General features: G+C 38.7%; 5 protein-coding genes across 5 annotated transcripts; 1 reads left to right on the forward strand and 4 right to left on the reverse strand.

The window, feature by feature from the left end:
- Positions 1–3,111: 3,111 nt before the first annotated feature.
- Positions 3,112–7,002, reverse strand: LOC119784420 (deleted in malignant brain tumors 1 protein-like). Its single transcript, XM_038286465.1, has 6 exons — positions 6,873–7,002; positions 6,738–6,770; positions 6,339–6,650; positions 5,780–6,091; positions 3,576–3,713; positions 3,112–3,479 (listed from the first exon to the last, which is right to left on the reverse strand). Exons 1-6 carry the CDS (start codon positions 6,919–6,921, stop codon positions 3,280–3,282), a joined length of 1,044 nt encoding a protein of 347 aa, XP_038142393.1. The 5' UTR covers positions 6,922–7,002; the 3' UTR covers positions 3,112–3,279.
- Positions 7,003–9,159: 2,157 nt separating this feature from the next.
- On the reverse strand, positions 9,160–16,811 carry ftr84 (finTRIM family, member 84). Its single transcript, XM_038286468.1, has 7 exons — positions 16,062–16,811; positions 13,555–13,650; positions 13,192–13,425; positions 12,236–12,392; positions 12,085–12,141; positions 11,936–11,989; positions 9,160–10,340 (listed from the first exon to the last, which is right to left on the reverse strand). The coding sequence occupies exons 1-7, from the start codon at positions 16,638–16,640 to the stop codon at positions 9,796–9,798; spliced, it is 1,722 nt and encodes a 573-aa protein (XP_038142396.1). The 5' UTR covers positions 16,641–16,811; the 3' UTR covers positions 9,160–9,795.
- A 7,304-nt stretch (positions 16,812–24,115) lies between these two features.
- tppp2 (tubulin polymerization-promoting protein family member 2) lies at positions 24,116–27,355 on the forward strand. The gene is made up of 4 exons (XM_038286475.1): positions 24,116–24,265; positions 25,652–25,843; positions 26,208–26,361; positions 27,074–27,355. The coding sequence occupies exons 2-4, from the start codon at positions 25,653–25,655 to the stop codon at positions 27,263–27,265; spliced, it is 537 nt and encodes a 178-aa protein (XP_038142403.1). The 5' UTR covers positions 24,116–24,265; position 25,652; the 3' UTR covers positions 27,266–27,355.
- Positions 27,356–33,169: 5,814 nt separating this feature from the next.
- Positions 33,170–34,988, reverse strand: LOC119784449 (erythroblast NAD(P)(+)--arginine ADP-ribosyltransferase-like). Its single transcript, XM_038286498.1, is given in 4 exon segments — positions 33,170–34,350; positions 34,353–34,451; positions 34,752–34,836; positions 34,910–34,988. Coding segments are annotated over 3 exon segments (807 nt in total). The 5' UTR covers positions 34,827–34,836; positions 34,910–34,988; the 3' UTR covers positions 33,170–33,717.
- Positions 34,989–50,346: 15,358 nt separating this feature from the next.
- LOC119784444 (erythroblast NAD(P)(+)--arginine ADP-ribosyltransferase-like) lies at positions 50,347–59,401 on the reverse strand. Its single transcript, XM_038286493.1, has 3 exons — positions 59,323–59,401; positions 52,998–53,082; positions 50,347–51,773 (listed from the first exon to the last, which is right to left on the reverse strand). Exons 2-3 carry the CDS (start codon positions 53,070–53,072, stop codon positions 50,988–50,990), a joined length of 861 nt encoding a protein of 286 aa, XP_038142421.1. The 5' UTR covers positions 53,073–53,082; positions 59,323–59,401; the 3' UTR covers positions 50,347–50,987.
- Between the last annotated feature and the right edge of the window lie 12,688 nt (positions 59,402–72,089).

Here is a 72,089-nt window from a genome sequence, read left to right on the forward strand (position 1 = left end):
ACTAATAATCCAGTCACCTGTGGATCATTTCTTTAACGTCAGATAGGATTTCTCAAAAAACTGATCTAAAAATTCAGAATAAGGACCTGGTGGACGCTGCAAAGTTACAAACAAAAGAGGTTTTGTTGCTTTGCAATTTGGATGAGGAAAACTAAGTGTTAAATGTTCGAAACAGTTGTAATCATTAATTGGCTTTGGAGTAATCAGTAGCTCACACTGAGAGTTTGTTGCTGCTCCAGGAAACGTAAATAAATTTAGGGATTTGGCTCATTTAACTACAAATATATTTGATTATCAGAAATCAAATAATTAAATAAAAGACCTTTCGAAGAAAGAAATCTTATGATAAAGCAGATTTAATAGGTATCACTTTTCCCCCCGATTGGAGTCATTTTAACTTTAACTAGGTTATCATGACTTACTCATTTGGGATTCTTTTCTAATTCATTTGATTTTAGTTGTGAACATGACACTGTCTGCTTGGAGTAACGAGTTGGTAACAGTAGAGAAGTTGCAGGGAGGGACTATGACTCTTCTTACTGGTGTGCACCCTGGACTGTCAGGGTTTTGGAAGACTAATAGATTTGACTAGATTCCTAGAAAGATGAGCTACACCATCCAAAGTGGGATTGTTGTCATCTTTCCAAATCAGACCAGGTTTTCCCCAAAAAGATAACCAATCATCAGCGTAGCCCAAATCATTTTCAGGACCCCACCTGACAACCAGTAGCTGAATAATGACATGCGGCTAAACGTATCATCACTGGTCAGATCGGGGAGGGTGCCAGAGAAAATGAAGGAGTCTGACAGGCCACCACCTAAGTTAAACTGTGTTTTTTCCACACCCTCTTTGCTTACCATTGGTAATATTGGAGCTTGATTTCTTTTAAATGTTTCATTCTAGTTATAAGTTACTGCTCATTGCTTATCTGTGACATCCTGCAGCCAGCTTTAAGCTGGGCTTCCAAGTTCATGTTGTGCTTCTCTTTGGACATTCTGTGTTTACAGAGATGTGGCAACTTGCAAATCAGCTAGATAGGAAATTCACACTTAAAGCTGCTGCTCTATCATGAGAATTATTTGTGTAGGGTCACTTCTGAAATTTGTCATTACCTTATTTGGAAACTTAATGGTTGGGGTTTGCACTTACTTCTGCAGACAGATTGTGCACGCAGCATCAGCCTTAGCACTCTTCTTCACGAAAAAAGGAACTGGGTTAAAAAAGTAAACATTAAATAAGATTTAACTGCTGGCTCATTTAAATACACAATGATATCATGTTTGCTTTGCATGTATCTTTTATGATTGAATGTGAACATGAAGTGGACGTTGGAAGCAAACTTAGAAACACAGCTTTTATCTATAAAGTAAAATTGCTCGATTGTATGTGTGCACATGGTTTTATAAATCAGGATTCATTTCTGAAACAGGTAAAAGGTGGAAAGAAGATCGTCAAGACTATCCTACATAAAATTGTCTTTATACTCTAGGAAATGTAGTAAGGACACACATTCCTGCTGTTACACTTGAATTCTTCTGTTTATATTGTGCAATTTTACCGGCAGATCATGGATATATTATTAACTAGAACTGGGGGTTATAATTAAGTAAAATGTAATTCAAATCAATGGTAAACCCTAGTTATTATCTTTAGTTAAATGATTATAACTGACAATTTGTTCAATTATCAGGTGTTTTTAAACTGCTTACCTTTGTGGCTGGATGTTTTGAACCAGCAATTAAAAGCCTAGATGTCTTCACCATCAGTAAATATAATAACTTGTTTAATAAATTAAGCAGTTGATTTGCACTGTTAGGCGTATATCTGTGTTGGGTTATAGTTTCAGACAGTCATTGAAGCTCACCTTTCTCACCACAGTTCTTTGAAAAAAGTGCAGAGGGTCGTAAAAGGATCTATGAAGTGTATGTTTCTTGTAACAGGACAGATGGACCCAGTATTCAAGGTGAGACAGTCATTAGGAAAGTTCAAAACGAGACCACGAGAGCAGCAACTTTTAAACATAGCGTGCATGAGGAGAAAAGGGCTCGTGCATGCTCTCGCACGCACAGTTTTTTTAAAAGTAAATCGCAAAAATCCTCCACAATACCAGAAAAAAATTAACTACGGTTCCAGAGATAACACCACATGTAACATGATGTCCAGCTGGATTGTTGGGTCTCTCCGTGGTTTTCAGATGTGATATCAGAGGAAGAGTCTCAAATCACATCCGAAATGTGATGTGAAATCTGATATCAGAGTTGCAGTTCTGATCTTTAACATATCCGTAACGATTAAATGAGTGAATATCTAAAAATAAAAATAACCGTTGCTGTATTATTAGTTTTTCTTGATAACATTTTACTATTTTGTCCAAGCTGTACATGTCCCTGAACGCAACTTTATAAATTTATAGTCTAAATATATAGTTGCAATACGTCATAAACTTAAAACCATGGACCCAATATTCAAAGCAGACAGATCTGGATTAATTCAGAACAAGTCTTTATTGAACACTCAGCTTGTGGCTGCTCATCAGCTGGAGCAGATAAACTGGATCCGCTGTTTCAGAGTGGAGCTGATGCCAGCCGATGCTGAGGGGCAACAGAGTCCTGAATGGAATGTCCAAAAGCTGAAGTCATAGCAGAACCAAGTTCACAGACCAGATGATCAGAGAGCCGATGAGGTACAGAGGGGGAATCCAAGCCGAGGTCAGAAGAACAGTCCAAGTTTGGTGAGCCAGTTGAATCCAGGAATCAGTCCAGAACAGAGCAGATTAACAGAGCAGACAGGGGCAAAGCCAAACTTGGGATCCACAGGGCAGAAAAAGGTCAGAATCAGAAAATCAGATTTCTAAATGGCCCTTTCTGTTTGTAACAGCTCAATTGGTAAGTGAAATGATCAACAACTAAGCCAGCACTGAAAGTAGTTAGTCCTTATCGGTGTGGTAAGATAACTGTCATTGAAAATGCATACGTGGTTGTTTGCAATTGTAAATGTCAATAAAAAAGAATCAAATATAGATTTGGATTTGTTCTTTGTTTTCAACTCATACATATGTAAGATTGCAAAACAACAAGTAGAAAGCACAATATTGAAAACACACAGTTCAATTTTAGATACAAATACAGTACAATATAATAAACAATATGAGGAAAGCAAAACACACAATTAGTAAATGAATTGCTAAACCTATCTATTTTTCTTGAGCCGGTAAATATTGCTATATACTATTGTAGAAACAGACTAAGAAAGAGAGTTGTATATTTATCAAAATATATTTAAACTATATTGTATTTAGCAGAAACATTCACATAGTCATTTTCCTCATCATCAGTGCTGTCAACTTCCTCATAATCACGATCATCACTGGTTGAATTTCTGTCCATCTTTTGTTTGTTTGTTGAGAGTATCATTTCAATGTTCTCATAGTCGTAGGAATCATTCTCATGGTCTTCTATGCTGATCTGCTGGACAGGCACTAAAGTAAAATGTAATAATGTTTGAATTAAAAAAAACAGGACAGCAATGGGTTTAGCAAATATGCGATAACCTGTATCACTTGCTGAATACAGACCTTGATTTTGGTCAGCTGCTATTGGTTGTTTAGTGCAAACTTTCCTTCTACAGGCCTGGCAGACTGTTATAAAGACCAGCAGAATCAGCAGCAGGATTCCACTGACTATGGAGGACACCACCAGCAGCAGAGATGATGCTAGAAAAGACAATAATGAAGCAATTTATTGCTCACAACCTGTAACATTTGTTCCAACTCCTAAAAGCTAGAATTCTGTTACAGTTTGTCCCACTGAAATACATTGATAATCATATCCTACACAGCAGTGAAATTTCTATACAAAATTTAACAGGATGGGCAGGATGAGGGCACTGGATTTTCATGGGGCCACCGAACAAAACAGGTCAATAGGTTATCATTTAAAATATTAAGTATCCAGTAAATCAGGCTGTGATAACCTGAGTAAACAAAACATATCATTTTCAAAAGATGATCTGATTCATTCAAATTCGAAAGATGAGCTTGGAATTAATGCCACCTTATTCCTGGCTCATAGAATCAAGAAAAGAATATCTTCAATAGAACCATTTAATTAACATGTAGACTGAAAGTTTAATAGATTTAACAGGCTCTGGGACTACTGTCAAACAAAATGACAGCCATTGTCTACAAACAATAGGGAAGGCTCCATGAAGGATATGGCCTTTCCATATGCCCAAGTTGGTTTCGATTTTTTATTTATTTATCTACTCAAAATTGGTGTCAGTCTCTCAAAAAAGTCCAGTAATGGACACCTTCAAGAAATTATGTTCAATACCTTGGATTAGGTCAAGAAATAAGGGTTATAACCAAACCTTTACAAAATAATAAACAAATATTCCCATTCACCCCTGTTGAATGACTTTGACATCATTCACTCCATCTTTTACACTGCTGTACTTTGTGTTCTTTTTATATCTGTTTTTGTTTTGCTTTCTTCCATGTATTTGTATTATATTCTGACTATTTGCCTAGTTCTCCCTTTTCCTACTTTATATGTATAGTTCCCTTGGGTGTCTTGACAGGTTCTTTAAATCAAATATATTATTACCATTATTATCATCATATACCAGGGGTTACTGGTTTTCCTTTACTTGTTCTGCTACCTCAGAATATCATCAGGGGAGTTTCTCTCTCATCTTCTCTGGCTCCAACATCAAAGACACCAGGCCAGCAGTGAACGGCTCAGCGTACTTTTACTTCCAAGTGGCTGAATTGGAGCACCAAGGCAACTACAGCTGTGTGCATGAGGTTGCATTCTCTGAAAGGAGATTCAGTTCTGCTGAGGCAGAACACATTAGTCTTGTCATCAAATGTAAGTCACTTTGTATTACCTAAGAGAACTATTTAATTTTCTACAATGTTTCAAAGGCAAAATTATTATTTCAACATGATGATAATAATAGTAATAATATATTTGATTTAAAGAGCCTGTCAAGACACCCAAGGGAACTATACAGTATTTAATCTATGGGCAAAGGAGGGAGATTCGGCAGAAACTTCTGAGCTAATTTGGTGAAGCAACAAATTAGATAGCAGCAGATGGTATGAGAAACCACAGCAACTTATGTTTAGGGAAATTCAAAGAGGAAATACAAAGTTAGAGCAGAAATACATCTATGTATGTTTTTTTCTAATTCAGAATAAAATTTGAAAAAGTGAATAATTGGTTTTTAGTTTTTTTGTTTTAAGAAGAAATTCCCAACTTAAATATACAGTCTTTTCCTCATTATAATGGTTAAAAAGAAAACATGCTGTTTATCTTTTTGTTGCACCATTTCAGACCTTCTTGGGATACTGTTAGTCATAGTTTGAATTTATAGTGCTTTTAATTGTTACTTACCTCTAGGATGGCAAACATCTAATTCAGACATGTTTATTTTAGAGATCGTTGTGATGAACTGTTTACAATCTGTAGCTAGTATTATATAAATATATAACTGGACAAATTCACTGTTATAAGACCAGCAGGCTTTCCAATCCTTTATATTCCATCATGGGTTTTATCCCAGGAACGTTGGAGCTTTCCGTTCTTTTTGGTAAATACATCCATGGAATATTCTATTTAGTCAAATACATAATTTTCTGATCAATGAACTCACCATACATACAAGTGAATACACCGTAGATATACCCATGCTGAGTTTAATTTTGTGTTTACATGGTGAATAATATGTTTGAACATTTTAGCATTTTAAAGGATTTTATAAAGCATCTTCCTTTACCTGAACAGACGACACCAGCGTCCTCATGGTGGCCACAGTTATGCTGCCCAAAGCCTCTGTGTTTACAGTCTGTTAGAGAACTTTCAGTTCCTGCGCAATCAACATCATCAAGCCAGATTGGTCCATGCCCTTGACCAAAATTAGCTTCATGGGTTGCACTGAGTGCTCTACCACAGCTGAGCTGTCGACAAGCCACATCAGCATCATTGTTGTCCCAGTCGTCACCACACACCGTACCCCAGGTATTGTTATGGTAGACTTCAACCCTTCCAGAGCACTTAGTTGATCCAGGACCTGTCAACCTGATCTGACCTTCAAAAACATGATTTGACATATTTATGTTAATGCTCTTGAACACTTTGAAGTTCTATTGGAATAGTAGAGTAAAAATAAACGGACATTCACATGAAGATGAGATCAAGACTGACAAAAGTGTAAAAGAAAATTTTTTGTATTTTACTAAATTTTTGTAAAATATAAAATTTTGTTTTTACATGGTGAATAAAATGTTTGAAATTTTTAGCATTTTAAAGGCTTTTTATAAAACATCTTCCTTTACCTGAACAGACGACACCAGCGTCCTCATGGTGGCCACAGTTATGCTGCCCAAAGCCTTCGTGTTTACAGTCTGTTAGAGAACTTTCAGTTCCTGCGCAATCAACATCATCAAGCCAGATTGGTCCATGCCCTTGACCAAAATTAGCTTCATGGGTTGCACTGAGTGCTCTACCACAGCCGAGCTGTCGACAAGCCACATCAGCATCATTGTTGTCCCAGTCGTCACCACACACCGTACCCCAAGTATTGTTATGGTAGACTTCAACCCTTCCAGAGCACTTAGTTGATTCAGGACCTGTCAACCTGATCTGACCTTCAAAAACATGATTTGACATATTTAAGTTAATGCTCTTGTACACTTTGAGGTTCTATTGGACTGGTAGAGTAATAATAAACTGACCTTCATATGAAGATGAGATCAAGACTAACAAAACTGTAAGAGAAAAACTTTTATATTTTACAAAATGTGTTGTAAAATATGATAAATTTGAAATTCAAGAAAAGAATATAGAGAATACAAAAAACATGATCTTACAGAGAAAACCAGTGAAAAGCTTAAGGTCCCCCTCCTGTCTGTTCCACATAGCTGTATATTGCTTCACAGTGCAGTCCTCTTCATCAGAGCAATCAACTAACTGGACTTAAACTGGTGTACAGAAACTCTTTCTACCTCTCATGACTGAGACACTTCCTCTATTAATTTCCGTTTTTTTTTTTTTTATTTTTTATTGCCAAGGTCAAAAAAACAATTTTATACAAATCCAGCTTAACTTTTTTGGTGAAATAAATGAAAAAAGCTTAATCCAATCTTTAAATGTGTTACCTCTAAGCAGACTTTAAAAGGGAACACCGTTTTTTTTTTTTTTACATTAGGCCCTTGATTTTACGTTATTACATCATGTTCTACTCACCCATATGAGTTTTGTGTCATTTGGAGCTGTTCTGAAGATATTCTGTTAGGTTATATCCAAGTGACGTCTTCCTATGGGCAAAGACTTGAAGGCACAAGCTAAACTGTTCATGCTATATTCTTTATAGTACGCCAGCATTCATAACATGTAGGCGAATCACTGTCCCCCAGACATCCGCGGTTATATTTTTTATATTTATATCCTTTAAAAACAAAGCGGAATGTGTATGACGTCATCCGCGCCCGCTGGCTACCGTTCATTCATCCTTTCCGCTGAACTTCTGCTAGTTTTACTCACATGCCTGGAAGATGTCTAGTGCTGCTACCACAGATGATCTCACTCTTGAAATGGAATTGAACAATTCAGATTAGCTAGCTGAATGAATAGAAGGGGTAGAGCGTAGCCGCCTGTGGCCCGGGCTTCCTGTCACAACTCCAGTACGGCGCGCAGATGACGTCATACATTCGCATTGTTTTAAAAAGATATAAATATAAAAAATATAACCGCGGATGTCTGGGGGTCTGTGATTCGCCTACATGTTATTAATGCTGGCGTACCATAAATGATCAATTATGAACAGTTTAGTTTGTGCCTTCAAGTCTTTGCCCATAGGAAGACGTTACTTGGATATAACCTAACAGAATATCTTCAGAACAGCTCCAAATAACACAAAACTCATATGGGTGAGTAGAACATGATGTAATAACGTAAAATCAAGGGGCCAATGTAAAAAAAAAAAAAAAGTTCCCCTTTGAGCTTTCATTAAAAGTTATAATTTTAATATTTTCTTTAGATCCCTTCCTCAGCAGATCTGATACAAGTAAAGTTGTGTTAAAGCTGAGCCAGGAGTTTGGACATCCCTGGGGTTTGGGGGACTTCTGAAACAGGTGTACGTCATCTCAGCTGACTCCCCACTATGTTCAGGATAAGTAGATAAACTCCAACATCCTCCCAGATAACCAACTCCTCACCCTAGCCCTAAGGAATTACCTGGCCACTCTGTGGAGGAGGCTAATTGACTTTTTTTTGCATCTCGTTCTTGATCCAGATTTCATGACCATAGATGAGGGTAGGAACATAGACTAATAGGTAGGCTAAACTGAGAGCTCAAAACAAAGATTTTGATCGAAGAAGACCATTTCAACATAACTAACTCAATTGTTATCTACCAAGAGGGTATTAAAAGATTATCTTTGAATAAAATAACAATTAAAGCAAATAAATGCCTTTTGATATTGTGCACAATTCATTTTCATCTCAGTTGTAAACTATTAAAAACATCAAATATCTGGCTCTGAGAAATAAAAACATAGCTAAATCTAAAGACAGGCAACTAATTTTCTATAGTTTGATACTGTGACTATAGGAGGCACTGTTTCTTCTTCATATCTTGACAGAAAAGTACCATTCAAATAGAGCTATTTGTTGAAATGAGGTAATTACAGTGAAATGTTTGCCAGTTTGCTGTGTCCAGAAAAACTAAATAGTGCGCTGCTTATTCTCAATAAATAAAACCTAAATGGTGTAAATTTTTCATTGAGAGAGATATGTTCTGTATTTTATCTTGATATTGCTTATATGCTTACATCTTTTCATCACATGTGATACTGGCCACATTTTGGGCCATGTATGCAGGTTTGTTTCTCATATGTTGTAAAAAGTAAAACTAACATCAATTACTAACAAACCGGTTTGTTTTTATTTCAAGTGAATAAATCTAAAAGGCTTTAATGACAAAGAAACTCTCTGTAAAAAATTTAATAAAATCACACAGTCATGCTCTGATTTGTGAGATACAAAACAACAAGAAATTAATGAGCAATTAAGGCCTTGTAATCTCAGTTTTAATATTTTTATTTAAATGTACAAGGATAGATAGACAATCATCTCTCAATACAGTTCATAAACAAAAAACATGTAATTCATAAATGATTTCTGTAGATATTTTATCCACACATTGAACATTATCACTGATGAAGTAATATACTGATTAAAATGAAAATGAGCAGTGTTAAAATATACAAAGAAATATATATAGAGATGCAGTGACAAAGCATTTTACTGGGATCATATGACTAAATAGATTTTAACCTTGAACCCATTTTGAATGTAAAAGGTTAGGAACTGAATCCATTTTATTTATTAAGATAATTCTCCTTTATTTTGTTGTTGCATTTCTAGCCACATCAAACAACTACAAATAAAAATTACATTCATTTACACTGTACAGCATTTCTTCTATAATAAACAGCAGGTAAAATAAGTTGATTCTTGTTTCATTTAGGGTTTAAAAGAGTATACTTTACTTACTACTTACATTTGGCAGGTAGCAAAATTATTCTACTGTTTAAATAAAAAGTTAATATATATTGAATAGATTACTGACTTTGGTTAAAAGGTTTAAGTGTCTATTAAGGTTGATAAAATTGTTTATATTCTAAATCTCTTAATCTGATAGATAATATTTTACATATCATGAATTTTTGGAGCAGTATTGAATATCATTAGATTAAGATTAGTACAGGAAAATTAAAAATTGATTTTTGTTTAAGTATAAGGCATAGAGTTCTGCTTCAACTGGCAAAGTGTAACAGAGGAGCCAACCCCAAACCCAGCATACAGAGGCTCACTGAACTGAGCTCTGAATCTGTGGATGAGCTCCATTGAATTTGATATTGAATAGAAGGCCAAAGTGTTGCCTGCATAGTCCAGGTACACACCTATTCTTGTGGCCCTTGGAGCACTGGGGAGATCTTTGTCTGCTTTGTTGTGCCATGCTGAGTACCCTGAATCAGAGCACAGAAGACTCCATGACTTGTCATTATAGCCCAGAAGGCTGTGTGAATTCTTGCCCTTCCGACTGATGCTCTTGTAGGCCACACCTATGGAGAACTCCCCATTCCACTCTGCCTCCCAGTAGAACCTGAAACCAGAAAGAGCCTCCTTGCACAGCACCTGGGAAAAGCCATCAAATCGTTCTGGGTGGTCTGGATAAAACTGGGTTGTTTTCTTTCGAGTGACTCTCTGATTCCCATCTGACAACACAAGTTCCTTGTAGACGGTGTTTGGATCCAAGGAAAGCTTGCAGGCATCTAAAAAAGAAATCAACAGCACATTTCTTCATGCTCATCTGCAATAACATCTTCAACTGACATTACATAATTGCATTGTTTTAAATGGATGTTCTTTTCATTGACACTAAAATATTTTGTATCAGAGATGTTCACGAGTCTTATTTTATAAGTTGAATTCAAACCTCATGTCTTTTGCCCCAAAGCTCGAGCCAAACCCTTGGTCTTTAAAGAGCAGGTCAAAGTAAAAACCCAAGTTTTTTGGTCTAAGTGCAGCTAATTTCTAATAAATGTAAAGTCTCATATCAGATTTTTTATATCTTCTTAGCCTAAAACACAGATTTTCTTAAACAGAAGTTATCAACTAAAGACAAAGGATGAATATACTTATATATATATATAAATATATACTTTATGCTTTATCTTTAATCATTACACATTTATTTTGATATGTAGAATGTTTAGTCCTAACCTTTTTAAAGGTCAAGAAGCACTGTTTCTACAGCAGTGAAAATAAAATAATGTTTTCCTGTTTAAAGAACTTATAGAATTAAATAAGAATTACCTAATCACCGTGGTCAAGTTTCTTTATAGATCAAACAGGAAGTGCTTTTTCAAGAACAAATAGACACGAGAGAGTTTGTGTATTGATTCTTGCTTAACAGAGAGAACATAAAATGTCCTAAATGTATTTTGCTCATCGTTCATTTAAAGCAGCTTTTCTTTGCTTATCATTAGGAAGTCTTTAACAAACATTAACAAGATGTTCTAAACCACTAGCCCTGTTTCCATCCAACTAAAATTTCAATTTTAAGCTAACTTTTAAAATAAAAAAAATGTGAATGTGAGAGATGAACGTGAGATGTTTCCATTTGGTTTGATGTGAATCAACCAAGCACCACAACGTTGATGTCGTGATGCATCGTCGTCATGTGCGGCTGTATAAAACAGGAAGTAGAGGGTGCAATCAAGCACCGATCAAGGATCAGCAACAGGAGCAAGTTTTAACCAATGTATTGCTATCAAGCAAGATGTTCTTCTGTTAAAATCTCACCCAGAAATTGTTATTTTGCTTCCAACCATGTTTTCACGTATAATAGGACTTTTGCCGAAGAGAACAGCAGAAACAGCTGATCAGTGATGTGGTATAAAAGTTTGTCACTGATCCAAAAAAAGTGTTTCCATTTCCCGTTTTGCACATCAATCATTTTTCACAAAAGCCAAAATGCATCTCAAATGAGCATAAAACTTGTAATGTCTTGCAAATTTTAGGGAACAAATTTTATTGCTTGCAACAATTTTTACTAATATGATACTTCAAAATGTGCATTAGAAAAAGCTGATCAAAATGAATTCACTAACAGCGTTTTTTTGACTGGTATAAAATATTATAGAGAACCCTTAAGTACTGTAATCGATACTACCTTAACAATCAGGCATTTGTAAACTCCAAAGTAACTTAGAACATACAATAATCATTTAGTAAAATGATCTTAGTGTAATAATTGACAATCACGAGTCAAATCTGAAGTGTTTATTTTTGTAATTGAGGTTTGTCTTAGCTTTGCATTGTCATCTCAGTTGTTCGGACCGAATCATGAAGACCCCCTACTTACATCTCAAGAAGTGTGATCTGGATTTTGGCTCCTGAAAATCAACCTTGGAAGGAACTGTTTGTAAAAAAAATAAATAAAAAAACTTTTATTTGACCAGTAACGTTTTTGTTCATAAATTGGCAAATATTGCTGAGTTTCTTAAGCCTTACCTTTCAAACGCTTTTCCCCATTTCTTGGCAAAAGTATGTACACAGGTGTTTCACTGACTGTGAAGAATGTTTACATTAGTTTGACCTGTCACATGAGTTTATGTACTGTAAGTTATCTGATTTTTCAGCCATATTCTTTGTAGAATCGTACCTGTCTTGGAGATCTTGCTCAGTTCCTTTTTACAGATGTCATCCAGATTTTCTTTCATCTCTATTGCTGTTCTGCTTATTTCTCCAAAGGAGAACTGAGGATTGATCAGGACCTTAGGTACCATGGCCTCGGGAGGGACGCATAGGGTTGGAAAATTCTGTACATCGAGAAAGAATTCCATCAAGACCTCTGAAATAAAACTCAAATGCAGTTAATGGTAACCTCGTTCTTCAAGACCCAGTTTTAACCCCTAAATAACTTTGTACACTGAAATGTAGCCAATATGAAAATGGAAAGTAAACTTTGGACTGTTTAGCATCAGTATTTTAATTTTTTAAATCCTAAAGACTAAATACAGTATTTTCTTACAGTGGCCTAGTGCTACATTACATTTCTATTTGGAAGTAGGCATTTCTGTCCTAGGAGTAGAAAATTTAGACCTAAACATCCACAGATATTGAAATTACAAGTTGCAAAATCCGGGCAACAGGACCATAATTAACTTCCACATTCACAATATTTGCTACTCTGTGTTACATTTAAATGTTGTAACAGTGACATCAGTGGTTATGTACAAATAATAACAAAAGGTGAAGCATAGAACTGATATAAAAAAAACTTTCAGCGGTTTCTTCATTCCAACTTTCCAGTTACAGTACAAGTGTAATGGAACTCAGCATAAAAGAAGACTTGATTTGATTATATAGTTTTTAGGAGTATTCTATGAGAGTGCTTCCCAACCCTGTTCCTAGGACCGCTGTCCAGCATGTTTTAGGTGTTTCCTAGTTGCATCACTCCAGAAAAGATTAGATTATGAGAAGAAGAGTCCTTGACACAGAGAGATATCAGAGACATATCTAAAACATGCAGGGCAGGGGTCCCTGAGGAGGACAAGGGTGTGGAACCAAAGCTCTATGAGATACACCATCAAACAGATATGAATGATCAACTGAAACCTGCAAAAAATGAATGTTGTCTTCTGTTTCCAGGATCTGTCGTAGCTCAGCATCTCGGCGCTGCAGCTCCATAATCTCCTGTTCAAGACGCTCAACATAGCCTTCAGCCTGATTCATGGCTGACTGCATGTTGGCCATTATCATCTGATTGATTTCAGATTTCCAACGCTCGACTGCCTGCAGCATTTCATGGAAGGTTTTATCACTTTCCGTCTGTGCACGCTGAGCAGAATTCTGAAAAGAAAATCACAAATTTTATTTCCTGCAAGGTACTGTAAAGACATTCCGTAATCCCGTGTAAAGTGGTGAAAAGAAAAGTATGCTTGGTGTATTATTATCAAAAATATTATAATGTCTCATTACTTTTAGAACATCCACATTGTGCTTGAGGTCCTGTAGTTCTTTCATCCGCTCGGAAATGATGCGCTGCACTTCGGACTGGGTGACCACCAGAACTTTCTGAAACAAAATAATCACATCAGCAAGTTGTTTTACATCACTCCAAAAACTTTTACAAACTTTTAAAGTTTTTATATTTAAAAAGTTCAATTTTAATTTTAATTTTGGGCAGCAAAAAAAAAATTATATATATATATATATACAATTATTTAAGTTAAATTTAAGTCGTTTTTACTTAAAAGCTTTTTTATTCCTTGCCCTCTGCGTAATTCTAATGCAGGGAACCAACAACGGCACAACAGTGACAAAACCCAAACATTTTCATCTTAAGCCAACTTTTTCAATAATCTAACTGCTGAAAGAGTAAGAGCTTTACTTTGTTTAAACATATGGACTAAAACCGCATCGCAATTTATTTCCGGTATGGTGCAGGCCCATTAATCCCTCATTTTCAACAGCACAACCTTTGCAAACCTTTTACTTTTAAGAGTTTTTAGCAGCTTTATAAGTAGCATCAAACCCACCTCTGTACTGATCTAACCAATAACATATTAATAGCTTTATCTTTACAGTTACAAAACTTAACAAACAAACATATTTTATTGAGGCCTTAAAGCAATCCTAAACCTATTTGGATCCATATTCCTCACCTCTTAGACAGAAAACTTCTTAGAGAGATTTATATGTCATTTTCTTTACACAAGTGTAAAACAAAAAGTAATTTAGTTTAGAACAGCTCTCTGGACAATTTCTTTTTTTTTCTTTAAGTACAGCCTTGAAAAATAGTAATATATATATATATATATATATATATATATATATATATATATATATATATATATATATATATATATATATATATATATATATATATATATATATATATATATATATATATAAACAGTAATATAAACATATGACTGTATATTTACAGTTCTAACATTTTTTGTTTAAAAAAAATATACATATAATGATAAAATATAAGAAATTATCTTCTAAATTATTTAATTATTAATTATTTATTCATAATTAAATTATCTAAATCAATCCTAACCAATCTATCTATAAAAGTTGATTTAATTTACTCTTTAAAGTGCCTTGAGATATAAGGTGTTGTGAATAAGCCCTATATAAATTAAAGGATTGGATTAGATTTTGATTTGTCCGAGTTTAGACCTAGTTAAATTGTATGGTCTAAAAGTCATCCGAGCTAAGCTTACATCTAAATCTAAAATAAAACAGAAAACGTAAGAATGTTAAAGTAAATTCTGTATACAATGCAAATATGCCAAAAGCAAAAACCAAAGTTAATAACAACTTGATTTGATTCTGTAGAGGGACAATAGACAAGAGTCTGTGTTTGACTCAGCTTTGAGGCTTTTCTGTTGTTCAAATCAAAATTGCCTAAAGGAGAGTATATTCAGTTGTCTACAAAAATTCTCAAATTCAATTTAAGACATAAAAAACGGGTACATTTTCAACAAATCTATAAAATCAAGTCTGAACATCAATAAATTATTTGCAAATTGTTTAGACGCTTTTTCTAACAAGGAGCCATATGTCTAGTTATGACGTAAAAATACAATAAGATGAAAAACAGAGTGTAATACTAGATGAAGAATAGTCTTAACTTCTGTATCCCTTTGTCATTATTCTCCGTTACCATCTTTAGTAGAAAGCATTTAAAAAAAAAGAACCATTCTCTAGATGTTATCACATTTTTATAACTGTTAATAACAGTTAGGCTGGGCATAGACTACACAATATTTTCAAACTTTGTACTTAGTCACAGCTCAAACTATACGATGAAATCGCAGGGTTTAAAAGTTCAGAACTCATGATGTATGATCTTACACTGTACGGCCCGATGCTCTGATGGGATCTAACTGCTCACACTGTACATCCAAAAACCACAAATCAGACCTGTTGAAGAAGAATGCCCTTGTTTGCACATGTGCAGTCTGCGCAAGTTTGTGCAAGTTTGTTAAATCGTTTGTTAAATCGTTTGCTAAATCATATTGTAGTCACTAATAGCTCTGCATTAACAGCAGGATTAGCTCATGAACACCTCACGAGGGCTGACTGAATCTCAGAGGTGTTTGATTTTTGTCCCAACCTTACAATTCCTGATCGGGAGGTGGTTTTGAGAGGCTAATGTGCCCTCGTTACCACGTAAAATATACAACGCAGGATGTATGATGAGGCAGATACTTGGCCCGATCGAAAACATTTTTGAATGACTGGCGAAATGGCCTGAAAAGGGCAAACAACAGTGTATGTCATCCTTTATTTTAAATGGTAAATACAGTTTTTTTCATTGCTTCACCATAGATTGATCTCCTCTACAGATGCATCCTCATAACAGGCACCAAAAAGACTTCAATTGTTTGATCATGTTGGCTAAATCTAATTTAGAGATGCTAATGCATCACACTAAAAGGTACTAGTCAAACAACATTGCTAGAACTTACTTGTTTATCAATACGCTCTTCTTCTGCTGAGGCAATGTTGTGGCTGCGGTGCTCCCTGACAGTACACAGCACACAGATGCACATCTGGTCGGACCGACAGAACAGCTCCAGGCCTTTCTCATGCTGGGGGCAGATCTTCCTGTCAAGGTGACCCGTCTCATCCACCAGTTTGTGCCTCTTGAATGTAGAGGATTCATAATGAGGCTTGACATGAGTTTCGCAGTAGTAGGCCAGACACATGAGGCATGACTTGACGGCCCTGTTGCGGCGGCCAACGCAAAAGTCGCAGTAGGATTCACGGTGCATGTAAGGAAAGGGAGTCAGCTCTGGAAGCTGCTGGCGGGGCTCATGTTCGTGCTGAACGTCTGGCACATTGCGTCTCAGGACAGGTCGTGGCGTGAAAGTTGCACGGCATTGAGGACAGCTGTACACACCCATATGATCGAACTGATCCCAGTAGATCTTGATACACTCCAGGCAGTAAGTGTCACCACAAGGAATGGTGACTGGATCTCTTAGTCCATCAGCACATAGTGGACAAAAGGAGTCTGGTGGTAATGGAAAAGCAGAATCAGCCATGTTCTTCAACCAAAGTATCCTATCGAATAATTTGATTAGAATCCAAATAGGACCTTGTCAGTCTGTAAGGTAACAGTCCACTGCTCAAATTCCCCCAGTTGGAAAAAGGACATCAGTTACTTTGTAGGAACCTATTATACCACCATTCCTTCAGTAAGATCACTGGACTGTTTCTGCTGACATTTAAAGGTTAGGCTTTGTTTATACCACAAACAGAAAACTGATCCGTTCTCACAGAGCTTGTTTTTTATTTCCTGATTGAAAGTCCTGACGTCTGCATCCTTGGTGGAATTTGCTTTCAAACCTGAATATCATCTTATCTCACAAAGTAAGGTCAAATATTCAGCAAAGTAAAACCATCTTTTACCACATTTTTCATGTAGATATTAATGCTCAGACATAACAATGATATAGAATATTATGGCTAGAATTTAAAAAGGGCAAAAGATATTCATGAAATGGTTTTCAGAATTGTTTCTGTATTTGGATAGTCTCTCAATATAATTTTTTATAGACTGGACTTTTTTAATCAGTGCGAGACAGAGTAATTTGTTGGTAATAACAATACTCTGCAGTGCAGACCACAAATTTTTGTAAACTCAGTCATCTAAGAAGTTCACAATTCACTGCGTTTAGTCTGGCTTTTGGATAATAGGGCAGCAAAAAGTAGCAGTTATTGAACACTATAGGAAAATAATTTGTGTTTATGATTTATGCATTTTTTTCAAAGTACAAACAAAACACAACAGGCTAGAGAGTATTCCTGCAATTACGTTATCTTTTGTGCTATGTCTCGACAAGATCTGCAACTCTAGAGGTTTTAACTTTCATCAGTTGTTCTTTTCAAAGGTAAGACTGCATGAAGATGGGTTGTGAACATTTGGTTTCAGTTTGGTTTCAGTCCGAACATGTGAAATATGCCCTGAATTAACCATTGCAGACACCCCAATAAATCCTTTTTTAAAGTTCAACCTAGTATTGTGATCTTAAACAACCCTTCTTCTAGATGTTATATTTTCTATTTAGATTTTTCCACATCAATTTTAAGATAGACAAACTAATTTTTAGATGTTTTCATTGGCTTTAAAGTTTCCAGTAAACACATTTTCCTGCCTAGGCCTCAAAAGTAAACACATGGCTTTTGGCTTTTATTATCTGATTATGGATTGAACAATTGCATTTACAAAAAGAATACAGTACTCTTTGGTTGACTCTATCTGCTACTTTGATGTCTTTTGATAGTTGGCTGCACAGGCTTTTACCAGGTGCAAGAGATTAAGGGAACTAAGTACAAAACTATTCCACACTTTTCAGATTTTGGCTTTGAGTTTGAAAATCATCTTTTTTTTCTACCACTTAACAGTGATGTACCTTCCTATCAATTGGGAGTGTTAATAATTGTGTAAGGTGCTATGCAGAGAAGACCACCTGTGAGATAAAACCAATAATATTCATAGTAATGAAGTGACCTATTCACTGGGTGTAATAGTTAGAACCAAAAGCCCTTCACAACCTTGAGCTTTCCATGTGACTGATTCTCATGGTGGTTCCTGATTCCAAAACAATATATCGTGTTTGTCTTGTGGACAAAGCACACACAATGCGGGTCATCTTAGGTATCGGTGTGGATCCTAAGAAGGTGAAAATAATCTAGATTACATAAGCAACCAGGGATAAACAAACAAAAAAAGTTTTTCATTTGAGTCTCCTCAGAATGTCCTCTGAAATTAAGGAAATAAAAAAAGGAACATCCAAAGCCGCAATGCCACTTTTACACAGTTACCTACTGTATTGACTAATGTTGAAATAAAGATGGCTGCATGGATGTAAAAGCAGTTGTTAATACCCAAGCTATAATAGTATGCGTGACTATACCTTGCACATTCTCAAAGTACAGTTGTGCTTGAAAGTTTACATAACGTTCCATTAACGAAATAAAAAAACAGCTGCCGGTAAAACAAAGAGGAAATGTTAAGTCAGACTTCTGCACCTGATGACACGTATCTTGGTGCACTGTTCATAAGCTGGGCTTTTGAAATTATCTGGGACTGTTTTTTTTTAGAATATGTTTTCAAATTTAAATTCAAAGTAATTTTTTTTACTCAATTATTAATTAGTACATTTTTATTTGTCATTACTTTTAACAGTGTTATTTGAATTGCTAGTTTAAATGTATAATTGTCTTTAATGGGAAAGTATGTAAACCTTCAAGCAAACTGTATGTAGTATTAAACATATATTTACTTGCATAATCCGTCATTATGTTTCATAGCCTTCCATCGTCTTCTGCTACCTCCTTTTTTGCACTTAAGAAATAAGTGACATGCTCTGCACTATAATGTTTTTTTTCTTTAATGTTTTGCCGGTGAAATACATACATACAGCACATACATACTTCTGCATCTAAGAGATTAAGTTCAAGACTATGATGGTCAGTTTAAACATGCACAGGATGTTTAATATTCAGTGAATTTTTATTTTATAAGGTCAGATAAATTATGCTTGGGTTACCTTCAAAGAAAGGCTTTGTTCATTCTTGAGTTGTAAGCATAAACATTTCTGTTAGCTCTGTTACTTTAGGTCTGTGTGTGTAGGTTGGTTTGTGTAAAGTTCCTACCTGAACAGGTAATTGGCAACTCCTGGAGCTCATCTGGAAGAAAGTTTAATAGAGAGTCTTCCCTGAGGAAAGCACCAGTATATTATTGATCTGTGAGTGTTAAACAGGGTTAGAAACACCTCTGGAAAGCATCCCTAGTTTTTGTCTTGTAACTCACCATTTTCTCCTCTTCCTTGCAGAACTCCACCCTGGTTTTGGACTGCACTACTAGCTCTTCTTTCTTTCAGTAGAACTCCGGATCCAACAGTAATTTACCAAGTGTATCAGAACTGCCAAGCTCCTTGCCTGGAAATCCTGCCCCCCCTCCAATGCTCTGTCAGCACTGCCTCATCTGCCATTCCTAGTCAGCCCTGGTCCCACAATCTATTGGAGTTTATTTCAGGTCTTCCCATCTCTAATAATAAAATGGTTATCTTAAGCATCATTGATAGATTGTCCAAGACCTGTCATCTCATAGCTCTCTCTAAACTTCTGTCTTCCTCAGAAAGTGCTAAACTCCTATTTGCCCATGTCTTTCCACTCAGCAGCATTCCCACTGAGATTGTCTCAGACTGTGGCCCACAGTTCACCTCCTGAACCCCGACTCGGGGGTCTGACTTTCTGGCTGTGTGTTTGTGTTGTGTTCTGTGCTGCTCCTACCTGAATGCATAATTTGCTAAACCTGCTGCCACTAAGGCGGTAGGCTTAATAGAGAGCATGTTTTCTGTGGAAAGCAGCTGTATATTATTGCTCAGCTCTCTAGAAAGCATTCCTAGCTTTGGCTTTGTAACTCACACTCTTCTCCTATTCATTGCAGAATTCCTCCATGGTTTTGGACTGGACTCCTAGCTCTTCTTTTTTCCTATCGAAGTCTGGATGCAACATTTTTTTCATTTCATCCACAACTCCTCACCGTTATGTTTTCAAGCCACCAGAAGTACTCAGAGCTGCCAAGCTCCTTGCCAAGAAACCACCCTCCAATGCTCTGCCATCACTCCATCATCGGCCAGCAGCACGCCACTCAGTATGACCGCTGACCTGATGTCCTCCCTCGGGATCTTATAAAGTCTCCTCATTCTCAGTTTCCCTCTAAGAGCCTTTTGTTTTTTCCTCATTAAAAGGAATATTTTAAACATGTCTCCCAACTTGTTGGTGTTGTGATTTAACTTACGGTAGATTTCCTAGATCATGACAATTTCATGAATTTTTTCTTCACTCTGAAGCTGCTTGTTTGCATATATTTATTATTGATACATTTAGGCTGAAAGGTTGATTTTAAATTTCTCATTAAGTGCCAGCTTTCTGTTGTCTTCGCTCTTTGTTCTATGAAGGGCCCCTCTCATCTTATCCAGAACAAGGAACCTCTTGTTAATACACCAGCTGGGAGAGAAAGCAAGAGAGCAAGAGTTGTAGAGGACTGGAAAGTGACAGCTGTGTTGTAAACCTTCCAGTAAAATGGGCAACAAAGAGGGAAATCATTCTGCATAGACACAAATTAAATAAAGCAAATAATTACAAAGAATGATTGAAAGAAAAACAAAAATAAAATATATAACTTTGCGAGAAATTTTTGTTGAACATATTTCTAAACTATGGCTGAGTGGTTCAAAGGTGTCTGGACTAAATTTGAAAGGAATATGATTTATGGTGAAAATTAGCATGCCTTTGAAGTTATCAAGGCATATCAAAGGTTAATGGGGACCTATTTAATCAGGATGGAATAGCCTAAAAAAGAGCTACAGCAGCCTCGTTTAAAAGCAGGATCCCTAATATTAAGGCAATGCTTTACTAACTTGACTATTCATTAGTTGAGTGACTTTCTGTAAGGAATAGCTACATAACACAGACAATTACATGCTGTATTATATATTCATATTTATCTTTCTTTAATTAATTTCATTCAAAATCTTCACAAATGCATTAACAGCCAAACGGTTAAAATAGACTGAGGACAGTAAATGGTCATTTAGACAAATACAATGCTCAATGGGAGACAAAATGGGAAGTGATCGTGTATTTGGGCCAAAACGCCAACAAGTCAGATAACCTCAACCTCCATAAGTTAAGGCATGGAATGGTTTCTAAGCAGTGATGAAATGTCAGATCGATTGATAGAGTGATCCCTTAAAGATCACAGTATGTCAACGATTCACATCTGGAAGCAGGGAGCAGTTGGCAATTCCATTCTTTGAGAATACGCTTTTTGGCTGCAACCATTTCCACCTCCAGAGGTCGTATAGCAATTCAGGGAGATCTTTCATTGTCCATAACGTGCCAAAAATGGCTACTCCTGCATAGGGATGGAGAGGCCTTTTATAGGCCCTGGAGTTGCATTCAGATTTTGCATCAGAGATTTGTCAGTGAGGAACAGGACAAGTATGAGACAATGTGCCATCTGATGTTATACCTCAAAATAGGTAAGAAACAGGGCAGATTTTAGAATAATGTAAACTAAGTGCAATCCTTGGTATCTACTTTTAACAAAACAGGAATTTTCAACATACTTTTCCCTACATAGACCCTGTCAATTCTGCACCCATATCCTGGCTTCAGATGTCCCTGACCTTCACAATGATCACAGAGAAGCAATCATCAAGAGATTTATGATTTCAGAGATTAAGCCCCTGGAATCAAGAGGACCATATAAAACTTAATTGATCTCCCGTTCAGCTGGAAAGATGATCAATGTGCCTAGTTGTAGATTGAATATAATATCTAATCTGAAAATATCTGAAGGAGGCTGTATAAGGCAAGTCATATTTTTTTTGCTGATTGTTGATTAAGCTATTATTTTTTTTAGTATTAAGATTACTATTTGACAACATGCCCTTCTGTCCAGACACAGTAAAAAACATCGTCCATGACGGAAGAAAGGCATAATTAAAAGAGATGGGTGTCTTTACTGAGGTGTCTGGCGCTGCCAAAATCTTTCTGAACTCTTTCAGGATTCTAACAGAGGGTTTTACCACAAGGCTGAGTGTTCTAGTTTAGCCAGGTTTGTCAAGCTTGGAAAATAAAATGACTGGAAAAGAGGAGAAGTTTATAGAATTGGTCTCCATTTTAAGCCACAAAGCAGCCTGGTGCCAAAATATTACAGCCCTAATATTTGCTGCCCAATAATAGTGTCAGACCCAAACTGCCCCTTTGATTGAGGCAAATGTAAATACACCTTTGATATCCTGGGGATCTTGTTTCCAACAAAATGAACATTAATGGAATCTACTTCCTTAAAGATTGCAGACAAACAGAAGAAAAATTGGGAAGTTTTGAAATATATAGAGGAATTTGGGAATTGAGACAATCTTAATGGAATTTATGTAGCCAACCATAAATAAAGAAAATAATGTCAAACTTTTTGGATATACGGTTTCAGCTTAGTACTTCTTCAAAATTTAAATTGAAGCACTCAAACAGAACTGGTATCTACAGTGGCACAGAACAATTGAACAATAGCAGGAAACAAATAACTGAGCACAGAAACAAAGGCTAACTTTTGGCCCTTGAGGTCCTAGAAATAGCACATGAAAACTGTGATCCTATTTAAAAAAAAGGCTGAAGCAAAAAATGCGACAGCTTAGGATTTACATCATTGTTAAAATACAACTTATAGGTAAAATATGTCTCTAGATAACCAAGCAGTTATCGTTTGCTAAAATATTTTATATTCCGTATAAGGGAAGGGACCAGTTCTACAGGGGCATTGGCCCCTGTTGGCCCCTGTCCAGAACTGCCCCTTGTCTCAAGGCAATTTATAAGGGAATTCTAATGATCCAGACAGACGTACATTATGATTTTTACCAACTTATGGACTCAGGATAAGTTTATTATTCAGATTGTTTAAAGATATATCTTTCTTAGGAAAAACAGCAGATTGCATTAAATCATTCTCAGAATTAAATCCTTCTGGATGTAGAAACAACAGAAACTCTAGGCAAGTAGGCAAAAAAAACAGAAAACAAAGAAATGTACAATGTAAAAAATACTCTACTTTCACACTTTTCCTTCTTTAAGATTAGTGGAGCTTGGGAACTAAAAACTGCTTCTTCGTGTTAAGGGTAGGAGTTCTGAGACGTCTGGGCGGTTGATATACTGAAAAGAAGTCTGTAATGTATCTTGGTCCTGAGCCATTCAGTTATTTATAGACTAATATAAGTATCTTAAGCTCTATTTCTGAGATACAGGGAGCCACTTTAACCACTGAATAAATAACTCAAGACCAAAAGAACAAAGCATTGCAATTTACACTTTATATGGACCCCTTTTGAATGAGTTAAATAGGGAAATGAATGATTTAAAAGCATGAAATGTATCATTAAATGTATTTGCACTGTATTTTTAGAGGGATAATTTTAAATCATATTCCACATTTACAGACAGCCAGTAAAGATAAGCTAAAAAAGTGAAATCTGATCTCTCTTTTTATTCCAACACCAGAACTCATACTGCATGTTTTAGATAAGGTTAAAGCGTTTAACTGCATTGTTTGAACTTCCTGGCACTGACAAACTGCATTAGTCCATCCTAAAAGTAACAAATGCATGTATTAGTGCCAACTAGAGCTGGAAGGAGTTTTCAGTCAATCTCTTTGGCAGTTTTACTTAGGTTAGTGTACAGGAGCTTGTACATCTGAAGATTCAATAAATTACTTTGAATTACAACTACATAATTGTTGTCTCACGGGCAAATGAAGGATACATATAGCTTCAGTATTAATATCTTGTCTGTTGCTCTCTGCGATGGATTAAAATCCTTCTGTCAAAGTGAGTCTTCTCAATGAGACAGGAAGATACAGAGACTAAACAGACACTAGAGGGAGTGAGCACCGATGATGTCATTGGCTGTGCTGGTTGGTACTTTCTCCCTCCTCCCATCCCAGCCCCTCTCAGCCTCTCTCCCCTTGCATCTCTGTATGCCTCATCACTCTAAAAAAAATCTGGGCGTGACAGGAAGGAGGAGAACCAGAGGACAAAGCAAAGGAGAGGGGAAGCAGCTAAATATTTACATAGCATCTCCACGTTTACGACAGCAGGTACGTTTTATCCGCTATTACAGCAGAGGTCCTTGTAGCAATATAATGCAAACATAATATAAATAATTTTAAAAACTCAGAACTAGCTTTGGAGGCTATAGTACGGTATGCATAATAACACAAAACTCTAGATTTGTATCTATTGTGGGTGTTTATTATCTGTTATGTTAGTAGTTTAAAGAACAAGCAGGAGTATCACCACAATGGTATATATATAAGGAGTGTTAAGCATGGTTTTGGTATTCATGGTATTTTGTTCACCTAAATACTTCACAAAAAAGATAGCACTAGGTGCATGATTTTAGTTTAATATATTTACTGCAGGTATGAAAATATGCTTTACTGTTGATCCAAATTAATTGACTGATGAGACACAATAGACGAACCATCCACTTTTTGTTTCACTTCGGCATCATGGTTTTATCCAAGTATTTTTATTTTTAGCAGGCATTATACTATTTACTGGAAAAGCAGACAAAACGGTAACAGAGAAGGAAAAAAAAAAAAAAAAAAGGCGGAACAGTGTTGTTTAATCATTGGGGGAGGATGGGCCATTTGGAAACTGACTTGATTAAATTAAATTGGCTTGAGTGCAGCTGCAGTAAGACTGACATAATGACGGATGTTATGGGTGTGTATAAGTATCTAAGTGTGTGTCTGTGTAAATGGAAGGAGAAAATGAAGGCGGCCATTAAGGCTGTCATTTTCTGGCAAGCACTGAACCAATTAGCTAAGAGATTTGAAATGATATAATTTAAATTTAAAGATCATAAAGCGACTTTCTTTTGTATTATTTCACATTTAAAACTCACTTTTTGCATATGGAATAGTGGTGATTTTAGATAAGTTTAAATTCTCTGCCATCTTTATTGTAATTTCTAAAATCAGTTTCTTTAAAGTCTAAGTACTAGATCAACTGTAAAGATGTGAGACTGACCAAGATGTGATTTTTGTGTTTTCATGTTATATCTGGTAATAAAATGTAAGGGTTAGGTGAAAGTTGTGGGGAAAAAAATCACAGATTCTTTGTAAATAATTATGAGAAAATCAACTTTTGAAACGGGTGAGAAAACCTTAAGTAAAATTTCTCCACATGTAAAGTACAGTTTCCACATTTTTCTATAATTGCATTTTCATGTGGCATGTGATGAAATGACCTAGGTAATTTTATATAACTTTATTTGTTATTCTGTTCTCCAAAGCCACTTTTCCATTAAAAAAGTCTGTTAAAGGGTTCAGAGAATGTAATTATGTCACTGACATGAGCAGATTGGCAAGAATTTGCACAGGCATATTGACATGATAAGATGAGCTTGACATTTTAACAACAATTTATTGCGTAGAATATTTTTTGAGTAGTAAAAATGCATCTTTTCTCTGTCATAGCATGGCCGAGGGCACAGTATCTATGGCAGAGGTGGAGACCTCTTTCCAGAAGTTTGCAGTACATGGAGACACCAAAGCCACTGGAAAGGAGATGAATGGAAAGAACTTTGTAAAGATGTGCAAAGACTGTCACATTATAGACGGCAAGAACGTCACCACCACGGATGTTGATATAGTTTTCAGCAAAGTCAAGTAAGACTGAAGCCAGGATAATTTATCTTTACATCTAGAATCAGCAAAATGTCCCAATAACAAAGAGCAGCAAAGTTGGTTTCATGTTTGGTGATTGCTTATTTGAACTAGTATTGAGTATATTTAAGTAAATCATATTAATTATAATTAAGAGTCTATCCTGTCAAAACCCACTATTGCCTAGTTGGTCATATTTAAAAGCCATCTTTATTACAGAACTTTCCTAACTACACTTTTGATAAAACCAACATGCATCTCCTTATAGATTGATATTTACATTATATCCTCACTGGAGTGCGATATGACATGTCTAATTCTGTCACTTTCTTTAGAAAACAACTGGCAACACTGTGTGTTTCTGTAGGGCAAAGTCCGCTCGCGTCATCACGTTTGAGCAGTTTAACGAGGCCCTGACTGAGCTGGCTTCGAAGCGTTTCAAAGGCAAGAGCAAAGAGGAGGCAGTTCAGCAGCTCTATGGTCTCATTGCAGGGAAGGAACCTGCCAATGCTGGAGTCACTGTAAGTATTTGGCCTCAACTGTCCAACATTCATGGACTCCAAGTATAATTTCTGCCTTTTTATGGAGTAGCTTTTTAACTGGCTCAGTACAGTTATATTCTTATTTTTAATTAAAAAGCCTACTGCTTGTGTGTGCTTATGTGTCTGTTAGGGGAGGGGGGTATTTATTAACATAAATTATGCCATTCAAGCTTAATATTAAGACATCAGAAACGTGTACAGTGCAGAAACAATCTAGAAATAAGTCAACATTTCTTAAATTAAGTATATTGACCCTTGAATTGAGTAGGTAGGTAAAGTGATTTTCCAATTTACTTAGTATTTTTACTCCTAAAATAAGATAATTAGATAATAAGCACTTAAAATAAGACAATGCAATATTTTTCTATTTCAAATGTAAATTATCTAGTTTCATTGGTAAAGTGTCTCACTTACCTCCTCAATTCAAGAATGATTCTACTTATTTTAAGAAAAAATGGCTTATCTAGATTTAGATTTTTTCCAGTGTTGTTTCTCTTATCGACTAAATTAAAGTTTTATTCTCATCATTGCTCCCTTAATAAATCCTGTTGCTTTCTTGTTTTGCACAAGTTAATACTGAATGGTGCGTTTCTTTGTGTATTCCTTTTAATTTCTGAGATCAATAAACTGTGACTTACCCTGCTTACTATTTTAGACTTATTTCAGATGTTTCTACATTTACTGCTTTTAGAAAGTTGCCAAGGCAGCAGCTGTGGACCGTCTGACAGACACAACCAAGTACACTGGCTCACACAAGGAGCGGTTTGACGACTCAGGGAAAGGAAAAGGAAAGGCTGGGCGTGAGAACATTCCAGACACCAGTGGATATGTGGGAGCTTATAAGGGTAGTGGTACCTATGATGAAAAAGTTAAAAATCCATAAGATAAAAAAAAAAAAAGTAAAAAGAAATTTTACAAAACCAATCCACTGGCATGTATTAAAAACAATATAAAATGAAGATATTGCTTAAATGACAACATATAGTGTATATATATATATATATATATATATATATATATATATATATATATATATATATATATATATATATATATATATATATATATGCATGTTCTAATAATAATTTAATAATGTAGAATCTATTATTTTAATGGAACCAAAGATAGACTGCTTAGTTTCTAACTTATGATTTGAGTGTATGTTAACTGTGCTTAGGTGTGGTTACAACCAATATTGTAAAAGCTTTGATATGTAGTGCGGTTATATATTGGATTCAATAAATAATGCATTAGTGGTTTTGCCTTCATGCACTACTGGGTGTCAATCTTATTTGCTATGCTTATTTTTTGTGTTATGCTTATTTTTATGAATAAAATATTTATAAATTGTAATCTCTTTCATAATGTAGACACATGCAAAAACAGTCAACAAGAAAAAATAACATTAAACCTTACAGATCAAAACTTGGTTTCTAATCATAATTTGTTCTTTTCTACTTTAAACATCATTGTGTTAGTGCTGCATTTACAAAAATAATACGTTTTTCAGAAGCAAAAAGATTAACACTTTTAATTTCAGTGTACAGTTTTGGTGTAATGGGGCATAGAGACACTAAAGCATAGTTTTAAAGTGTCCGTTATGTTTTTTTTGTCAGAATGTTGGGAGTATGTTTCTAAATCCTTACATTTGTGTAGCACTGATGTAACAGGCGTAAATCAGGCATCCATGTTTCACAATGGTAATTTCAAGATACCCTTCAAATAAGACATTAGATATTTTATTGGAAAGATCAGCAATGACTGCTACCATAGGATAACCAATTTACTGGAAGGCATTTCACTAACTCTTGCCCCATCTAGTGGTTGAAATAATACCATAATAAAAATGTGGCTCTGGTAGGGTAATAAACAATAGCTTTTGAAAATACCTCACATAGTTCATGCGTAAATAAAGATCTAATGCAGGGGTGACCAAGGCGATGCTCACAGGTATCAAGGGGCTCTCAAGGACCACACGGATGGCCCTCAACCCCTTATGACAACAGAACAGCACACCAGTGGGCTAAATTGACATTTTATTTTATTTCGTGGTGTCATGATGAGGCAGGATTTCTAGCCCAAACGCAGAACTCACAGACACAGAGAGGCAGGTTAAAAGTCCAATTGTTTATTGGAAAAACCAGACAGGGTTCCTCCTGGGGAGCGGAGGAGACAAAGCAGGTTAGGTTCAGGTACAGGTTCACGGAGTCAGAACAGGCAGGATGGCTCAGGCTTGCTAACCACAACAGGGAACAACAATCCGGCCCAGAGGGAAGCTGTCCTTTCAGCTTAAGTAAGGAGAGCTTAATGAGCAGATGGAGATCAGCTGCTTCAAATGTGCACCAGCTCTCAGGAGAGGATCCACGGCACCCTCTGGTGGGCAGACCTCTGGATCCCAACCGACAGCACAACCCCTCAGAAAGGGATCTACATCACCCTCTGGTGGGCAGACCTCTGGATCCCAACAATGGCTCTTCTTTTTTCTTTTTTTTTTCTTACAGTATTTAATCATATTAATCATATAGAGTATTTAGGCATTTATTTCAAAATAAGAATTTAAGAAATTAAATAACAAAATAAAAAATGTGTTTACTACTGTATGTATAGAGTTTAGGTGAAGACGACTCCTCCAGTTCATTGGTAGCCCTTCCTATGGCTTAGTACTCATGAAGTAGCCCTCAGCCTAATCTAATGGCACTTTCTATATAAAGATATTCTATGTTGTTTCGACAATTATTAGAGAGTAAATTCCTATTTTGTCAAACAGTTAATATATTTAGGCCTTTTTTGTGAATGTTAAACTCTCGTACCTACTGCTCTGTTACTTCTGGTTCTGTTATTAGTTTAATTTCATGCCTTTAAACCTGATGTCTTCAACGTTTTCCAGACCAAGGACCCCCAAACTAATGGCGAGATGGAGCGTGGACCCCCTAATTATATATATTGTCTGAAATTGTGTTATATCAAAGTGGTCCTATAGTCACTCTATAACAGATGGAGTAATGTAACGAAAGTTTCTCCCTGGGATTATTAAAGTATTGCTGATTCTGATATATATATATATATATATATATATATATATATATATATATATATATATATATATATATATATATATATATATATATATATATATATATATATATATATATATATATATATATATATATATATATATATGTATATATATATATATATATATATATATATATATATATATATTGGTAGCGAGGGAGGCCGAGGGCTAGTGAGTGTCAAGACCACTGTCCAGGCTGAAACAACTAAGATCCAGGAATACATCTGGAAAATGGCCCCCAAAGACAAATGGCTTGTTGAATACCTCAGGCAGGAGAAAACCGAAAGTGAGGACAAGAAAGATGATAAAGGAGAACCATCATGGAGGGACAAGCCGCTCCACGGCATGTACCACAGACAAATAGAAGAAGTGGCTGATATCAAAAAATCCTACCAGTGGCTGGAAAAGGCTGGACTGAAGGACAGCACAGAGGCACTAATCATGGCAGCACAAGAACAGGCACTCAGTACAAGATCAATAGAGGCCAGGGTCTACCACACCAGGCAGGATCCCCGGTGCAGACTGTGCAGAGATGCCTCTGAAACAATCCAGCACATAACAGCAGGGTGTAAAATGCAGGCAGGAAGTGCATACATGGAACGCCACAACCAGGTAGCTGTCATAGTGTACAGGAACATCTGCCATGAGTATGGGCTGGAAGTTAGTGTTGCGCCGATGCCATTTTTTGGCCCCGATACCGATACCCGATACCTGGCTGTGCAGTATCGGCCGATACCGATACCATAATAATGTAAAATAATTGCCATCATGGCTTTGTCAAGCTGCTGCCTACCTTTGTGAAGCCAGAAAAAATCTAATACAAAGTGAATCCAGTAGAACTTTTTATTGCCTACCAGGAGTGGGTGACAATAGTTGAATAAACTTATGGCTCTCAAAATGGTATCGGTGCCCTATTTGTCGGTACTCGCCGATACCGATACCACCATTTTAGGGCAATATCGGGGCCCCGTCCGATACTGGTATCGGTGCAACACTACTGGAAGTCCCAAGGTCAAAATGGAAGACATCTCCTGAGGTAGTTGAGAATGACCGAGCTAAGATCCTATGAGACTTCAAGATCCAGACTGACAAACAGGTGATGGCTAACCAACCAGACATTGTGTTGATCGACAAACAGCAGAAGAAGGCAGTAGTAATAGATGTGGCGATCCCAAGCGACAGCAACATCAAGAAGAAAGAACACGAGAAGCTTGAGAAATACCAAGGACTGAAAGAGGAGCTAGAAAAGATGTGGAAAGTAAGAGCAGCAGTGGTGCCAGTAGTAATTGGAGCACTGAGGGCTGTGACCCCAGTGCTCCAATTACAGCAGATTCCAGGCAAAACATCAGAGGTCTCTGTCCAGAAGAGCGCAGTCCTAGGAACAGCTACAGTAAGATACTGAGCAGAACCCTCAAACTCCCAGGCCTCTGGTAGAGGACCCGAGCTTGAGGATGACACATACCACCCCACGAGGGGTGAGAAAACAGTTTATATATATATATATATATATATATATATATATATATATATATATATATATATATATATGTCTATTCAACCAAAACTTTAATGACGCCCATTCAGCCCATTCAGTGAAGACCTTTGCTTTATACTCTTAGTGTTTAATTTTAATTCCAGAAATTAACCATTTAGTACACTGATTAGAAAAAAACATGTTTTGAAAAAACATGTTTTGAAAAAACTTAGCAGTTCCTTGAAACTAAATAGGATTAGATTTAATTGAGATTATGCTCTCAATATTTTTATTCACTGTAAAAATATTTTGTGAAATTTTTTATTACAACTGTTTTCAAAAGTTTAATTTTATTGTGAAGGGTATCTTTTGTTATGTTATACTGCACCTCCATTTTGAGTGATTGACAAAGAAAATGTGTGAACGTGTTTTTTCCATGGCTGCTGAAATGTTGTTACCTGAGCTGTGATGAAGAATAAACAAAGAGTAAACTAACGGACAGTGTGATTACTTAAATTATGAAAAAAGAAAAAAACACCTCAACAGATTTATAAAAGGAAATGAGATATGAGTGGTAAAAGCATGTTAACCTTCTAAGAAATCCACAAGCTTGTGAAACAACACGTAGATTTGCCCACAGTCTTAATTACGTGCTTCAACCAACGACAACCATCACCATAATATGGTGCCGATTGTATTCATTATTTTCACTTCAATAGTTTAATTCACTGGGCAAAAAGCTTTTTTTTATATACATCATAATTAAACCTTGAGTTATATTCAAAGTTCGGATAACAGAAAAATTAAATATATGACATCCTAGATTATTTAAAAAATTTTGTATTTACTTTGGGAAGTAACTAGTTATTTTGGATGTGTTTTTTTGAGAAATAATTCAAATTATTTCTCAAAAAAACACATCCAAAATAACTAGTTACTTCCATGGGAAAGTAGTTCCGTGGCAGTTCTGGGTGACAGCAGGCACAACAAGGCAGAGGACAGCTGTGTGTTTTCCTACTTTGTAATGTTGTTAAATTGCACAATTTCTTACAATTAGGATCCTCCTTAGCTACTGTACTGACTTAAATACTGACTTAAATTCTGCCATGCACGTGGGCATTGTCAGTTTAACTATAGCTCTTGTGAATTTCAATGGTAAAGTCCTCTGGAAATCTTCAATAATTGTTGTTGATTGCAGATGTGTCTAGTAGTTCCATTGATTTTGCTTGTAAAGCGACCGTGACCGTGACGTCACTGCCGAATGATGTCAGGAGTGAGGTGTTACTATATTTGGGCAAAATGGCCACTCCCAGACTCAGTGATCATTTAGAATGTTTTTAGAGCATAAACAGTAGTATATAGGATTTCCTGAAAGCGCGTTTACGGCGCTACGGAAACCGCGGCAGACCAAACCTGATGAAAGTGCGCATTCAGCTCGGCAAAGAACTCATGCTCTTCCTCAACACTGAAGTCCTCAGACATTTTTCTTTCGTTGTTTCTTTCTTTGCACAGGTAAACAGCAAATTTCTTCTTCTACGCTTGCATTATCAAGAGCAGACGCTGAATGAGCACTTTCATCTGGCTTGGTCTGCCGCAGTTTCCGTAGGCTCGTGAACTCGCAGGCGCGCGCTTTTAGGAAATCCTATACACTACTGTTTATGCTCTAAAAACATTCTAAATGACTTTGTTTCGAGTAAATTATGGACGCTACCAACTCAGGACACTTGGAATACATTGGACGAGCAGTATGGAGGAATATTGACACGTTTTTTGTGGACATTTATGGACCTTTCTGCCTCCTTTAAATGCGCTAAAGAAACACACATCATATCATATTGACATTTTTATTTACTTACTACAAAAATAAGAAAGGAAAAAGATATTCTCTTACAGTGGAAATATCCACTTAAGCAAATAAAAGGACAAGGAACATGAAACATAACAATAAAAAAAGTTACTTAAAGCCAACAATTGGAAAATTACTTATTGTGGTAAATTATTCTAAGTAACTGTATTAGAACAAGTTGTCAGAAAATGGAGAGGCTGGACCCAAAATGCAGAGGCATAGATGGTTTCTTGTAGATTTATTGACAGAGGCAGCAGTAATATAAATACATAAATCCAAAAGTCATCAGAAAAGGAGCAAGGAAACCAGAACAGAGTACACGGGAGGTGACTGACAGGAACTGATGGGGACATGAAATACAGACAAACTGCAGAGGACGGGTATATATACTGTACACTGAGGAGGAGACTAACATGATAAAGATTGGAGTAAATATTTGGGTGGAAACAGGTGTGCGGAGAAAGAACCACAAGAGATCCAATGGGAAGGAAGGTGACACTAGGGGGCAATGGAGAGTAACTGGGAATCATAATCTAAAGAGAACTGGAAACAATGAATGGCAAAATAAATCCAGAGCAAAAAAAGACAAAGGAATACTTAACAGTAGATAACACCAGATAGGAATAGTAAAACTAAGAAGTAATTTAAAAATATATATATAATTTGTAAAAACACAATAACATATATCCAAGCCTAACTGAAAACTAAACAGAACCAAAAATCCCTGAACGGCAGATCATAATACAAGTTGCAAGTAATCATTATCTTGTCTTTAGGAGACGGCACTCAGTAAAACTTTGGGCTGTAATCTACTGCTTAATATAAGTGAGTTAAGAGAGATAAATGTAAGCTTTCTTTTTAATGAACAATTTATAAATTTAGGATGAAATTAAAAGGTAGAGTTAGAGAAATAATGGCTGGAAGAAAATAATCACAATGCTAGCTGTTTGCAATTTGGCAATCAAGATTGCTTTGGACTCCAGCACTTTTCAAGACATAAACAACCTCACAATCCTGGAGTTCTCTTTTTTTATTGTTGCTGATTATTTTAAACTTCTCATAAGGTGGAATGAGCACTTCCCGCTCATGTTGAAATACTGAGTACGTTTTTAAATAAGCACCATGACATGTTTTAATCTTAAAGCATGTCTCACGACCAAAAGAGGTCAAATTTGATTCAAAGGAGGTTGAGGTAAAAGCACCAAACCGAATTGTTTGTTTGACATTTCCAGTAAATTTTTCTGTGGTTCTGCGAAAAGTCGTTTTACATTTTTTTTGTTTATTAAGAATCTGTATAGCCCTGGTCAGCCAGAAATAAAGGGAATGGAATCGAAAGGATGAACCATATGCTTCCCGTTTGGTCCTGACTTCTTCATTGAATTTTTTATAGAGGTTTGGATTTTCATTTGTATAAGTACACATTGCTTGCATGAGGTCTTTTGTAAGAGCCTTATCTCCTTCCTCTCTCTTTTTTAAGTTTTGGTTTGCACACTCTTCAGCTGCCTCCCATGCAGGTTTAAATAATTTATCCTCCATTTCTTTTTTAAAGAACATGTCTTTAACCTTTTTTTTCCCATTATTTTAGCACAGTTAGAATACATGTCATCAACAGAATTTCTGGCCATGTCCAGCGGAAATAAATAATCTTTTTGTGTATTGACAGAGACAATGATCTAGAACAAAGAAGGAAAGAAAAAAAATTAATGATGATTGAAGCAGGAGAGATATCAAGTTGTGTACTGGTTGTAAATAACAGTGATCCAGGCTTCAGTATAGGAAGTTAATATCAAACTAATACTACATCCAAAAGTAAACTGACCTCAATTAAAATAATTTTGCGGATAGACACATTTAAATGAAATTATAAAACTAAATGACATGACTGAGGTAAGTAAAGATAGATTTCACTAACAGTTAAACACATTTTCAATATATAATAAACTTAGGTTTTAATGCCATTCAACACAAATTACCTTCTGTGAATCATCAAAATGCATGCAGCAAAGCAGCAAACAGAGATCACCGAAAATCACCATTTTGGCCTTCATGTTTGAAATCCTGCAAACAAACATAAATGTAACAGTGAAGTGACCAAGTACTAGCTTCAGTAATGATATAAAAAAAATCTTACGGTTATCCAAATAAGACTTTGCTTTGGGGAAGTAAATTGTAGACCTGCCAGTCTAACTTTCACACACCCACAGTGATGATTTACCACGATTTGCAAGTACTTTTACACTCCGATCTTTAAAAAAGACCCACCCACCTTCAAAAGCCCCCCACCGCAGACACACACACAGATACACACACTCGACTTAAACAAGAAGGATGACACATATAGTGCAGTGATGTGTCACGGCTCTAGACAATATTGTTTTAATGTTTAGCGTGTCCTTTGTCACAGTTTGCAATGAACAGTCTAACTACAGTATAATAAGATCAGATGTATGAATCACTGTTTATAATTACAAGCCATCCATGCAAATGTTTTTTGTGTTCTCTTTAGAATGTATATTAAAAAAACTGATAACTTACTGTCTGAAATTTGGAGAGTTGTTTTCTTTCCTAATGGAAGGTGAACCCCTTTTGAGAGATACAGCAACACACTTAGAATTATGTAGCCTCAATAACAGAATACATTTGCTGGTAAAACTCCTTTTACCTTATAGTATTTTGTACAATTATCAGTCTGGTTCTAGAAGTGATCATACCGACAAAAAATACAAAAATGTATATGATCACTTTTCTTAAAAATGCATGTTTATGGGGCATGCTTTGGTGTTGCAGTGGTTAGAGCACACCACCCATGTATGGAGGGCGACCTGGGTTCAAATCCGGCCTGTGGGCCCACATGTCCCCCTTTCCTGTCAGCTTACTGTCCAGAAAACGGATCACTGGTGCTGTAAAAACTCAGAAAACAACTAAAACACAAGAACATAAACTACTCTTCATGTGAGTGTTTTGGATGAGCAGATTCAAACCACGAGGGCCCCAATATATCACATACATGAGTGCATGCTCCTTCTCTGTGCTTGTGGCTTCCTTTTAATGTACCTGTAACCTCTCTCCTATATACTATTTGATTATTTTAGTTGTATATGAGCAGTCTACAAATAAAGCTCTAGTTAGCACAACCTAAAATACCTTGTTTTCTTTACTTTTTTGTAAATGCAACTAGTTTGCATACTTTTTACATGTGCACTATGAGTTTGATGCAGGTCACCATGCAACCCTGACCCAATGCCCTCACGATTTTTGATCCAGATATGTTCATAAGATGCTGGGATGCTGGATGCTTTTGATAACCTCGTATAAACTAAACGAGGCACCGAACAAGATTGAACAAAAATTCGGGCCTATTAAAAAATTGCTTCTTTGCATTTAAAATGAAGCAAAAAGTTAGACTTGTTTTAGAACGTTAGAAATTTAGTGGCCTGATAAGATCAACAACATAGCATAATGCACCATATTTAACTTAAAAGGTCTTCAAAATCGCACTTACTTCCGTAATCCGTTACACTGTCATCTTTGGTTCCGGTTTCCTTGCAATGTGGGTTGTACCAAAAAGCATAAAAAAAGAGTGACGTCTATGAACATGACCCGTGTGTGTTTATACTCTTTTACTTATTGCTCACAGGTGGGATGAAAGTAAAGATGATCAAACAGGTCATTTGTATTTAGATGTATATATTTTAATCAAAATTGTTGTATATGAAAATTGTTGTATATCAAGTTAAAACTTTTGAAAAAGAACAGCAATTAGTCTGAAGATGCTTTGCTGACATTACTAGCCATAAACAAGAAGTAAATGGTACTGTCTCGAGAGACTCTGTGTTTTGTGAAAATTATTAAATCCCAGGGAGTTTACTTTCTCTGATTGGTTCCATGCATGAAGTCACAGATATTGCAAGAGTTGGAACAGTGTTTTTTTATGAACAGCAGATAAAAATTTATATGGATTAAGATGCAGCTGAACCTTGAGTTGTCTCACAGCTTTTAGCTTCAACCCCCATAATGATGGCATCAGCTTATTTAAGTTTCCTAAGGATCCTGGGCTGCTTTCAAAGGAATCGAAGCAGGTCAGATGAGACGAGAGAATTTGGAGCACCCCGCAGCATCTCTTCTTTGTTTGAAACATTTTGAGAAAGACTGAAACAGTTGCTTGATTGTTCAGTATACCACTATGTTCTGCCTCCAGTAGCCATAGCTACAGCATCCCCCTGGGGGAGGAAGAGAACATTTGTCAGTTTATGAGCCAGACATAGATAAATCAATTGTTATTAAGTACCTGCCGATGTCACTATCAGTGCTTCAAGCTCCACATTCGTGGAGTGACCATATTGAGGTAAGAGAAAGTTTTAAAATATTCAAAAAGAAAGAGAAGCTGATGGGGAGCTTAAATTGTGGCACGTTGCTCTTCCAGATGATGATCCAAAGCTAATTGTTTTTAGTAATACCGAAGTAACAGCCTCTGTGTTCTGTATTAGGTGTTAAAGAATCATAGTAGAAACCTTATGTCAAATCACAGTGCATTAAGCTGAGCTGATGAGAGTCTTTCTAGAATTTCAGTAGAAACAGTTTTTGTTGCACCCGTGGTGATGGGACAGGGTTTGCGCTTTTGCACTCTGAAGTTTGAACCGATGTTTTAGGTGAAATGGAGCAATCCTCAATTTCAAGGCATTTGTCTGAAAAACAAAACAAAGTAATTTTTTTATTACCTCATTGCATGAAATGTTTTGTACATGTACATAACACGAAAAAAGGAAACCTACAGAGAAACTTAAACTGATGGTAATCAGTTTAATTAGCACAGCCAAATGCAACTCTATAGAAATAACTTTAAAATCTTGACTCAAACCAACTCAAGTTCGCAGCATCTTAATGGTTTTCTAAGTTTGTTCAAATTGATTGAATATTAAGAACTGAATGCTATTCCATATTTTTATGAATGCTACTCAATGCTACTCCATGCTACTTGATGTTTACCCTATCTACTTCCTTTATTTCATGCAATGACAGCTAAAGACAGAAACTTAATTTCCAATAACACTGAAAGGAAAAAGTGGTAGGGTATTAAAAACAGATCACTGGGAGGAAAATATCCAAAAGTTTAAGTCATACACTGGTTCCACTCCTCAGACAGCCTGCTGAATAGGTGACTGCTACAACTCCTAGAAGGATGTTAATCCACAGATAATGGACAAGGAGAGCATTTACATGAAGTAAAAAACCTTATTTTTCCTAGAAATTGAGGTAAAAAAAAAAACAAATACGATACATATCGCTATTAATTGGAGTCCCCACCCTTTGGATCCGGATGAGTATGTCTTCTTTCTTCACAGTAGTGTCTTCATTAGGAGAGGTGAGTGGATATAGACAAGGGCCCAAATTTTCCTCTTGATTCCGCTGTTAAAGGTAGAGCTCTTCTCTTTCAATTTTAAATGTTCTCCCCTTTCATAGATAACCCTCATAATTCTAGGCAATGTTGGAGGTAATCCTGTTTTTCCTTCTGAAAGTAGAGTAACATCGTTCTACAAATATACACTGCTCAAAAAAATTAAAGGAACACCTTGAAAACACATCAGATCTCAATGGGGAAAGAATCATGCTGTTTATTTTTACTGATATGGACTGGGTGATGTGTTAGGAAACAAAAAGATGCCACATCATTTGATAGAACTGAAAATTATCAACCTACAGAGGGCTGAATTCAAAGACACCCCAAAAATTACTGTGAAAAAATTATGCGACAGGCTAGTCCATTTTTTTGCTAGTCCAACTGCAAATGGTATTCAGTCATTTGTATGGCCCCAACGTGGGTGTATGCATGCTCCTAATGAGACGACGGATGGCATCCTTAAGTATCTCCTCCCCGATCTGGACCAGGGCATCACTGAGCTTCTGTCTGAGGTGCAACCTGGCGGCGTCGGATGGATCGAAATGGGTGACAATGGGTGCAAGGATTTCATCCCGATACCTAATGGCAGTCAGGGTGCTGTTGTCTAGCCTGTATAGGTCTCTACGTCCCTCCTTTGATATGCCTCCCCAGACAGTCACTGACCCACCACCAAACCGGTCATGCTGAACAATAATTACAGGCAGCATGACGTTCTCCACAGCTTCTCAAGACCCTTTCACGTCTGTCACATGTGCTCAGGGTGAACCTGCTCTCATCTGTGAAAAGCACAGGGCGCAAGTAGCGGACTTGTCAATTATGGTGTTCGGTGGCAAATGCCATTCGAGCTCCACAGTGCCGGGCAGTGAGCACAGGGCCCATTAGAGGACGTCGGGCCCTCAGGCCCCACTCATGAAGTCTGTTTCTGATTGTTTGGTAAGAGACATTCACACCAGTGGCCTGCTGGAGCTCATTTTGTAGGGCTCTGGCAGTGCTCCTCCTTACACAAAAGAGCAAATACCGGTCCTGCTGATGGGTTGTAGACCTTCTAGAGCCCTATCCAGCTCTCCTGGAGTAACTGCCTGTCTCCTGGAATCTCCTCAATGCTCTTGAGATTGTGCCGAGAGACACAGCAACCTTCTGGCAATGGCACGTATTGATGTGCCATCCTGGAGGAATTGGACTGCCTGTGCAACCTCTGTAGGATCCAGGTAGCACCTCATGCTAACAGCAGTGACAGTGACTAGCCAAATGCAAAACTGGTGAAAAAGAGTCAGAAATGATGAGTAGGGAATGTCAGTGGCCTCCACCTGTAAAACCATTCCTGTTTTGATGGTCATCTCATTGTTGCCCCTCTAGTATACCTGTTGTTAATTTCATTAACACCAAAGCAGCTGAAACTGATTAACAACCCCCCTGCTACTTACTTGACTAAATCAATATCCCAGAAGTTTGATTAACTTCATGCGATACTCTGATTACAAAGTGTTCCTTTTTTTAGGGTAGTATATATAGATGAAACTCTACCTTTGATTCTAGGTTAACCATTAGGTAGTGTGTGTGGGTGGGTGTGTGTGTATGTGTGTGTGTGTGTGTGTGTGTGTGTGTGTGTGTGTGTGTGTGTGTGTGCGTGCGCTTAGTGATGGTGAATCAGGCAAGACTTAAGATTGGAGTTAAGATCTGAAGTGTGGGTCTGAAAAACACACCGTCTCCTGGTGAATGAGTGAGGTGTTTAGGAAGGCAGGAAGATGTTGTATTCAAAGGAACAGTTTCTGGGAGCAGTTAAAAGAATGGTCTTAACACATTTAAAAGCTTGATTGGTGACAGTAAACTCATTTGCTAAATGCTGTACAAAGGCACACCTGTCTTTTAAGCCTTGGAGAGGATACTCGAGGGGACACATGGTCAGGAAGAGGAGGGGGCCAAAACAGGACCATAATTGGGGCTCTTGTTTGACAAAGGGTGCTTTCTGTAATGTTTTGGGGTTGCATAGGTTCAGAGGAAAATATGCTGTCATTTCTATTGAGGTGGTGAGGTTTCCTATTGTTTTTGGGCTGAAAACAGGGGGACCTGACAACCCTGGTAGTGAAGGGGGTGGAGTTGCTAGCTATACATTTAAGAAAATAGTAGGCCTAAATAATTTCTTATAACAGAATTGGAGGATTCAATTTAAAAATAATGTTAATTTTAAGTATGATATACCTATGTATATTAATAAACTGACAACTGGTTATACTATCTGTAACAAAGGTGTAGAAAGCTGCTGTAATATTAGCTGTCACCCTCAGGCTGACTCTGTCAGCTATCGATCCCCTCTGGATGGTTCTGACCTGTAAGGTGTGATGCCTCCATATTCCTCAGTAGGGATGGGAATCGAAAACCGGTTCCTGTTAAGAACCGGTTCCGTATTTTCCGATTCCATGGCATCGTTTGGCAGCTCACTGAACGATTCTTTTTTCGATTCCCGCAGCACCAGAGCCTAGAGCGCCGGCTCTGGGAAGCACGACTTACGTCACGTTTTTTACGTAAGTTACGTAAGTTACGCAAGTTACGCAAGTTACGCAAGTTGGAAGAACTATTCGAGGAGGAAGACAACGAGCTGCGGTCACTTTGTGAATCAAAGCCCCGTCTTTCCTTAGCCCAGAGGGTAGATCAGGAAATCCAGCTCTGTAAAAGCTTGCCCTCCATCCCCTGCAGGGATAGCGCCACACTGTGGTGGTGGAACAAGCAAGATGTGCTGCCCTTGCTATCTGACTGGCTGAAAACTACCTCTGTGTGCAGGCTTCCTCCACCCCATCTGAGAGGGTGTTCTCCACGGCTGGAGACACCATAAGCCCTGAAAGATCCTGTATCCTTCCAGAAAAAGCAGATATGCTCATCTTTCTGCAAAATAACTGTTAATTTTCCCTACTACTGTTTTATAATTAGTATTTTTTGTTATTTAAAATAGGTTATTATCCCATCATTTGTTATTAGACATTGTTGGCTATTAAGTTTGTTCTTGTATATTTATTTTTCATTTAAACACAGATGTTACTCCAGTTTCACATTTCCTGTGGACATCTTGATCTTGTTGAGTTTGTAAGATTGTGCAATAGTTAAGTAAACAAAGTTGATTCTGATAATCAAACTGTTTGTTCTCCTTTTTCCCCCAAATTGGAATCGAAAAAAGAATCGATAAAGAATCGAATCGTTTCATAGAATCGAAAAGGGAATCGGAATCGTGAAAATCTTTTCAATTCCCAACCCTATTCCTCAGCACCACTACCCTCTCCTGGGTTTGAAATGGCTGATGGTTTCACCACACAAACTATTTCTAGACTAGATGCTCTGGAAAACTATACATTTTCCATCCATCAATGTTCCAATATGGAATGCTGAGCTAGCTCCAACATGTCCCTCTGAAGTCAACAGAAGGAGATGGGTTTTTCTAGCTATCAAACAGAATGCTGCTGTGGCACAAAAAAAATTACCATATGTGTTAAAAATTTGCCTGCTTGATTCATAATAACTCAGAGCCATGTTTTCAAGATGCAGTAGGGAACACTGTGCTGCGTTCTGCCTTCTCTGCTCTTTCAACAGGCCTGAGTTGGTTGGTGGGCGTGGTTCCTCCATCTCGTCGTTTGAATCCCCTAATCTCAGGCTCCTCCTTCCCACCCACTTGCCACTCAGTAACCTGTAATCATCTTGGAGCACCTTTCCTCCACAACACCCCCCCCCCCCCCCCCCGCTCTCGTTTCCCTGCTCTCGGTGTACGTCTTACTCTCAGCCTCATTCCCGCTCGAGCCGATCTCCGCATCCATTCCTCTGTACTTTGTTGTGAGGGTATCTTCTGTGTAACATCTGTCAAGCCGATTACCCAATAAACATCTTAAATCTGCTATGCTTCTTACGAGTGTATTTTGCATGTGGGTTAGACACCTCAGCACCATGACTGAATTACACTTTGGCCTAGCAGACCAAGCTGACACGCTCGAGAGAATGCTCTCCACTCACCAGGAGAAGCTGCGGAGCCTCGGGTTGGCGATGCAAACTACCCAGGGTCAGTTGCTGGGGCTTGTGGCTCAGATCAGTCAACCGGCTGACGTGCTGTGAACCACCATGCTGAACCCCTCCTCTGCGTCACCCAGCGAAACCCCTGGGCCCGCGCCCCCTGAACCGCCCAAACCTGTCAGCTCTTTCTCCACTCCCAGCCTGGAGAAGTTCTCTGGGGACAGTGGGGATTGTGAAGGTTTCTTATTTCAGTGCTCCCTAGTTTTTAATCATTCTCCAAGTGTGTTTTCTCAGAATCAGGCTAAGGTCTTGTTTATCCTGCGCTTGTTAACCAGAAAGGCCCTCAGATGGGCGGAGGCCCATTTTCCTGATTGTCAGCAATTTGGTTGTTCCTTTAATGAGTTTGTGCAGGAATTTAAAAGGGTTTTTACTACCGAATTGGACCCGGTCCAACAGTCCCGACAGTTATCGGCGGTCATGCAGCAGAGTCGCTGCGTTTGAGACTTTGCGGTCGAGTTTTGCACTCTAGAGGCTGCCGCCGGCTGGGAGCAGCGAGCCCTTAAGGTGGTGTTCTTTGAGGCTCTCGATGAGTCCCTCAAGGATGAGCTAGCCCACCTTGAGGAACCTGACCCGTTAAATGAGTTAATTAATCTAGCAATTCGTCTAGTCAACCGTCTTAGGAGTAGGAACCGCGGTAGGATGGAGAGACCACCGTGCCCGCTGGCATCTCTCTTCCTCAAGCGAGTACGTATCTGAACAGCTGCTGCTTCGCTCTCGTCCCTAGGAGCCTATGCAGATAAGCCAGGTACATCTTTCCACAGAGGAGAGGCAGCAATGCATAGATGCTAAGCAATGCATTTATTGCGCCTCATCCGAACCTGCCCAGAGCGGTTAAAAGGGGAGGTCCGTCGACTGTAGCGGGAGACTTGGCGGACCGGCGTTTCTTGTGGCCGAACATGTCTAAGGATGTTCGTGAATTCTTACTCGCCTGCCCCATCTGTGTTCAGAATAAATCGTCTAATCGACCTCCTTTCAGCCTACTTCTGCCTCTACCTGTTCCCAAGCACCCCTGGTCACAAATTGCACTCGATTTTGTCACAGGACTCCCACCTCCCCAAGACATGACGACAATCCTTACCATAGTCGACCGGTTTTCTAAGGCCTGCCATCTACCGGCTCCCAGCAAACTTCCCTCCGCCCTCCAGACTGCTCAGCTCCTAGTTAGACATGTTTTCCGCTTCCATGGCATCCCAGTGGACATCTTGTCTGATCGTGGTCCCCAGTTCACTTCTCATGTCTGGAGAGAGTTTGCCACCGCCTTAGGGGCCCGGTATACTCTCTCCTCCGGGTACCACCCACAGACTAACGGCCAAATGGAGCAGCTTAACTTAGGAGTTTAAGTCAGCACTACGGTACCTGACATCTGCCAAACCATCGAATTGGAGTAAATACCTCCCATAGGTAGAGTACGCACATAACGCTCACTCCTCCATTGCAACTGGCTTTTCCCCTTTTGAGGTTACCTAGCTCCCCGTTACTCCAGCCCCTTCATTATCGAGTTCATCATTAGCCCAACGGCCGTCCGCCTCCATCTTCCTCCCCACTCCTGAGTCCACCCAACGTTTCACGTCTCCCAAATTAAATCCATGCTTTCCAGCTGGATGTGCTCTCTTCATCTTCTGACATGGGAGTTGGCTCTGAGCTCGTCTGCCTGGCTGTGTGTTCCCTGGACGGAGCCGCCTTTTAAAGTTGCTTTTTGTATCTCTGCTTCTGTCTCCTTTAACCGCAGTCGGCCTCGGCAGATGGCCGCTCACACTGAGCCTGGTTCTATTGGAGGTTTCTTCCTGTAAAAAGGGAGTTTTACCTCTCCTCTGTCACTACAAGCATCCTTAGTGTGAGGGATTCCATTTGAGTCAATGAGTCGATGCAATCAACTGGTTTTCCTTAGATAAAAAACTTTGGATCAATTTGACTGTATGATCTGGTGAACTGTAAAGTGCCTAGAGATGAAATGTGTTGTGAATTGGCACTATATAAATAAACTTAATTGCATTGAATTGAATTGAAGAACAGGAGACACCCAGAATTGTTGACCAAGAGCCAAACAGTCTTAATAACGAACGACCCCCTGAAGGTGACACTAACGGAGTTAGTACAATGTTTGTTGTTTAAAGTCACACACCGTCGCTCAAAATCTGTCTGCCTCACGCTGTCTTCATGCTCAGCTTCATTGCTGCACGCACTCAGCTCAATCTCTGCTTTCGCTCGGCCTCATCTCTGCACTCACTCAGCTTCAATTCTGTGCTCAGGCCTTTTGGATCCATTGTAAATACTTAAAATACAGCACAGTGACAGGGATTACAAAACAAAACAGAATAATTTAAGAAAATGAAACATCAATCTTCCATCCATTTTCTCCCGCTTAGTCCTTGTCAGTGTCATGGTGGGGCCCGTGCCTATCTCCAGCATTCTAAAGGCAAGAACCAGGGTACCCCCCACACAGGTCCCCAGTCAGTCACAGGGAACAAAGCATCATACTGTAATAAAATAAAAATTTACGATAATATATATTTGAAAATACATAAACAATCAAGTTTTTATTTTCCTGAGGAGTCAGCTTAAATATCTTGTGAGAAATGTTTTTGTCTTATTGTCAGGGTTTTTTTCTTCCAGCTCATGTGAGGTGATGCAACACTTCCTTTGGTTTCTGCTACCTAAATGCATATATTTTACTTGTCCTCATTGTCTCCCACTTTATCCGGGACTGGGTCAGGGGGGCAGCAGTCTCAGTAGAGATTCCTAGACTTCCTTCTCCAAAGACACCTCCTCCAACTCTGCTGGGGGAAGCCCAAGGCGCACCTAGGCCAGTGCCGGCGGCACGCACATAAGAGAGGCATCCAAATGACATCCGAAAAAGATGCCAGAGCCAACTGATTCCTTTTTATTTGGAGGAGAAGGGGCTCTAATACTAAGCCTTCCCCAATGACCGAGCTCCTCACCCTGTGGAGAAACCTAATTTCAGCGGCTTGTAACCAGGATCTATTCAATTCAATTCAGTTTATTCATATAGCGCCAAATTCACAACACATGTCATCTCAAGGCACTTTACAGTTCAACCAGATCATACAGTCAAATTGATACAAAGTTTTCTATCTAAGGAAAACCAGTTGATTGCATTGACTCATTGACTCAAATACAATCCCTCACACTAAGCATGCTTGTAGCGACAGTGGAGAGGAAAAACTCCCTTTTAACAGGAAGAAACCTCCAGCAGAACCAGGCTCAGTGTGAGCGGCCATCTGCCGAGGCCGACTGGGGTTCAAGGAGACAGAAGCAGAGATACAAAAAGCAGCTGTAAAAGGCGGCCCCGTCCAGGAAACACACAGCCAGGCAGACAAGCTCCAAGGCAGGTGCCATGCCAGAGGACGAAGAGAGCACATCCACTCAGTCACGGATCTCAGTCTTTCACCCATGATCCAAATTTTATAAACATAGGAGTGGGTAGGAATGTAGACCAACCAGTAAATTGAGAGCTTTGCATTTATGCTCAGCTCTGTCTTCACCATGACAGATCAGTGCACTGTCAGCATTATGGCAGCAGCCCTACCAATCCATCTATCGACCCACCATCCGTTCTCAACTCAGTTATGTACAGGACCCCAAGAAACTTCTCCACTTGATGCAGTAACTCTCCTCTAATATGAGGGGGACAACTACCTTTTTCCAGTCAAGAATGATGGCCTGGACTTGAAGGAGCTGAGTCTTATCCTGGCTGCTTCATACTTGGCTGCGAACCACCCCGATCCCTTGTGCATGTCTTGGCAGGAAGAGAACAGCCTCATATGCAAAAAGCAGGGACAAGATCGACTGGTCCCCGAAACAGAAACTGTCTAGTTCTAGGCTGCGCCTAGAATTCCTTAATGTAGCAATCAGTTAATTGTTAAATAGACTGTAGAGACTTAAATGTGCCTTTAGCACACAGAGCAACCCACCTTAAGCAGCAATTATACAAAACTTGTAATAAAAACAGTAAACATTTTGTATTAAAGATAAAAATCTTTTTGTCTGTCAATATGCTCTATCCAGCACTCCACGAGTGGAAAAGTTTCATTTTCACTGAGTTTATTTTAGCAAAATATCTTCTTAAGGGAATCTTTTGCTATCCGATTATTAATTGATACATAGATTAATAATTCGAAAATTATAGACAGATTAATTGATTTGCAATATAATCATTACTTGCAGCCCTAGTTTGAACACAATCTCTGATCCCCTTTCTCATGCAGGGGAACCACCTCCTCAGTCTTCCGATCAATGGGCATTGTCCCGGACCTCCACATAATGTTTAAGAGGCATGCCAGTCGAGAGAGCCCGACAAGATCCTGAGCTCTAAGGTACTCTGGCTGCATCTTTTCCACCCCTAAAGCCTTGCCACATTTTTCTTTTTTTTTAACCATTGTTTTTTTAAAACCTTGGTGGCTGAAACCTGAGTAATGTTTGAATCTGGCCCCAAGCTACTCGTCTTTTCTTCCATCATGGAAGCTGTGTCAGCCGAATAGCGGAGATCTTCAAAGAATTCATTTCACCGTCCAATGATGTCCTGCTGAAAATCGAGTTAGCAAAACACTGCTTTCCTCCGGACATGCCGAACGGTTTTCTAGAATTGTTTTAAGGTTAACCAAACTTTCAGCGAAGCGTTTCACACACCTGGAGGTGTGCAAACCGGCAGGTGTGTCTTGGGCCATGGATGTCAAAGGGAGAAAAAGAAGATATCTGATGAGAACAGATGATTCAAAGAACAATGGACAAGCCATTTCAAAAAGAAAGCTTCAAACTCCGACCAGCTTATGACAGCTAACCAGCACCACCAAATATCAACCTGAGTCCACTTTGATATACAGCCCAATTTGATGCTGGTGAGCTAAATTATTTCCTTAAATGTCAAACCAGAGCCAAAGTATAACTTTACATGATGCTCGACATTCCTCATTTTAGGGAAGACAGTGCTTCTTGTAAGAGTTGCCATAAAATATAACTTGTTTCTCGTAATTTTAGGAATTTATTCTCTTAATATACCGACTTTATTCTCGTAATTTTATGACTATTCTCGTTATGACTTTTTTCTTATACTATGACTTTATTCTCGTAATATATATCTATCTATATAACATCTATATAAATATATATATATATATATATATATTTCTATCTCTCTCTCTCTCTCTCTCTCTCTCTATATATATATATATATATATATATATATATATATATATATATATATATATATATATATATATATTTCTATCTCTCTCTCTCTCTATATATATATATATATATATATTGACTCCGTTTGATTTTTCTTTGTATTTTGTTACAAGAACCATTGACTCATTGTTGGTGTATAATCGCCTGGAGTTGCTGAAGATCAAGGAAAATGTGCGATCGTGTGTCATTTCCGATGGGAACAGATCAGAATCTTTTATCTTAACGGATCTACATGACTGCCTGTGTAAGATAAATGCGCCCCTGCCCAAGAAACGCAAACGCCGACTGGTAAAGTTAAAGCCTTGCTAGCTTTCTCTCCTAACGCAGTGTGGGCCACCTCTCTCCCTTTGGATTGCAGGGATTGTTTTAGCCGCTTTATTTCCCGGCATTTTCTGGCTCCAGTGGTCGTTTGGTTAGTGCCCATTATTGGACAGCGGGAAGATATATGCTTGCTATGCCCTTATCACTCTTCTTTCCGGATTTCAAATGGTGTGTGCTTCCCTAACTTAAGGCTGCTGAGCCGGGCAGCTCAGCTGACTAACTTGAAAACTGCTACCACAAGATGCACACTTGTAAACGCAAGATCTCACTCTCCTGTCTGCAGTTGGTCCGAAATGCAGAGGCTCGTCTTTTAACAGGGACCAGAAAACATCAACACATTACACCAGTTCTTGCATCTTTGCACTGCCTCCCTAATCGTTTTAGAATTAATCTTAAGATTTTATTGTTTGTGTTTAGAGCCTTGAATGGGATGGCTTCTCAATACATCACTGACCTCCTCCAGATTTATTCTCCGGCACGTGTTCTGAGGTCCATCTTCAGTTAATAGTGCCTAAGACGAGGCTTAAAACGAGAGGGGACAGAGCCTTTTCTGTAGTTGGCCCCAGACTTTGGAATACTTTGCCCCTCCATATACAGACTGCCTCTACTGTGGAGTGTTTTAAGTCTTGTCTTAAGACGCACTTTTACTCTTTGGCTTTTAACAACGTGTAGTTTGTGTGGTCCTCTGTGTGGTCCTCTGTGTCCTTTTTAGTTTATTTATTGTTGTATTGTTTTTATGTATTGTTGTGCTGTTGTTTATTTGTTATGTACAGCACATTGGAAACTTTTTCTGTTGTTAAATGGGCTATATAAATAAAGTGGATTGGATTGGATTATATATATGCGTGGTGACAAGTGGGTTTTTCTCGAGGACAGGCTATAAATTCAAAATAGACGTATACCACAAATCAATAAAAGGTATAAGTTATTACACCAGTATATTTATATATATGCTAGCAACAAAAAAACATAAATACACTTTATAAAAACAAAACATAATGTTGGCGTAAGGGACAAGGCATACATACAGGAGACTGACTTTGTGGCTGAGACTGGTTGGTTCATTAAGCTTCAAAACTGACTGAACCATCTTTTGAAACAGAAACATAGAGGGCCTTAGTTTCGTATATAATAATAATAATAATAAAAAGGACGCAGCCCCTGAATTCAGATCAGCTACAGACTCACCAAGATGGCAGCCTCGACAAACATGACAGCGAAACAGTGACATCCTCTGGTCTACACTGGTAACTAATTTACATTAGTATTGATTTAATTTTTTTTATTTATTTTTTTACAGGAACACATATATTAATAAATTATTTTTTCACAAACATTTCCTCTATCTGAAATTGTTATTGTGTTATGCTGTATGTATTTTATTTATTGTATTTTCTTTTTTTACCTTATTCTTTGAAACTGTTGTCGGAAAATTAAAAATTCTCTTCTATTATATATTAATTTATCCTATTTACTTACTATAAAAGTTTTCACTCAGTCTGTTTCACCTTCAAAGCCACACCATTCTCTCACTGAGGGTGTTTTTAGACCAGACATAGCTTCTTCCCATAACAAACCTGATTCTTTCTCAAGGTTTATTCATAACATGTTGCTGTTAGCCAAAGTGTCTGTAATTAGTTTTGACTCTGACTACGTTCCATTGTTGTAAGTTAGGGGGATCGAATGCTGATCAGGCAGAACAGAGCAGAATGCTGTGCCATAAGGGCTGTAAGAACTGTTCTCTCCTTGCAAAGATATAAGTAAATGTGCCGACGGAGTGAAATCTATCGATCTCCGTTTATTTAACTAGTGTTGGGATCTGGAGAAGTACCACCTTTCTCCAGCAGAGTGCGCCGTGGGTCTCCTGGGCTGGAGCCCTCCTGCACACCTGGACCTCGTCAGCCCATCAAGGAGACCCTCTCTACTTAAGCAGCTGCCAGACCTTCCTTCAACGCCGCAGTGTTGACCAAGTTTGGTTAGCAAACCTGTGCCTCTGTGATTACTAGAATCTTTGTCTCCCAAGAGAAACCCAATTCTAACCTGCCTCTGTCTTCTCACTCACAGGAAACCTGTCTCTTGTCTGAAGCTCTGGATGAGCTTAGCCTGTTACCTGCCTGCCTGCCCTAGAGAGCCAAACCTGAAGATCTCACTCTGGAATCCATCTGCTGCTCTCAGGGAAAGAGCTAATCAGTTAAACCAAGGTCTGTCACTGGAAAGTCAGAAGCTAGACGCTGCTGCTGCTGAGCACTCTGCTGAACCAACAGTCTCTGCACCCAACCGGTTCCCTCTCAAAGGAGAAAGCCTGAACCTCTTCAAGGTATTTCCAGAAACATCTGAAACTCAACAGTTCACCTGTTTAACTGGCTGATCAAACTATCCGTCAAAGCAGACGCCAGAGAATCCTGCCCGGACCAGTTTCCTGAATCCAGTCCATGATATTATTTGTGAAAGCTTTCAATAAACTCTGTTGAACTTTTTATCAGTCTCCAGTGGTGTTCTGCATGTGGGTTTAATCCCTAAACCAACCATGACAACTAGGGTGAATAGTTGAATACTTTTTTCCCATTACAAAAAACACAAATTTGCTTACACTATAACTTTATTAATGGGAAACTTTATTATAACCCGATTATGAAAGCACAATTGCATTTTTCAAATCACAAGCTGAAGTGGAATTAATGCTATATGTTATACGCTAATGTATGCTTTACATTCTGTTGTATTCGCTCATTCCTGTTTTATTTTACAAACAGTACATTTATCATCCTGCTTCTAAGACATTGCATATATTTTTATATTAATCATTCACTATAGAAACAAAACACATCATAACATATACCATTCTTATCAATTTCATACAAAATAAAGGAAGTACAGGGTATTTGCTGACAGTAGAAAGCTAATTTTCAGTTGAACAACAGGAGCGGCGACATGAAACATGCCAATTAAAAAGTATTTAGGGTAACCTCTTGGAAACTAGTTCTATGTAGTTAAATAACTTTAGGCAATATTTGCACTGATTTGGTTCTGCCTCGAATAGCTTATCAGGTTGACTTTATATAGAATAATTTGTAAATAACATATCTTGGTTTTTTTAAGATCACAGAAGCCAATTTTGTAAGATGTATTGAAATAGCCCATTGGCTGTATGCAACTGTCCTAATGTCTTTGTGTTCAAATTAGATTATGCACTTAAGAGAGTTAAATGGTAACTTTCCCTTAAAAGATCAGCAATTTATAAATTTAGGAGGAGATGAAAAGTAACGATCGCATAAATAAGGGTTGGAAGAAAATAATCACCATGACATTTGTTTGCGAGTTTGCAATTCAGATTGCTTTGAACTCCAGTACTCTTTAAAACATAGACAATCTCACAGTCAGGGATTTTCGTAGTCTTTCCAATTATCTTGAACTTCTCGTAAGGTGGAATGAGCACTTCTTTCTCATCTTCAAATTCTGAGTAACTTTTCAAATCAGCACCATAACAGGTTGTAATATTAAAGCATGTCCTAGTACCAAAATGAGCTAAATTTGATTCGAAGGAGGTAGAAACAAACTGACCTAGCCGGATCTCTTGTTTCAAATCTCCAGTAAATATAGCATCAGTTCTGCGAAAAGTTGTGTAACATCTGTTTTTATCAGATTTTTTGAGAATCTGCACAGCCGTGGTCAGCCAGAAATGTAAGGAATGGAATGGAAAGGATGAACCATATGCATCACGCATGGTCCTAACTTTGTTATTGAATGTCAAATAGAGGTTTTCCGGCTGTCCGGCTGTATAAGCACAAATTGCTTCCCTGTGATAATTTGTCAGACCCTCACCTCCATTCTCTGTGTTTTCTATCTTTTTGACACAGTATTGCCATACAGTTTTAAATGGTTCATTCTCCATTTCTTTTTGAAAGAAGATACTTTGAACTTTTTCTTCCATTTTCCTTGCACAGGTAGAATACCTGTCATCTATAGAATTCTTCGCCATGTCCATGGCGACTGAATCAGCAAAGGAGGAGGAGAAAAGAAGCTAGAAAGAAGAGAAAAAAAACAATGATTAACAAACAGTAGGCAGATCAATTTGTCTTAACATCACGTGGATATAAAAAACAATTATGTTTTATGTTTCAATGTAGAAATTAATTCTTAATATACAATCATATATTTAAAAGTAAAATCTTAAAAGAAATGGAGGCAGACAGCATTGTTTAAAATAAATGAAACATAAAAAAGTAAACTGCCAGGGTGTTGTAAATAATTATTTTACTTTATGTAGTTTTAGACACTTTTCAATATACACTGCTCAGATAAAAAAAAAAAAAGGCATCACAAAAACAACACAATATAACTCAACACAATAAAGGAGTCGTTCTGCAGGTGGGAACCAAAGACCACTTCTCAGTCAGTACCTATGCTTTCTGGCTGATGTTTTGGTCACCTTTGATAGTTTGTCGTGCTTTCACCCTCGTGGTAACATGAGACAGACTTTACAACCCATACAGGTGGCTCAGGTACTGCAGCCACCTGTATGGACTGTGAGCTGTATTAAGAAGGTTTGCTGTGTCTGTCATTGTAGTGTCCAGAGGCTGGAAGTGCTACCTGGAGACAGGCTGGAAGTGCTACCTGGAGACAGGCCAGTACACCAGGAGATGTTAAGGAGGCCAAAGTAAGGCATCAACCCAGCAACAGAATCGCCACCTCTTCCTTTGGGCAAGGAGGAACAGGAGGGGCAGTGCCAGAGCCCTGGAAAATGACCACCACAAGGCCACAAATGTGCATGTATCTGCCCAAATGGTTAGAAACTGAATCCATAAGGACTATATGAGGGCCTGACATTGACAGATGGGGGTTGTATTCAAAACCCACCTTATCCAAATTACCTATGTTTCTCCCTCCAGAGAGTGTCAGTGATGGTTGCACCCCGCCCCTTGCAGTTGCTGTAGTGCGCAGCTCCAGGTTTCCCACTGACTGTCTCACATTGAATACTGGGTCCACGTGTCCTGGTTCATGACAGTCTTTCCACTTTAATTTTGTGTGTGACTCAAAATCGAGGCCTCCATTGGTTTATAAATATGAATTCCATTGACGATGTTTGTGTAATTTTGTGGTCAGCACATTACAATTTGTACATGACAAAGTATTCAATTAGAATATTTTATTCATTCAAATGTAGGATGTGTTATTTGAGTGTTCCCTTTATTTTTGTAGCAGTGTATATTTATCTTAGAGCGTTACACCAATTATAACATATTACCTCCTGTGGATCAGCAAGATGCATGCAGACAAAAAGCAACCATAGAGAACCAAAATACTGCATTTTGCTCTTCATGCTCAAGCTCCTGCAGACAAAAAGCAAAGACATAAAAAATTAGACTGATAGGAGCACATTAATTTCCCCACTTGCTTGATGGGCCCTTGGCTGATCCCATACAATTCCTTTTTAAACATCAATTTTTGTACTAACATATCCTTTCTGTCATGATTTGCGGACATTAACATCTAAAGGAAAACCCCCTTCTGGTCAGACTGTGTAATTCAGTGAAAGGCGGAGTTTGATAAAAAAAAAAAATGCACGCCCAGGAGAAGGCCAGTGGCTGGAAGTTGGAGGGGACTTTGCTGGGAGCTGCAGGTAAGTGGGCTGCCATTCGGCTAGTGTTTCACTTGCTGCTACTGTAAATGAAATCACAAATCTCTGGGAGGTTGAGATATGTTAACCAGCCAGACAAAGGTTTGCATAGTTTCATATTTACTTTACTTTTAAAAAAGAATCCAACAACCAGCAAACCTACACACGCACCACAATGCTTTAAAAAAATTGTGTGAAACTTAAAAGGAGACCCATTGACTGCACTCATGCATAGCTGCTTGCTGTGTAGTGTAAACCTATCCAAAGTTTGCTAAAGAGACTAAGAACAGTCTAAGTACTTTATTCTGAGACAAGTATCTACACATGCAAATTTTCTTTTCGTCTCTTTTGGTTTTATATTCAGTTTAAACAGATAGCTTACTGTGTAAATGTTTGTGTGTGCGTGTGAGTGTGTGTGTTTAGGCTCGGACTGGTAATCTGTGATTCAAGGCATTTGCCAGGTGGGCCGGTCTTAATTTCAGCGTGCAAGGGCCGAACCTCCTTAAATCATACTGGCCCCAAAACTTACACTCTGGCCGAAGCACCTACCTGTGACAGTAAATAACTCAAGGAGCTCAAAAAGTAATACCATGTTAACTACATAAATGATGCATGCAATTTTCCTTGTCATGAACATCCTTGTGATGGTTGGCATATGGTGTAATTTTTTATTTCTTCAAACTGTAAAATCCTTGCAACAAACTAAATTATGATAAAACTAAAATGCTTTCTTTAAACCAAACTAAAATCTTTTATTTGTTGGATTTATGTTTGTATATTTTCCAAAAATATGTTGTGGTGCATGATGGGTTTTACATATATTACATTATTCCATTTTATTGCCCTAATGCCACGTAGACTCACAGTGAATGCTTACACAGAACTGAGCTTTCATGTATTCATTCTTAAAGAACTGCCTTTCTGCCTCTACATTTTATTGTTTTATGTTGCTGTTTTTACAACACTCAGGCTTACGTTGTACACCTAGTACGAGTGAGTGGGTGTCTGGCCTGCTTTGTGCAAGTGTGGACTTTACGCAGCAGCAGTCACTATCGCGTCCATGTTAATAATCAAACCCAGTAAAACCACATTGTAGAAGTCTTGCTCATGGTTGTCGTGTGACAATACATTTCAACTCAAGGCACTTTACAGTTCACCAGATCATACAGTCAAATTGATTCAGTTTTCTATCTAAGGAAAACCAGTTGATTGCATCAACTCTTAGACTCGAATGCAATCCCTCACACTAGGCATGCTTGTAGTGATAGTGGAGAAGAAAAACTCCCTTTTGACAGGAAGAAACCTCCAGCAAAACCGGGCTCTGTGTGAGCGGCCATCTGCTGAAGCATGCTTAGTGTGAGGGATTGTATTTGAGTCGATGCAATCAACTGGTTTTGCTTAGATAGAAAACTTTGTATCAATTTGACTGTATGATCTGGTTGAACTGTAAAGTGCCTTGAGATGACATGTGTTGTGAATTTGGCGCTATATAAATAAACTGAATTGAATTGAATTGACTAGGGTACAAGGAGACAGAAGCAGAGATACAAAAAGCAATTGTAAAAGGCAGCCCCGTCCAGGAAACACACAGCCAGGCAGATGAGCTCCAAGCCAACTCCCATGTCAGAGGATGAAGAGAGCACCTCCAACCGGTTACAGTCAGAGATACAGGACTACACTGGAAAAACAGGCTGATCTTCAACCTTTATAAACAAAGTTGTTGATGGCAGCAGCACAGCTGATATTTCTCTCCAGGATGGCGTCACAGCCAAACAGGAACAGACGAGGCAAAGCTACTCTGAGGAAAACCAGAGAGAGCATAACGTTAGAGATTGAACTAACAGATTCTGCAGAGTGGGAGAATAGAGATAGAATAAAGAATGATGAAATAGGGGTCCCTATGTCCTCCAGAAGTCTAAGCCTATAGCAGCATAACTATAGAGATAGCTCAGGATAACCTGAGCCACTAAGCTTTATCAAAAAGGAAAGTTTTAAGTCTACCCTTAAAAGTAGACAGGGTGTCTGCCTCACAGACTAAAACTGGTAGTTGGTTACGCAGGAGAGGAGCCTGATAACTAAAAGACCTGCCTCACATTCTACTTTTAGAAATTCTAGGAACCACTACTAAACCTGCAGATTGAGAGCGAAATGCTCTGTTAGGGACATAAGGAACAGTCATATCCCTGATAAAAGATGGACCTTGGCCATTTAAGGTTTTATATGTGAGAAGGAGGATTTTAAATTCTATTCTGGATTTAACAAGAAGCTAGGATATGAGAGATATGATCTCTCTTTTTAATTTTCATCAGAACTCTGGCTGCAGCATTTTTGATCAGCTGAAGGCTTTTAACTACAGTTTGTGGACTTCCTGAGAGTAAAGAATTACAATAGTCTAGCCTTTAAGTAACAAATGCATGTACTAGTTTCTCAGCATCACCCCTGGACAGGATATTTCTAATTTTTGCAATTTTCTTTCAAAGCTGAAAGTAGGAAATTCTAGAAACCTCTTTGATATGGGATTGAAATGACAGGTCCTGATCAAAAATGACACCAATATATTTTAATTTATTAACTGAAATCAGTTTAATCTCATCCAAATGATGTGACTGACTGATCAGCTAATTTTTCAAAGATTCTGGTCCAAAGATTTTAACTTCTCTCTGCATTCAGAAGCAAAAAGTTAAGAGTCATCCAGGTTTTTATTTCTTCAAGACATGCCTGTAATCCATGTAATAATTTAGCTTTATCTGGATTTATAGACAGATATACTGTACCTATACACGTATCATCAGCATAACAGTGAAAATTAATTTGATGCTGTCTAATAACTCTACCAATTGGAGCATATATATATATATATATATATATATATATATATATATATATATATATATATATATATATATATATATATATATAGCAAACAGAATTTATCCTAGCACTGATCCATGTGGTACTACACAGGTAACCCTTGAGCATAAGGAATGTTGGGATCTGGAGGTCTGTCCACCTTTCTCCAGCAGAAGGCGTTCTAGGTCTCCTGGGGCTGAAGCTGACTACCACACCTGCGGCTCATGAGCTCATCAGGGGACCAGCATTTAAGGAGGGGCAGAGCCACAATCCGATGCCAGAGTGTTTGCCAGTTATGGTTAGCAAGCCTGAGCCAACCTGCCTGTCTGAATCTCTGACTCCCCTAAGCCTGAACCTGAACCTAATCTGCTTTTTGTCCTCTCTGCTTCTCAGGAAGAACCTTCCTGGAAACCTGAAGACCTGGAAGGGTTTCTCAAACGTGAGACCAAGCTGTCTGTTTTCAGTAGAACCCTGGAAATCCAACTCAGTCTGAAACCTGCCTGCCGGCTCTCAGCAAGAACTGAGAGAGAAGCTCTGAACCTGCTCAGTAAGATTATCTGCTCTGCCCTGCCTCTGCCTAGCCCTCTGCCTGCCTTCAGCCTCTGGACCCTCCTGGTTCCCCCCTTCTACTGCTCTGCTCATCTCTGATCAGGTATAGACCTGCAAACACCCAACCAGCAAGGTCACTGAAAGACTGCTAACCAATCTGTCCCTCTCTGCAGTGAAAACCAGTCGTGACCAGACCCGGACCCAGTTTATCCTAGAACCAGTGTTCTTTATTTGTGAATAGTTCTTCAATAAACTTGTGAACTTTTTCCCAGCCTCTGAGTGTTCTGCATGTGGGTTAGATCCCTGAAAGCCAACATGACAAGGAAGATTTGACATTAACGTGAAAAAACTGAAATTGATCAGATAGATAAGATTTAAAGTGAGTCTAGTGCGGTTCCTTTAATTCCTACAAAATATTCAAGTCTATTATGATCAACTGTATCAAATGAAGCACTGAGATACATGTACAGATACAAGTCCATTATCTGAGGCCAGGAGAATATCATTAGCAACTTTCACCTGTTTCAGTGCTATGATGAGCTCTAAAGCCAGATTGAAACTCTTCAAAAAGTTCATTATGGTGGAAGTGGTCGCACACTTGTTTGGCAATTACTTTCTCAAGAATTTTAGATAAGAAAGGAAGATTGGATATAGGTCTATAATTTACCAAGTTATCTGGGTCAGGACACTTACAGCAACCTTAAAAGCCTTTGGTACATATCCCTGTAACAGAAATCGATTAATCCCATTTAAGAGGAGATCAAAGGGAATACCTCCTTAAATAACATAACATAATCTAACATAAATGTTGAAGGCTTAGATGAAGACAATAGTTTTGCTAACTTTGAAAGTTCATATAGATCAAAGCAGTCTAAACCCGGTTCAGATTCTATGGCTACCATTGCTGTCTCGTCTTCGAGAAATAACTCAATCGTAGATAGAGGAGTGCTAATTATCTTATTATTAATAAGATTAATCTTATTTATAAAGGATCCTATAAAATCATTACTGCTAAGAGCAGGTGCGATGGATGGTTCAACTAAGCTATGGCTTTGGGCAAGGGCGTAGTTTTGATTTCAACTTTGGTAGGGACATTATTAGTCTTAAGTTTCATTGATCTGATGTCATTGGTCCCATGCAAAAATATGCATGCTCTTTTTTATGCTTAATGTGAGTTTAAAGAGAATAGCAGCATTTCTTGCTACATTAATACAAATCTTACAAGCACTACACACACTAGATGCTGTTTATCAATGTTTAAAGCATTACTGGCTCTGACGAATGTGGAACAGTGGTGTCAAAAGTGCCCACATTTGTTACTTAAGTAGAAGTATAGATACTGCAGTTTAAAGTTTAAGTCTGGTAAAAGTTGAAGTATCAACTTCACCTTGAGCGGCGCCAGCAGAGACTGCCACCATAGTGGCAGTGGCAATCATGCTGCCACCATAGTGGCATCAGCGACTATGCTGCCACCATAGTGGCAGCGGCGCCAGCGGAGACTGCCACCATAGTGGCAACGGCAACTATGGTGGCAGTCTCTGCTAGCAGCGGTCACAACACTGTGGCCAAGCGGCCACAATGCTGCCACTATGGTGGGAGCGACCACTATGCTGTCACCATAGTTGCCACCATACACTGCCACTAGGGTGACAGTCCGGCTTTCCGCCCGATCGACTCCCAAGCTTACTGACACTGTTTTGGTGTCAAAGTCATGGGATGATGTGTACGATGAATATTCTCCAGCAGAGGATTTCAATGTGAACATTCTGGATAAAAAAAAAGGGTCTGCGTTGCAGAGAACTAGCAACCCCATGAACAATATCATCAACCTGTGAAGGGGAATAAACTAAGCTTTTGCACTCTACAGCACTGTTTAGCAACACAGAGGGAAGAGAAAGTGAAACAGATTCTTTCAAATTCATAATTTCACTATCTGATAATAATTTGCTAAAGTGAACCCCTCTTTTGGGGGAGGACTAATCCTTAAGATTATTAAAAAGTGGTCAGAGAGGACAGAGTTGTGAGGAAATACTGTTATTTCTTTACTTTCAATGCCATATATGTACATTTATATATATATATATATATATATATATATATATATATATATATATATATATATATATATATATATATATATATATATATATGCTGTTTATATATTTACTAAAACGTTGGCATATGAAATGACCTAATTGTGACTAAGACTAAAAAGCTCTTTCATCCAAAATACTAAGACTAACAATTGAAACCCTGCAAAAAACAACTTTGCAGCGACTGAATTATAATCTGCAGACTTCAGAGATTTCACTCAGAAAATCAGCTCTCCCAGGTGAGCTAAATTCTCCATTTAAAAGGATTGTCTGAGTTTCTGATGTCAGCATAATCTAACAAGTGAAGAAAGCAGCAGGACACTAAAGGAAATGGTACCAGTTCAACAGAACTACCTAATAACTTCAGCTTTAAAATAGTTGTTAAAAAACTTCTCATTCCTTAAAATCAATTAATGTTAGAGCAAAAATAAGCAAGCAGAGAGGAAAGGGAGAACACTCACCCTGATTCAGAGTCTTCTCTTGGTTCTGCCACAAAATGGAGAGAGCACTTTTCTTAAAATTTGAATATGTTTCTTCTTCTTCCTGTGTGGGAGGATCCCGAGTGGAGTGAATAGAAGAGAGAGCTCATGTGTGAGGTATCTTTGTGATTGTTTTCTCCTACTTTTTCTTTATTTTTTTCATTGGGTGTACGTAAATATAGTTTATATAGTTGTGATTTTGCTAGCTTTTTAGTTGTTTGGTGGTTTCTGTGGGTTTTGGGGCCATCTGGTTTGGCAAATAACTTATCTATAGTACCTTTAAGTAGATGTTTTTTTTTAATATTGTGATGTAACCTGCATAAAACCTTTTATAAAGTGTTGGAAAATCATGTATATATTTTATTACATTTAACTGCTTTTCTACTTAAAACATTATAACCTGATGTTTTTCATACACTGCTGGTTCCCATAGAAAAAAAACCAGCCCGGCTGCAGCCTGTGTGCATGCAAAGGCTACATGCACACGAAGATAAGAATGGAATGTTCCTATCTCACCGTTATGTTGTGAAAATTGTATCTAGGTGCTCCAGCTCTGTGTTTCCCCTCCCTTTAGAAGCTGATAGCGCCAATTTTTAATCTTAGGGAAAATTCCTTCAATAAATATGCGAGGGGGGCCAGAGCGTTTTTCAGAGTGTGTTAGAGACTGTAACTGAAATACGTCTCTGGGGCACTCTCCTCGTGAGTAAAACTCATCTAACTGTCTTTGTCTTTCTTTCCAGAGTTTGTTAATTGAATGTTACGGTATCAAACCTGACATAAAGTCACAATTGCTTGATGGAATGAAGTAGTTTATCTGCCAATAAGTGGCCTCCATAGTGGCCTCCATAGTGGACTGCCATAGTAGCAGCATTGCCAGCAGAGACTGCCACCATAGTGGCAGAGGCGATCATGTTGCCATCATAGTGGCAGCTGTGCCAGCAGAGATTGCCACCATAATGGCAGCTGCGCCAGCAGAGATTGCCACCATAATGGCAGCTGCGCCAGCAGAGACTGCCACCATAGTGGCAACGGCAACTATGGTGGCAGTCTCTGCTGGCAGCGGTCACAACACTGCCACCGTAGTGGCAGAGGGCAAGCGGCCGCAATGCTGCCACAATGGTGGGAGCTACCACTACGCTGCCACCATAGGTGCCACCATACGCTGCCACTAGGGTGACAGTCCGGCTTTCCGTCCGATCAACTCCCAAGCTTACTGACACTGTTTTGGTGTCAAAGTCATGGGATGATGTGTACGATGAATATTCTCCAGCAGAGGATTTCACTTTTGTTTTTGAAAAGAAGGAGGACTATGAAAAGTTCTGTGTGAACATTCTGGATAAAAAAAAGGGGCTGCGTTGCAGAGAACTAGCAACCACATGAACAATATCATCAACCTGTGAAGGGGAATAAACTAAGCTTTGCACTCTACAGCACTGTTTAGCAACACAGAGGGAAGAGAAAGTGAGACATATTTTTCAAATTTATAACTTCACTATCTGATAATGACTTGCTAAAGTGAAACCCTCTTTTGGGGGAGGACTGGGGGAGGACTAATCCTGAAGGTTATTAAAAAGTGGTCAGAGAGGACAGAGTTGTGAGGAAATACTGTTATTTCTTCACGTTCAATGCCATATATATATATGTATATATATATATATATATATATATATATATATATATATATATATATATATATATATATATATATATATATATATATATATATATATATATATGCTGTATATATATTCACTAAAACTTTGGCATATGAAATGACCTAATTGTGACTAAGACTAAAAAGCTCTTTCGTCCAAAATACTAAGACTAACAATTGAAACCCTGCCACAAACAACTCTGCAGCAAATAATTATAATCTGCAGACTTCAGAGATTTCACTCAGAAAATCAGCTCTCCCAGGTAGGGATGTGCCGATACCAGATTTCTTCAAACCAAGTACGATTACAAGTACTTCAACTTCAGTACTTGCCGATACTGAGTACCGATACCGAGTAATATTAAGTGCCATTAACTCCTCAGAATTAATTTGAAAATTTTTTATTTTCATTTGGCTCAAACAGAAATACACTTGGTGTATTTTAATTGTATACATCTGTCCTCTTTTTATATTTTAAGACATAGAGCATCACTTTTAGTCTAACCAACCCTGTTAGTTTAACATAAATTTTAACATTTACTGAATAGTTTTAACAGCCTTGTCACAGTTTTTATCTATAGGCAAATTAAACATATAACTGAACATACACTCACCAGCCACTTTATTAGGTACCCCATGCTAGTAACGGGTTGGACCCCCTTTTGCCTTCAGAACTAACTCAATTCTTCGTGGCATAGATTCAACAAGGTGCTGGAAGCATTCCTCAGGGAGTTTGGTCCATATTGACATGATGGCATCACACAGTTGCCGCAGATTTGTCGTCTGCACATCCATGATGCGAATCTCCCGTTCCACCACATCCAAAAGATGCTCTGTTGGATTGAGATCTGGTGACTGTGGAGGCCATTTGAGTACAGTGAACTCATTGTCATGTTCAAGAAACCAGTTTGAGATGATTCCAGCTTTATGACATGGCGCATTATCCTGCTGAAAGTAGCCATCAGAAGTTGGGTACATTGTGGTCATAAAGGGATGGACATGGTCAGCAACAATACTAAGGTAGGCTGTGGAGTGGCAACGATGCTCAATTGGTACCAAGGGGCCCAAAGAGTGCCAAGAAAATATTCCCCACACCATGACACCACCACCACCAGCCTGAACCGTTGATACAAGGCAGGATGGATCCATGCTTTCATGTTGTAGACGCCAAATTCTGACCCTACCATCCGAATGTTGCAGCAGAAATTGAGACTCATCAGACCAGGCAACGTTTTTCCAATCTTCTATTGTCCAATTTCGATGAGCTTGTGCAAATTGTAGCCTCAGTTTCCCGTTCTTAGCTGAAAGGAGTGGCACTCGGTTTGGTCTTCTGCTGCTGTAGCCCATCTGCCTCAAAGTTTGATGTACTGTGCGTTCAGAGATGCTCTTCTGCCCACCTTGGTTGTAACGGGTGGTTATTTGAGTCACTGTTGCCCTTCTATCAGCTCGAACCAGTCTGGCCATTCTCCTCTGACCTCTGGCATCAACAAGGCATTTCCGCCCACAGAACTGCCGCTCACTGGATGTTTTTTCTTTTTCAGACCATTCTCTGTAAACCCTAGAGATGGTTGTGCGTGAAAATCCCAGTAGATCAGCAGTTTCTGAAATACTCAGACCAGCCCTTCTGGCACCAACAATCATGCCACGTTCAAAGTCACTCAAATCACCTTTCTTCCCCATACTGATGCTCGGTTTGAACTGCAGGAGATTGTCTTGACCATGTCTACATGCCTAAATGCACTGAGTTGCCGCCATGTGATTGGCTGCTTAGATATTAAGTGTTAGCGAGCAGTTGGACAGGTGTACCTAATAAAGTGGCCGGTGAGTGTATAATGAACACAAACTGTGAATGTGTAACTGATTAATTACATAATGCTTTTTGTAAAGCTTGTCTTTTAGGTTGGAACCTATTTTAAGAAAGTGAGGTGCAAGTTTTTCTTGATGAAAAGCAACATCTCTGCATTTGCTGCACTTAATCTGTTTCTTTCTTCATTTATGATGTGTGAAACTGAGCTAAAAAGTCTCTCACTTTCTACACTGGTACATGGAGCTGAGAGGTACCTCTGGGACATTTTAGCCAAAGCAGGAAACCGAATTTTATTAACACCCCAGAACTGCAGTGGGTTTTCTTCTCGAGCAATTGTAGTCTCTCCAAGGTAGGTCTCTAACTGAATGGCAGGGACCCACTGGGGTGGCATGGCTTGTTGAAGATGACTGTTGTTCTTCTGTTATCTCCTCAAAAACTCTGTCCAGACTGCTGCTAGCTTGTGTCATATGAAGCCTTCTGGCGGGTGGCTCTTCAAGATTCTCCTTTGGCTCTCCTGTATTCACACTCTGCAACTCCACCTTCAGCATTTCTTTGGCATCCATGGCAATGTTGACGTATGAGAAAAAACGATCTTTGTACCTACAACAGAAAAAAATAAAATAAATTTCCTTTTTATGGATAGGCTAGTGTTTAAATTGTTAGGTAAAAATTTGTAAATCATATCATGTAACTTAAAGTAAGCTTATTGTGTAGTACTGTATGTTAAATGCCATAAGTGCAATTGCATTATTCTAAATAAATGTTTAATTACATTTTTCAAAACGTTTTAGCTTAATTGATTCTGTTTTGATCATATTCTAATATGCTAAACAAAAATAGGCAGACTTTTACCTTGGATCCAGTAGAGTTGCAATGCAGTAGAGGGGGATCTTCTCCATGTCAGTGAAGCGCCTCTTCACAGCTGCAGCTAAGGTCGACTTCATTGTTTTGATACCCTGATCATCATCAGTTTCTCTGTTCAGGATTCTGAGAAGCACAGTCACAGAAGGGATCACATCTGATGCCAATGCATCAGAGCAGCTTACTTTTCTTGTAAGCTCTTCAAACGGAGCCAGAACAGTGACAGTTTTTTCCAAAAGTGCCCACTGGTGAGCGGCGAGATTCTCTGGAAGCTCGTTTTCAGATCCAAATATTCCAAGAGCACGCTTCTGCTCAATGAGAGACTGTATCATGTAAAATGTGCTGTTCCAGCGGGTCTGTACATCCTGTTGCAATCTTTTTGTTGGTTGGTTGAGCTGCAGCTGAATATCTTCCAGCCGTGAGAAAGCTAACGTGGAGTGTTTAAAATGTCTTACGATTTTCCGGCCGATAGCGACAGCATCAGTCACACTCCTCTGGACGAGAAGCCCTTCGTTAACCACCAGCTGGAGTGTGTGCGAGAAACATGGAAGGCTCTGAAGTCCGGCATCCATCATGGCTTTTATCATGTTTTTAGAATTGTCACGTAGCACAACATGAATCAAAGTTTTGGGAACGCCCCACTTCCGGAGCATCTCATCAAACACATCCGCGATGGCTTGGCTAGTGTGTGATCCCTGAAATTGTTTTGCATGCAAGACAGCCCTCTGCAGGGTAAAATATTTGTCAACCCATTGCGCAGTTAGGCTAATGAGTGAAACCGGGCTAACGCTGCTCGTCCAGATATCAGTTGTCAAGCTAATCGCTGAGACATCTTGCAAAAGGCTCTGAATATGTCTTTTCACAAAGTCATATAGTTTCGGCAGCTCCCGGTCAGTGATGTATTGGCGACTAGGAATTTCATACCTCGGCTCCAGTACACTCAGAAGACGTCGGAATCCAATATTTTCAACGACGGATAATGGCTGGTCATCCAGGGCAATGTATTGGGTAAGAGCTTCTGTTATCTTCATTGCGTGTGGATTGTCTCTGGACATCTTCTCCCGCTTCTTCAGCGTTTGTGGCAAAGTTGGTTGTTGTAGTTTCCCACCGCCGGGAGAGAACTCCTTGTATTCGGCATCATGTTGCGTCTTAAGATGTTTTATTAGGTTACTTGTATTGTAACTGTTAGGGTTTGTTCCTCCCCTTGAAAACTTTGATTTGCATATTTTGCAAACAGCCTTACTTTTGTCGTCCTTGTTCACTTGGAAATATTTCAAAATAGCGGACATGCTAACTCTCTTTTTGTGTTCGCTCCCTCCTTCTCTATACTCTGGCTGGCGGGTTCTTGACGTCACACTGCGGTCTTCTTCACTGCTTGAAATGTATGCTAGTATCCGGCCCTGTAGTATCCGTACACAAGTACGAGTACAAACACGTGGTATCGGACCAGATGCGGATACCAGTATCTGCATCCCTACTCCCAGGTGAGCTAAATTCTCCATTTAAAAGGATTGTCTGAGTTTCTGATGTCAGCATAATCTAACAAGTGGAGAAAGCAGCAGGACACTAAAAGAAATTGTCCCAGTTCCACAGAACTACCTAATAACTTCAGCTTTAAAATAGTTGTTAAAAAACTTCTCATTCCTTAAAATCAATTTATGTTAAAGCAAAAATAAGCAAGCAGAAAAAACTCACTGAGAGGAAAAGGTGAACACTCACCCTGATTCAGAGTCTTCTCTTGGTTCTGCCACAAAATGGAGACAGCACCTGTTCTGCTCATGTTTCTTCTTCTTCCTGTGTAGGAGGATCCTGAGTGGAGTGAATAGAAGAGAGAGCTCAGGTGTGAGGTATCTTTGTGATTGTTTTTCCCTACTTTTTCTTTATTTTTTTCATTGGGTGTACATAAATATAGTTTATATAGTTGTGATTTTGCAAGTTTTTTAGTTGTTTGGTGGTTTTTGTGGGTTTTGGGGCCATCTGGTTTGGCAAATAACTTATCTATAGTACCTCTTAGTAGATGTTTTTTTTTTTTTTTTATATTGTGATGTAACCTGCATAAAACCTTTTATAAAGTCACAATTGCTTGATGGAATGAAGTAGTTTATCTGCCAATAAGTGGCCTCCATAGTGGACTGCCATAGTGTCAGCATTGCCAGCAGAGACTGCCACCATAGTGGCAGCGGTGATCATGCTGCCACCATAGTGGCAGAAGCGCCAGCAGACTGCCACCATAGTGGCAGCGGTGATCATGCTGCCACCATAGTGGCAGAAGCACCAGCAGACTGCCACCATAGTGGCAGAGGCGATCATGCTGGCACCATAGTGGCAGCTGTGCCAGCAGAGATTGCCACCATAATGGCAGCGGCACCAGCAGAGACTGCCACCATAGTGGCAACGGCGACTACTATCTGGGCTTTCCCCAATCCTTGCAGTAGGAGTCCATTCCTCCTCCTCCTCCTCCTCACCATCTTCCCTGAGCTGCTCCATGTCACTTGAATTCCCATCTATAATCATCTTCAGAGCATCTTCAACACTGTATGTTTTTGCCATCTAAAACACACATGCACACAAAAAACAAAGTTGCTAACTAGTCATCAATCATCATGGTACAGCAATTTGCATGTACAATTTTTTACTCTGAAATTACCAAATAATGTAATTTAAACATTTTATTAGTTTACTTGAAAAATACAAAGACTGTATGTTGCTTGATGTTATTTATAATGCATGAAATACAGTTTTAACACAGACGGTATGGGATTAATTTCCACTGTTATGCTGATGACACTCAGCTTTATCTGTCTATAAAACACGATAAACCTAATCCATTACCAAGATGACAAACATGCCTTGAAGACAAAAAAACCTGGATGACTCTTAACTTTCTGCTCCTGAATGCAGACAAAACAGAGGTTATAGTCTTTGGACCAGACTCTTTGAAAAAGTAGCTAATTAGTCAATCACTTCAAATGGATGAGCTTTAATTCATCTCTGATAATGAAGTAAAAAAATCTTTGTGTTATTTTGATCAGGACCTGTCATCTAAATCCCATATCAAAGAAGTTTCTAGAATGTCCTTTCATCTGCGGAATATTGCAAAAATGAGAAATTTCCTGTTCAGGGGTGATGCTGAGAAATCAATCCAGGTGTTTGTTACTTCAAGGCTGGACTGTTCTCTTTTTTTTTTTGAGATTTTACAGGGCTAGTTGCTCATTTGTTTGGACAGTAGTCTGACAGGAAAGGGGTTATGAGAGAGGGTGAGAGACATGCAGCAAATGACCACAGGTCGAATTCGTCGGCCACGTCGAGGACTAAGGCCTCCATACATGGGTTGGTGCACTAAACACTGCAACACAGTAGCAAGCCCCCGTACAATTGTAATTCTTTACTGTCAGGAAGTCCATAACCTGTAGTTAAAAGCCTTCAGCTGATCCAAAATGCTGCGGCCCGAGTTCTGATGAAAATTAAAAAGAGAGTTCATATCTCTCCTATCCTGGCTTCTCTTCATTGGCTTCCTGTTAAATCCAGAATAGAATTTAAAGTCTTCCTTCTCACACATAAGGCCTTAAATGGCCAAGCTCCATCTTATATCAGAGATCTGATCGATCCTTATGTTCCAAACAAAACACTTCGCTCTCTATCTGCAGGTTTACTAGTGGTTCCTAGAATTTCTAAAAGTAGAATGGGAGGCAGGTCTTTTAGTTATCAGGCTCCTCTCCTGTGGAACCAACTACCAGTTTTAGTCTGTGAGGCAGACACCCTGTCTACTTTTAAGGGTAAGCTTTCCTGGAGAAATGTACTCATTACATCAGCTCATATAGACAAAGAAGGAGAATGTGCCAAAGGAAGAAAAATGTGCATGGGATATATACAGTATATACAGTATAGTGCATTCACATATGACAGCTTTTATTATTATTATTTTTTTAAAGTGACTTCATTATATAGGATTATTGCACAGGGTGTTATTGTGGCATACAGAGCCATCAGTGGGTTGAAACACCTACCCCATAATCAGATACATGTTAACATAATGCAGATTTAACACTGTTTATGTTTAGAGTGTGGTAAAATAGTTTTCAAATAAGGACAGGTTGTTTTGTTATTTCAAAATTAGTTATTGAACAGTTGTCACTGTCTAACTCTGACCAGCAGAAGGCGCGTTCGCTACACTGTGTGTCTTGGTCATTTAGAGAATGAGGACACACATAAACTGTGAAGCTAATATATGTGTGGCAAACTCTGATGCTAATATAAACATCTTTAGCTCTTTTCAGAGTGGGGGGGGGGTGCTGTAGCTCCTCAGACTGGAAGAAAGTGAGGAGAGTGGTGAGAACAGCAGAGATGATCATTGGGGCTCCTCTTCCCTCCTATAAAAACATTTCATCCCAGCGCTGCGTGTCCCGATCCCGTGACATCATAAATTACCCATCACACCCCCACCATGGACCGTTCCCTCTGCTGCCACCAGGGAAGAGACTTTGAATTTAGCAATTGAGCGGTTTAAAAAAGCGAATAAAATAAATCCAGTCTTCGGATGTTACATGATTAGACTACTGAAAGACTGAACGCTATGTGACAAACCTGACGGAGCTCTTCCATGACAAGTTGTTTAACTGTGACATACTCCTCTTCAACATGATGGCACAAGTGCATGGACCCCATCAGCATCTCTTCCAGCTCCACCTCTCCATACTTGGCTCCAATATCGAGTAGGTCCTGTTCAACACTGATTAAGCCTTTTTCTCCTGCTGTAGCAAACGGTCTTAAATCTAGGCTACACATGTGAGCAATTTTATTGGTCAGTTGAGACGGATTTTTACAAATATGTCACTCCTCCTCAATTTGCATTGCAATTCAAACTTTTCTAGGTGGAGTTCGCCACTAATGGTAGGTCCCTACATTGTTGTTTTTTGAGCATGAGTGGAAAACATAGATCGGAAGAACTGTTGGCTTTTGGGACCCAGTATTCAAGGTGAGACAGTCAGTACGAAAGTTCAAAACATTTTTAAAAACAAAGCATAACAGAACTGACATGTGGAGCTGTGGATGGCAGCTGCTACAGGAGGAGCAGAGCATCCCCAAAGCAGCAACCCCAGTAAACAGGCAGGACTCCGATCCAGTACAAGGAATCACATCAGAATGGAGTAGTTCTAGAATCCAGGAGTCTGCAGTCCGGTCAGGGATTCCAATCCACACAGAAACAGACAGATCCGTATTTCAGAGTCCAGTGTGTTGAGCAACCAGCTCAGAATACAGACTGAATCCAGTAGGAGTCCAAAGGCAGTTGAGGCGAACAGATGGGTACAGACAGGACAAGTGGGTGAGAGGGAACAGAATCAGGTAATCAGAAACCACTAAGGAAAGGCTGAAAGGCTGAAATGCTCTCACCACTGGTTACGGAATAAACCCGTCTGAAGACAGTGGCTTGAGAACAATCTCACATGAATGGGAACATAAACCCTGGACTAATTAAAACTAACGAAAACAGAACCTTAAGACAAACAGGGAACAAACAATGATCTGGCCTTGATAGCTGGGCTGAGCCAAATATAAAGGAACAGACCCAGGTGAGTGATTAGACTTAGGCAGATGAGCAAAATGAACAATTAAGGCCAGCTATCATGGCAGATCATGACAGTCTCTGCATCAAACTGACCATATCATTTTTTTTTCTCTCAATGTTTACATTTAATCACTACTGCACTTTAAGAAATGGAAATGTCATGAGAGCTGTACAAAACAAAACTTCGTTCTGTATACACTTTGTGTATACGTTTGTATACAAAATTACAATAAAGTTTGTCTAGGTCTAGGTCTATAGCCTGTCATATTTTGCTAACATAGCAATCTGAGAGAGCCAAAGTCCATTACAAAACTGAAAAAAGGATGCTATCCTTTGTATTTTGTGTCCTTTCTATGTTAATTTATTGTTCAAGGTATCTTATGGTGAAATTTTCTTTGCCTTGCGAATGAAACCGTTAATAATAGCACAAATAAAGTTTAAATGAAAAAAATCATAAGGTATTGCTGTGCTGTAAAATGTTATTTAGAAGTTTTCTTTTTGTTGTTTTGTCACCTAACTGCCGACCATCCTTTAAACAGCAACAAACCACGACTTCCTGATAGAAACCACACCATTTGAAAAGAACATCTATACACCACAGGATGTGAAAAACACATTTACACTGAGTGTAGAGGAATTTATACTGGTTGAGGGTGTAATGAGCGTGTGGGGAGTAAAAGCAATACCATGATTTTTTATACACTGTATACTTAAATAGATTTTAATTCAGTTTTTTAATAAAACCAGACCTAAACTTTTGGTTCAATAATTTTAGAACCATCTTTTACCATAATGCTTAAGTCTTTTAAGGTATTTCTCTAACAACCTTACACATCTGGGGGCCAACTAGAGCTATCTACTTCAATCAATCTAATCCACTTTTTTATATAGCTCATTTAAAAAACCTTTCCAAAGTGCTGCACACACAACAGGGTAAGTATAAAACAAATGATATAAATAAAACTCTTTAAAACAATAGCCAGTGCAAAGACACAAGGATTGGGGTGATGTGTTCATGTTTTTGGTGCCCATTAAAAGTCATGCTCAAGTGTTCTGGACTAACTGCAAGCCACAAAGTACTTTGTGACTGATGCCCAAATAATGTGTGTTGCAGGAGTCCAGACAACTTGAAATACGGATGACTTGGTCAAAAAGATTAAAAGATAAAAATAGCTTAACTTTGGATAAAAGATGAAGATAATGAAACACAATTTTATAATGCCATTGATTTGTTTATCAAATTTAAAATCGCTATCTATGGTGACTTTGGGCCGTAATTAATTTGTGAAAGCCACCTGCTTCCCACACAAACTTGGGATCCCAAGTTTGTGTGGGAAGATCCAAAGGCCATGACTTCGGTTTTACCCCCATTCAGCTTTAAAAAAAATCTGGACTAACCAAGCCTTGATGTCACCTAGACAGGGGTGTCAGGGGGCTCTGATTGTTCTTGGCATTAGGCATGTAAATGTGACAGTCATCAGCATAGAAGCAACAAGACATACACTCACCGTCCACTTTATTAGGTACACCTGTCCAACTGCTCGTTAACACTTAATTTCTAAGCAGCCAATCACATGGCGGCAACTCAGTGCATTTAGGCATGTAAACATGGTCAAGACAATCTCCTGCAGTTCAAACCGAGCATCAGTATGGGGAAGAAAGGTGATTTGAGTGACTTTGAACGTGGCATGATTGTTGGTGCCAGAAGGGCTGGTCTGAGTATTTCAGAAACTGCTGATCTACTGGGATTTTCACGCACAACCATCTCTAGGGTTTACAGAGAATGGTCCGAAAAAGAAAAAACATCCAGTGAGCGGCAGTTCTGTGGGCGGAAATGCCTTGTTGATGCCAGAGGTCAGAGGAGAATGGCCAGACTGGTTCGAGCTGATAGAAGGGCAACAGTGACTCAAATAACCACCCGTTACAACCAAGGTGGGCAGAAGAGCATCTCTGAACGCACAGTACATCGAACTTTGAGGCAGATGGGCTACAGCAGCAGAAGACCACACCGGGTGCCACTCCTTTCAGCTAAGAACAGGAAACTGAGGCTACAATTTGCACAAGCTCATCGAAATTGGACAATAGAAGATTGGAAAAACGTTGCCTGGTCTGATGAGTCTCAATTTCTGCTGCAACATTCGGATGGTAGGGTCAGAATTTGGCGTCTACAACATGAAAGCATGGATCCATCCTGCCTTGTATCAACGGTTCAGGCTGGTGGTGGTGGTGTCATGGTGTGGGGAATATTTTCTTGGCACTCTTTGGGCCCCTTGGTACCAATTGAGCATCATTGCCACTCCACAGCCTACCTGAGTATTGTTACTGACCATGTCCATCCCTTTATGACCACAATGTACCCAACTTCTGATGGCTACTTTCAGCAGGATAATGCGCCATGTCATAAAGCTGGAATCATCTCAGACTGGTTTCTTGAACATGACAATGAGTTCACTGTACTCAAATGGCCTCCACAGTCACCAGATCTCAATCCAATAGAGCATCTTTGGGATGTGGTGGAACGGGAGATTCGCATCATGGATGTGCAGCCGACAAATCTGCGGCAACTGTGTGATGCCATCATGTCAATATGGACCAAACTCCCTGCTTCCAGCACCTTGTTGAATCTATGCCACGAAGAATTGAGGCAGTTCTGAAGGCAAAAGGGGGTCCAACCCGTTACTAGCATGGGGTACCTAATAAAGTGGCTGGTGAGTGTACTATGCTTCTTAAAAATATCCACAAGTGGGAAGAGGTAGAAAGCAAAAAGAATGGGGCCCGGATAGATCCCTGGGGGACTTCACAGTGAAGTGGGGCAGGAGATGAGGAGGAGTGTCCCCCCCCTGACTGAAAAGGACCTCTGA

This window comes from Cyprinodon tularosa, unplaced genomic scaffold (genome assembly GCF_016077235.1).
Source record: "Cyprinodon tularosa strain WSP-4 unplaced genomic scaffold, ASM1607723v1 ctg226, whole genome shotgun sequence".
NCBI classification, from domain to species: domain Eukaryota; kingdom Metazoa; phylum Chordata; class Actinopteri; order Cyprinodontiformes; family Cyprinodontidae; genus Cyprinodon; species Cyprinodon tularosa.

Excerpts from the sequence above, each read along its gene's own strand:
- LOC119784420 (XM_038286465.1), bottom strand. The coding sequence starts at position 6,921 with ATGTGGAACAGACAGGAGGGGGACCTTAAGCTTTTCACTGGTTTTCTC. Across the intron at positions 6,771-6,872 it reads GCTTTTCACTGGTTTTCTCT|TTTTGTTAGTCTTGATCTCA; the intron begins GTAAGATCATGT and ends TTTCTCTTACAG. Across the intron at positions 3,480-3,575 it reads AGCAGCTGACCAAAATCAAG|TGCCTGTCCAGCAGATCAGC; the intron begins GTCTGTATTCAG and ends ATTTTACTTTAG.
- ftr84 (XM_038286468.1), bottom strand. The coding sequence starts at position 16,640 with ATGGCTGATTCTGCTTTTCCATTACCACCAGACTCCTTTTGTCCACTA. Across the intron at positions 12,393-13,191 it reads ACAACATTCATTTTTTGCAG|AATTTTCCAACCCTATGCGT; the intron begins GTTTCAGTTGAT and ends CTCGATGTACAG. Across the intron at positions 11,990-12,084 it reads TGGGGAAAAGCGTTTGAAAG|TTCCTTCCAAGGTTGATTTT; the intron begins GTAAGGCTTAAG and ends TTTTACAAACAG.
- tppp2 (XM_038286475.1), top strand. The coding sequence starts at position 25,653 with ATGGCCGAGGGCACAGTATCTATGGCAGAGGTGGAGACCTCTTTCCAG. Across the intron at positions 25,844-26,207 it reads ATAGTTTTCAGCAAAGTCAA|GGCAAAGTCCGCTCGCGTCA; the intron begins GTAAGACTGAAG and ends GTGTTTCTGTAG. Across the intron at positions 26,362-27,073 it reads CTGCCAATGCTGGAGTCACT|AAAGTTGCCAAGGCAGCAGC; the intron begins GTAAGTATTTGG and ends TACTGCTTTTAG.
- LOC119784444 (XM_038286493.1), bottom strand. The coding sequence starts at position 53,072 with ATGAAGAGCAAAATGCAGTATTTTGGTTCTCTATGGTTGCTTTTTGTC. Across the intron at positions 51,774-52,997 it reads ATCTTGCTGATCCACAGGAG|CTTCTTTTCTCCTCCTCCTT; the intron begins GTAATATGTTAT and ends TCTTCTTTCTAG.